Source organism: Gymnoscopelus microlampas, assembly GCF_963454915.1.
Source record: "Gymnoscopelus microlampas genome assembly, chromosome: 10".
NCBI classification, from domain to species: domain Eukaryota; kingdom Metazoa; phylum Chordata; class Actinopteri; order Myctophiformes; family Myctophidae; genus Gymnoscopelus; species Gymnoscopelus microlampas.
Window position 1 is genome coordinate 7,131,810 of NC_139947.1, and position 62,500 is coordinate 7,194,309.

The 62,500-nt window shown below is 41.0% G+C and overlaps 3 protein-coding genes across 5 annotated transcripts in view; 2 read left to right on the forward strand and 1 right to left on the reverse strand.

Annotated features, from left to right (window-relative positions):
* kcnd1 (potassium voltage-gated channel, Shal-related subfamily, member 1) overlaps positions 1 to 1,480 on the forward strand; it is a 67,870-nt gene extending 66,390 nt beyond the window's left edge. Inside the window, exon 8 of the mRNA XM_084070411.1 lies at positions 1,092 to 1,480. Coding sequence (XP_083926537.1) covers positions 1,092 to 1,287 — 196 coding nt within the window. The 3' untranslated portion in view covers positions 1,288 to 1,480. The remainder of the gene's footprint in view (positions 1 to 1,091) is intronic.
* Positions 1,481 to 12,041: 10,561 nt separating this feature from the next.
* On the reverse strand, positions 12,042 to 41,822 carry LOC311054338 (suppressor of tumorigenicity 14 protein homolog). 2 transcript variants are annotated; one of them, XR_014601712.1, is made up of 20 exons: positions 41,432 to 41,822; positions 35,619 to 35,757; positions 34,729 to 34,859; positions 33,030 to 33,100; positions 31,344 to 31,567; positions 30,480 to 30,515; positions 29,503 to 29,731; positions 28,545 to 28,681; positions 27,111 to 27,208; positions 25,243 to 25,352; positions 24,518 to 24,651; positions 23,054 to 23,158; positions 22,246 to 22,353; positions 21,670 to 21,786; positions 20,923 to 21,045; positions 19,731 to 19,914; positions 18,213 to 18,487; positions 16,130 to 16,266; positions 13,564 to 15,144; positions 12,042 to 13,533 (listed from the first exon to the last, which is right to left on the reverse strand). XR_014601712.1 is itself a non-coding variant. In XM_084070229.1 (19 exons), the coding sequence occupies exons 1-19, from the start codon at positions 41,468 to 41,470 to the stop codon at positions 14,980 to 14,982; spliced, it is 2,562 nt and encodes an 853-aa protein (XP_083926355.1). In that variant the 5' UTR covers positions 41,471 to 41,822; the 3' UTR covers positions 12,042 to 14,979. The 2 variants fall into 2 exon arrangements, 1 of the variants encoding a protein (XP_083926355.1); XM_084070229.1 differs by having other exon boundaries at positions 12,042 to 15,144.
* A 5,124-nt stretch (positions 41,823 to 46,946) lies between these two features.
* LOC311053529 (tyrosine-protein phosphatase non-receptor type 7-like) overlaps positions 46,947 to 62,500 on the forward strand; it is a 47,488-nt gene continuing 31,934 nt past the window's right edge. Inside the window, exon 1 of one of the 2 annotated variants that reach the window (XM_084069124.1) lies at positions 46,947 to 46,983. The gene's annotated coding sequence lies outside the window, so the exon portion shown is untranslated. The remainder of the gene's footprint in view (positions 46,984 to 62,500) is intronic. The other variant, XM_084069126.1, reaches the window with a different exon arrangement.

Genomic DNA, 62,500 nt, shown 5'->3' on the forward strand with positions numbered 1-62,500 from the left:
TATTTTGAGTTTCTACCTGGAGGCTGAAACCTTGAGGGTCAAACGTGCCAATAGAGAAACAGCCCTTTAGTGACATAGTAAAAACATACCCTCCCCCTCATTATAACAACCCAACAGGTGTGGGCATGAGGAGGAGGAGGGACTAGGACAGGTGGGTGGTGCTGAGGTGGTGGAGGAGGTGCTAAGGTGAGAACCAGGTATACTTAATGAACTGGAGGCGTGTCCACAGAAAAACATAATTTTAACAATTTCTGTACTCCAAGTATAACCATAATACCTGATGGTTATGTTTTGGGGGGGGGGGGGGGGGGGGGGGGAATCACTGAAAATAATAATTAATAATTAAAATAATTAATAATGTCTGGAGTCGGGTCGTGGTGGTACCGTAGCAGTTCCAGCAGAGAATCTCAGACTTCTCTTTTCTTGGCCACGTTTGCCAGCTCTTATCTGGAGGATCCTGAGGTGTTCCCAGTCCAGTGTGGAAATGTAATCCCCCCATCTGCCCCTTAGCTGGTATATTTCCAGCTTGGCATGTCTGGAAAGCCTCCCTTGGGAGATGCCCATGCAGGAGGCATCCATATTAGATGCCCAAGGCTCCTTTCCACGGAAAGAGCAGACTCAGAGCAGACTCTGACTGGACCTCTCACTCTATCCCCAAGGAGGGAGATGCCCTTTAACTTTAACACTTTGACTGCCAGAGTGATAGTGTAATATAGTGTGCCACTGCTGCCAGCGAATAAGAGCGATTTTTACTGTACCTTTGAAAAATCATGGCACATTCTCTGTGACCTCCGTCCTCACGGAGATCACCTCATTACACGCACAGGGTCGTCGTAGTATAGGCTATAGAGTTAATGTAAAGAAGTGCCAGAACTAGATCTAGTTCTTGCCCTGATGAAGACCTTTCTTAGAGTTTTTAGTTTTTAATTTCTTCTTCTTTTGAAGCCTTCCTTACTGTTGATCCTAGAAGCGCCTTCGGTATACTTTTTAGACTTTTTTAAATCTCCTTTGAGTGCCTGGTTAGCTTCTTTGTGCTTCTCAGTTCATAGGAGAAAAAAAAGTTTTACTATCCTCTGTGTGTCTCTTCTCAGCCGCTCCAGTCTGAACGCCAGGACGGAGGACCTGAAGCTGAACTGCGGCGAGCCCGACTTCACGGCGGCCATCATCAGCATCCCCACGCCCCCCGCCAACACCCCCGACGAGAGCCCCCCGCCCATCCCGGGCATCCTGCGCAACACCCGCGCCACCGCCTACACCCCGGACACCGTCAAAATATCCTCCTTATAGCCCTGATAGACCACTTGACCACCTGACTCCCGCAAGCCCCCCCGTCCTTCTCCCATGAACTCTGAACCCTGAACTTTGAACCTAGCCCAAACCTTGACCTCCATCCCTGACCCCCCAGGGCGATGCTAGTTACCTAAATAAAGTGTGTGTTTGATCACACACCAGTTTAGTAGGATGGGAGTACAGGACGCAAGTGAGGAAATCAACTGAAATGGAAAAGTTTGACGTTTTCCTAAAAAAAATAAACATGTTTATTTAGAGACCTTCGGGACCCCTATACAGACACACTTCCTGTAACCTTTGACCCCTGCCGTGACCCCCTGCACATTCCTTTTGAACCGTTGACTCTTATTGCACAAACAGGAAGGGGTCATGGGGGTCGGATGGACGACGTGTCTTCGGAACTCCTCCACCAATCACAATGCTTGGTGTCTTCCTCCTCATTGGTCATAGACGTTTCTTCCTGCAGGGACATAAAAATAGCCATATGTTATCATTATGTAAACGAGAGGAACGCGAAGTGAAGCTGTGACTGTGTATAGACCGTCAGTCTATGGATGGAAGTATGAGGACATGAAACGTGACGTTAGGATGGGACCACGTTGTATCTGCTCCAGGAAGGAGCTCTTCTATTGGGAGGACAGATCGGTGCTGCTGCTTGGTTGCTATGGGATGTTGGGTATAGTGATGGCATGGTTACACACAGGTTAACACAAAGCCATATTTACGATATATGCTCTCTTCATTAAAACCAGGGCGATGCGATTCAGGAACTCAGTGTGGACCTCTCTAGTCAGGTCTCTTGTGGATCTCTACGGCTGTTGATTCTTCTGCTGCTTGGATTTCCCATCAGGGTCCTTCTGTGGCTGCGTTTGATGACTCTTGCACACACCCGCAACTCCAAATGCAAAGGTTGATGATTTGATTCCCCGAAACGGGGGCCAACAAAATCTGTTCATGTAAAGGATGGATGGACACTGAGGTTTGGACGTTTTGGAACATCAGAGTTAAAATATCCAATCAGGAACCGAGACAGAAGCGCCAAATCTTCTTCAGAGACCTTGCTGAGACAGATGATGCCATTTCTTAGTCACTTTTTAGTGAATGAACCCTGAAAACCCTCGTGGTTCAGTTGTCATCACTGGAACATGTAAGGTTTGTTGTGAGTAGGTGTGTGGACGGACAGACAGACAGACAGACAGACAGACAGGAGGACGACCCAGAAAGACAGACAGACATTCCTGGATGGGAACGGGGGGACAACAGGATACACAGCCAACACAAACTGAACTGTACCATGCTATGCCATGCTAAGTATTCACACAGGGATTTCTCTACACCAAACTGAACTGATTTTAAAGTAAGCTTAGCTGCTCTGATCAGAACAATGTGGACTGGGATGAGTGGCGCAAAGCGCAACACATACTCCTTCTGACTTTGGGGTTTCGGACAGGCTTTCCGAACTATAGTTCAGAGAGTCAGGACATCCGGAGTAGGTGCACGGGTTACCGAGGGAAAGTTCTGAGACCGCCCGTCCGAAGTTCAGTTGGAAGGAGTATGGGTCGTGCTTAAACAGGATCCGGCCAGGCCATAAAACAGAGGACAGATATCTTACTAGTTTAGTCTGATATCTACTACAGCCGTCTGATCTGATATTATCTGCTAGTTTAGTCTGATATCTATTAGACTGGTCTGGCTGATATCTACTAGTTCAGTCTTAAACCCATTAGGTTATCTGATAAATATCAAACCAATATATTTTATTTTAATAGATTTCTGTGACATTTATATATCTGTTATCTGTTGCTCTGGCCTGGTAGAGTGATCTGTCATCTGTTGCTCTGGCCTGGTGGAGCTCAGTGAAGCGCTCTGAAAGTGTGTGTACATCTTCACCATGACGACCAGAGGAATCCAAAGCCTTCTACTCTTCCACATTATGCAACGTTAGAACAAGCAGGAAAAATTACACATCGACAAAAATGAACATTAACGATAATATGAATAATGTACTGACTGTGTCTAAAAACATTTACTATCACAGGGAATGAATATAAAGCTAACTTATCAAATTGAAATTGTTATGTGTACAAAGAGAGAGAATAGAAATGGTATTCTGCAATAGATTTTTAAAAGGGAATGGTTTCTTAACGTGTTAAAATGATCTTTGTCCCGACGATTCTGCTCTGAAAAAAAGTCATTTTAATACCATATTTATATAGACATACATACATACATACATACATACATACATACATACATACATACATACATACATACATACATACATACATACATACATACATACATACATACATACATACATACATACATACATACATACATACATACATACATACATACAGTCCAGGGACGCAGAGAGCATTGGGGAACCAAGGGGGACACGTGCAGGCGTTTTTTCCCCCCTTTTATTTTGGGTTTTTCTTACTTTAATTAGGTTAATTCGGTACAAAAAATGTACTCCATGAAGTGTAGATGTGTGGCAAAAAGGAAACGTCTCATCGCGCACCTCTCCATTCAGAAATGGATAACAAGAATCCTGCGGCCTAGGTCCGCGAAAAAAAATGTGGCAGTGTGTTTTAGGACGAGCTTTCCGTTTTCCACCCGTGAAAAAACCTCCGGCTCGTCGGAGGTTTTCTCTTTTTCTTCGTCCCAGATGTGGGGGTGATATCCCCCCCCCCCCACTGCGTCCCTGGTACAGTCGTACATAGGTAGTACATGCATATCTAGAGTAACATTTCAATCATTCATATGCTGGCCTCTTAGTTGAAGCGGTTTTCCAGTGCGATTTAGAACCAATCACAGCGCAACGAATATATCACATGATGTAGTATAGATAGAGAACTGCTCTGTAGTTTATTCATACACACAGGATGTGTGAAGTGAGTCATGTTTTTGTTCATATACTGTATATGTAAACTAGGGATGCACGATGTTGACATTTTGGCTGATATTAGAGAACCAATTAAGGGCATGGTGAAATCGATTGATACTGTTGTTACAATAATAAGTTACCAATAGGGATTACCTTATATGTTCCCTCCAGAATATGGATAATGGAGTGCACGGTTAACAAAAGTGGCATTTTGACAGATTTTAGCATATTTTGATTATCACGAGGATATCGTTGATCTCAATTGATTTTGGCCACAATAGTTGTGACATGAAATGTTCATATTGTCCCGTCCCTAGTTTCCATTCACCCATTTAGACCTGGAACGCATCTGTGTCACTTGAGATTTCTTTGGCTATTCAAAAATAGCAGATATACAAGCTCATAGCGCGGCACCGAGTGCCGCGCTATGAGCTTGTAGATCTGCTATTTTTGAAAAATCTTGGGAAAAAAAATCTGGATTTTTTTTCAAAAAACAAAACACAACCTTTTTACGAGCAGAGGGGAGCGACAAACATGACGTCAACACTGACAGACAGACAGACAGACAGCAAGACAGACAGACAGACATGCGTACATACTGTAACATAATGTTGTATCATAACTCCACCTGCATATTCAAATCAAGTCCTCAAAAAAGAAAAGAAAAGAAAAGAGAAGTTCATCTTCCTCCGTGCATGAGCCTAGACGTAGCGGAGCGGACCAACGCATCACGAGGAGATGAAGCCTCATCGTCCTTCCTTATTCGTCTCTGTCGGGGTGGAAACCTCGCATGTCCAAAACCGTTGCTTTTTTTTTTATTACAATTTTTTTTTAAATGACATAAAATAGTGTAAATAGCCAATCTACAAGCCCGGTCTGTGAGCTCGTAGATCTGCCATTTTCTCACTACTTTTGTGCAACAAGAAGGGCATTAATTTACGATAATACATAAAAAAATGAAATATGGAGATGCAAGGTTTCTGTTTCCGACAGCGGGCGCTTTCTTCTTTTGCATGACGGCCTCTTCGTCCCCTTACCAGTCCAGTTCCTTTGTTTCTGATGACCTCACTTCCTGCCCCCCACCACCCCCCACCCCCCTCATAACGAGATCAAGACACCATGTTGTATGTTAGGTTACAGTAACATTATTTAAAAAGAAAAAAGAAAAATACTTTTAAAAATATATCATGCAGGCATGTTCCTCGCCAGAATGCAATGTGTGTGTGTGTGTGTGTGTGTGTGTGTGTGTGTGTGTGTGTGTGTGTGTGTGCGTGTGCGTGTGCGCGCGTGCGCGTGCGCGTGTGCGTGTGTGTGTATACTTGTATTACTATACCAGTGCCAATTCAAAAGAATTTGAGAAATAGACGTTGTGAGGACACTCTTCATGGTCCTCAGAAGAGAAAGGGATGCTTTATGGTTAAACGGCAGGGTAAAAGTGAAAGAAAACTCTACTATTGTCGAAAGAGCGCCGAAGTATTGAAACAATATGGCTGCTGAAGAACCGGTAAAAACGCGTCGGCATCACTCGCCGGTGAAACGAAACTTTTCCCGCAGTCCGAAACGGGTCGTATACCACCGGGGCACCACGAAGGGTTAATAGGCTCTATTCACAGCAGCCATATTATCACTTCCTTCACAGGTGTTACCAATGATACTAATGAAGGCTCTGTTCCATTTAGTGTAGCACAGTGGTTTCCACGACCCCCATAACTCTGAGAGTGTACAAATGGAACCAAATGGACCCTTACGGGTCCATTTGGTTCCATTTGTACACTCTCAGAGTTACACACCTGTAAGGGGCCATTTGGAAGCCCATGAGGGTCCCTGGACCCCAACTGTAGACCCACTGGTGTAACAGAGTGTTTCCAGTGGGCCAACATGCACAATATCAGCACCCTGACTCTGTTTGACCAGAATGGAACAGAGCCTTCATTAGTATCATTGGTAACACCTGTGAATGTCTTCATAATATGGCTGCTGTGAATAGAGCCTATCCGGCCCTGACAATAGTGACACTAGTCATAAACATTATGGCCAGTGGACCCGGGTCCTTGTCATCATTCTGACAGGAAATCAAGGATGCAACTGCACAGGCTGGGCTTGAGCTCTATGGGTTCCTGAGCTTGGTGTCAAGTCTTAGCGGGATGATGATGTTGAACGCTGAGCTGTAGTCTACTCTATGACCAGCAGACCAGTGTTGATTTTGACAGCAAATTTTGATTTAGTTTTAGTCCTAGTCTTTTGAATAAAATCCCATTTAGTTTTAGTCATATTTTAGTCATCTGAAATGTTTTAGTTTTTGTCTAGCTTTAGTCGACTAAATAGCATAATATTATAGTCGACTAAATCTACAGTTGATTTAGTCGACTAAAATGTATTTTGGCAGTGCCTTGATGCCGTCGTAATGGCTGATTCTACACTTGGTTGCATGATGAAAATAGCCGATCTACAAGCTCACAATGCATTGGAGCGCAGCATGTTGTGAGCTTGTAGATCTACATGTATCTGCTATCTAAGATCTGCTGATTATTCAGTGCGTGACACTGGTACTCTATTAAGTGCAACTCAGGTTTTTCGGTTAGGGTTCAAAATTCAAAAAAAGTCTTCACAAGTTAGTAATACAATGCACACGTGTGTGTGCGTGCGTGTATGTGCGTGCGTGCGTGCATGCGTGCGTGCGTGTGTGTGTGTGTGTGTGTGTGTGTGTGTGTGCGTCCGTGCGTCCGTGTGTGTGTGTGTGCGTCCGTGTGTGTGTGTGGGTTGTGATTTGTTGGGCGGTCACAAATATGCATGGATACCGTTGTAGGTATTTTAACTGTTTTCTCGTGCGGGGAAGAGGAGGGGAGAGGAGAATAGATACCTCACATCACTGTGATGGGATTCATTCTATGATTTATTTGACATTTTTCTACCGATGTGTCTCCTACAAAAAGACGAAATTGCATGAGACCGTGGACAATGTCTCTAACTGTTCTAACTGGATGTCGCTCTGTTTTGATTTGAATTTCTATACCGGGCAGGCATATATCATTTCTACTGGAATAATGTGATTTCTACCGTATGAAATTATTCTATTTTATGTCTTTGAATTTTTTGTTCCACGATGCTTGTTGTGAGGTTCTTGATACACAGAGAATATCTGAAGCATTGTATTGTAAAAGCAGACATCAGCTATTTTGTGTACAGCCTTTATTTAGCACTTAGTAAATTAATAGAATGATAGCATTAACCTGTTAATGGTTCTTTGCAGCCATTTTAATGGTTGACACCAGTCAGAACTGGTGAAAACTATATATATATATATATATATATATATATATATATATATATATATATATATATATATATATATATATATATATTATATATATAAATATATATTTATTTTTATTCACTCCAGGTGTGTAATGACCTTTAAGCTGCTTGTACATAAACTGTCATCATTTATCAAACCATTCATTTCCCATGGAGGAAGTGTCACATGGCATTGTTCCAAATTTCAACAGTTGACAACACTGATTGTTAACTGTTATTTATTAACGTGAAAAGGCCTCTAATATTGCAACATTGCGTCCAGTTTTTGGATGCGTTTAGAAACACGCTCTGAGAAATGGCCTACTCTCTGAAATTTCGGAGCGCCTTCGTTTTTGACCTGAGCGGTCTGATAGCACTTTTGAACCGTCAGAGTTGGTAGGCCTATACTCATAAACTAACGATAACATTTTCATCTTTCAAAGTTCATTCAGTTCATCCCATGTAAAAATAGATGTTTTCTTACAGGTCTAGCTTGGCACCAAGCAAGCTGCAAACCAACCGCCACATTTTGCCAATGACTTCCTCCATGGCTCAGGGTTTTCACTCAGAGCGGTCACTGGTCAATGTGCGCCCAACATTCACTACAGCTGTTTTATCTCAAAACACACCTTAAAATACGGTGATAACTGATCCATTTGTAACTGTGAGAGTTCCATTAATACTTAGGATTATTGTATGTATAACCTGTGTGTATCAAGGCCTCAAAAAGACAATCTCATGTTTTATTTGAATGTGAACGTTTTTTAATGATAATTTAATGATAATTTAATGTTATTTTAATGTCGATGACTTGGTATTGATTGTCCCCCCAGACAGAAAGGTCACGGGTTCGAAGGCTCCACAAAGTGTCAATCCATACAATAAAGTGCCCTTGAGCCAAGCACTGAACCCCTCCCCCTCCCTGCTGCTCCAGGGGGTTCAATTCCTGGGTGTTCACTCTCCATTCCGACATCTCACCACTCCGACTAGTGGCTTCCGCGTGCGGTTAGGGTTAGGGTTAGGGTTAGGTATAGGGTTCGTCAACGTCGGAAAGGCGACATGTCGGAAAGGAGAAATGCACCCCAATTCCTGGCTTACCTGCTCGGACCAGCAATAAGGTAAAAAAAAAAAAACCTAAAAACAATCTATCATCACAGGCTGACCTAAACTCTCACCGGGTAGTGACCTCGTATGGGTCCTGGACAAACTATTGAACCCCCCCACCCTCCCCAGTGTAAAGTAAGAGGAACAATGAACACCACTTCAGATGCAAATAACCACTTAAACCCTATATACTAGCTAACTTAGATATACTTATAAATCCCCGACGACAACTGTTCTTTTTTTTCTCCAAAAATAGCTTTAGTAGATCTGCTATTTTGGGTGAATGTTCCCCCCAGAATATATAGATCCTATAGGGTTCAAGTGGTTAAAGTGCAGTTATGAGTTTTATGGTTATAATTATATTGTTGTGATGATCCTATTCTCAGTGTACTGATCGTGTTGAAGCTGTAGGGGGCAGTAGAGAGGAGAAAACAGTATTAAAGCACAGAGGTGTATATTCCATTCCACTAATAAAGTCAACAGAAACCAGAACAACATGGGGTGTATTTATTGTGCGTGCGTGTTTCCCCCTCTTCAGTGAGTGAGTGCTGATAGGCTCTATGCACAGCAGCCATATTATCACTTCCTTCACAGGTGTTACTAATGATACTAATGAAGGCTCTGTTCCATTATAGTGTAGCACAGTGGTTTCCACGACCCCCATAACTCTGAGAGTGAACAAATAAGGGTCCATTTGGTTCCATTTGTACACTCTCAGAGTTACACACCCGTAAGGGGCCATTTGGAAGCCTATGAGGGTCCCTGTAGACCCACTGGTGTAGCAGAGTGTTTCCAGTGAGCCAATATGCACAACATCAGCACCCTGACTCTGTTTGACCAGAATGGAACAGAGCCTTCATTAGTATCATTGGTAACACCTGTGCATTTCTTCATACTATGGCTGCTGTGAATAGAGCGTATTGAGTGACTGGTTACCTGCTGGTGTGAGTGGTGTGTGAATGTGATTGGCTAACTACTAGGTGGACCCTGCTGGTGATTGGCTCCCACATACGGGCTGTGGACTATAAACCTGTCTGCCACCGTTTCTACAGCTGTCTTCCTCCTGACCAGCCATCAGTGTTTGCTAGTATTAGTATATAATATAACACGAGTCCAACGATCCTCACCATCATTTTAAACCAGGTTAGAACTAACATTTTTGTTCAGTAGATTATAGCGTTATCATTAAGAATCCTCTTTACAGAATGACACCATAGAGATGAAACCATTATCTCACCCATACACAGCCAAATCCTTAACGTGTGTTTATCCATTTGTACCTCAGAGAGTGTACACATGGTCCATTTGGTTCAATTTGTACACCGAGTCAAATTAACTCTGTTAGCCTTTTTTTTTAATTTTTTTATTCAAGGTTCCCTGAGCTAATAGCAGCACCATCGATTGGAGTTTAAAAAAGAGATGTAAACTCTGATTTTAAATGGTTTAGTTTAGTAAGAGAGGTGATTTAACAGCTGGGCATCCTCTTGTCTGTGTCTATGGCAGCTGCAATCTGCAAGATTTATATGATTTGAACTATGTTCTACTGTTGTTGAGTTGTAATGGAAAGCCTGCCTGGGCAACCTGGCAAGCAAGATATTCCCTTTTGAGCTTCATGTAATACCTCTTGTCAACCAGTAGGTGTCCCACCTGACCAGGATATACATTTATTTCTCAGTGAAAGAGTAGGGAAACTACCTCCAATCACTGCAGATGTGTTGGTATTATTGCATTAACATACTCAGTATAGGCTTCACATGGGTCAAAATAGGGTTTTTAATAAAGTTTATTTTAGCTTTGACATAACATATCCATATCTGTCAACATTTATGACATTTGCTATCGTAGAGTTTGTGGTATCTGCCTTAAAGGGATAGTTCACCCCCAAAATTACTTTCTATCTATTAGTCTCCCCATGGAGACTTGAATTCATGGATATTTTTTTGTTTTTGTCACATTCCTAAGCCAATAATTTGATGACCGGCAGCGGTTCCAGTAGGAGACACAAAGCATTTTTTTGGGTTAACTATCCCTTTAAAATATGTTTGAATTCATGTCAGTAACCTTATGGTTGAGAACAAACCAGAAAAGACCGCAGGTCATAGTATTGTGTTTGAAATTGGATACTTTGTCCAGTGTTGGATAAAATTAATTTTCTTTATGATTAAAAATAATAAATAAACTACATCAGAACACAGAGGGATTATTTATGTTTTAAGACAATAAACTAATTGGAGTTTTGGGAAATCAGTTATTGCTTGTAAAGGGATGTACAAACCGCAGACCTAAAAGAATGTCACACTCACTGACAGAGTGACAGACAGTGTTGCCATGCCCGCTTATTATAAGCAACTTTGGGCTTGTTTTTCTGTGAAGTTGCTTGTAAATATTGGTAGTTGCGGGTTGCGTTTTTCTGGGCTTTTTTCCAAAGTGTAGTTGCTTATTTGGGCTTGCTTTCTAATGTTGTTTAAATCAGTGGTTATCAAACATTTTCATGTCAAGGACCCCCAAATCCATATGTGTTTTGTCTGTGGTCGGTCCATTACGGACCCCAATACCAGATTTGTGTTTTCCAACATTCCACATTTTTTCAAGATTTAAAAAAAATTGCAGATCTGCAAGGCCACAACACGCCACACTTGTTTTCGTAGACCTGATTGCTTGTTTCTCTCGCAAAATCTGGCAGCACTGGTGACAGAGGCTGTCATTCTGTCAGTGATGTGCCTCATTTAAGCTCCGCCGTACAACAGTGTCGTGGTGCAGAAAATAGCAGATCTACAAGCTCACAGTGTGTCGCAGATGCAACGCGTTGTGAGCTTGTAAATCAGTCTTTGCACTTCACATGGCATTTCAGCAGTGGTGGAAAAAGTAAAAAGTAAAAGTATCAATTCTGCAATGTAGAAAGTAGAAGGGAAAGTCTATTATTCAACAAGTACTTGAGTAAAAGTACAAAAGTATTGGCATCAAAATAATCAAAAGTAAAAGTACTCAATATGCAGAACAAGTTTTCAAATGTCTTCAAATCTTTTTGAAAATAGCAGATCTACAAGCTCGCAACGTGTCGCACCGCGACGCAGTGTGAGCTTGTAGATCGGCTATTTTTCAAATAGCCTAAGTATATATAGGGCTGAAGTGGTTAATGTATAATAAGCTATGTATAATAAAAATCAACAAAGTGGAGCAGAAGTACAAGTATTGAAAATTGGAAATCCTCCAGTAAAGCAAAAGCACCTCAAGATTGTACTTAAGTACCATACTTGAGTAAATGTACTTAGTCACTTTCCACCACTGCATTTCATGACACTCACTGACCACAGGATTCCATAAATGATTGAAGCCATTAGTCACTTCATCCTGCATAGTTCCCAGGCAGGGTTTGGCTCTTTGGTTGTTTTCATTTGTTCCATGTAAACCTGCTGAACCAGTCTGACCCGTTCCTAATGTTCCACCAAACAAACAACAGAGCATCAACACGACTTCACTTTATTGTCACCTGGTCACAAGTTTACAAAAGGGACGAAAAGAGTGGCTGAAATTATTCAGTGCAAGCTTTCTTCAAATTGCAGTTACATGTTATTTAAAGAAAAAGTACAGTATCAAATATATATAGCCTATAAACAAATTCTTCATTATGTCACCTACCATGGCCTGCATATAAAATGGTTACCAAAATGTTTACAAAATATGGCAACATGAACATTGTAGACAATTCCCAATTAATTGCTTTTAATAACAATTACATTACAAGAATAATTTCTACAAGGAAGTTGTCCCTGACTGGCCTGCATGAACAGTGCCATGCCATTAGTTTGCATGTTCTCCCTGTGTGTGTGTGTGTGTGTGTGTGTGTGTGTGTGTGTGTGTGTGTGTGTGTGTGTGTGTGTGTTAAGATATATGCATATACTGTATGTACATAGTACTGACATTTCCTTTGAGCAAGGTACTGGCATTTACAACTGGAGTTGGTCCCAGAGCCCTCTGCACTGTGGCTGCTCACTGCTAATAGGCTCTATGCACAGCAGCCATATTGTAAGACATTCACAGGTGTTACCAATGATACTAATGAAGGCTCTGTTCCATTCTGGTCAGACGGAGTCAGGGTGCTGATATTGTGCATGTTGGCTCACTGGAAACACTCCCAAATGGCCCTTTACGGGTGTGTAACTCTGAGAGTGTACAAATGGAACCAAATGGATGGGGGTCGTGGAAATCTGAAATAAAAAAACCTGAGAACTACTGTGCTACACTAAATGGAACAGAGCCTTCATTAGTATCACTGGTAACACCTGTGAAGGAAGCGATAATATGGCTGCTGTGCATAGAGCCTATAAGTAGTTAGGATGGGTCGAATGCAGAGGACAGCATTTCCCCAAGGGGATAAAAAAAAGTACATTTACATTAAAAAATAATAATGAATTAGTGCAACAGCCCATTGCCCAAGTGTCATTGGTCCGATGGCGCGCATCATAACTAACTAACTTGTCTAACTCTAACAAAAACATTTTTCAGACTTTTGGGCCGTCTGAATAATGGGCGGACGGACTGCTGGCCAGCCCCGGCATAAAAAAGTAACCTTTACTTTAAAGATAATAATAATAATAAATTGTTTTCCACATGCTCAAAACGATTTACAATGGTTCATTCATTCATACATTGGGAGGAGAAGCGGCTTGAAGGTTTTCTTCAAGTTGGTGGCTCTCATCTTTGTCCAGCTCGGTCTGTTGTCCTTTGATGTCACATTTCAATGACCGGCGCATCTAATCTCCTCCTTTTTTCCTCACATCAGGCAACAAACCATTTGATGTTCCATTTGTTTGCTTAACGCTGTTCACTTCATGTTGTATTATTTTCAAGTTCAACGGTCTGATCTTTCTACAGCGGAGTGTCAAGGACGCAGCCTTTCTACGGCAGAGTGTCAAGGACCCAGCCTTTCTAAAGCGGAGTGTCAAGGACGCAGCCTTTCTACGGCAGAGTGTCGAGGATGCAGCCTTTCTACAGCAGAGTGTGGAGGAAGCAGCCTTTCTACAGGAGCCCTCGTGAGTGTCTGTCGGTTAATATTGCAAAACACTGGATCGATCAGCACCAAAGTTCTGGGCCACATCATCAGGGTTATTATAGTTAACAGAAACTAATGGAACCAAAATGGACATGTTGGTTCCATTTGTACCCTCTCGAAGTTACAGACCCGTAAGGGTCCATTTGGGCTCATGGTGGTCCCCGGAACCAGTGATATAAAACTGTACAAAGACGTTATACTTCATAGTCATGTACCACACCTATCAACCAGCAGACGGTGCGGTTTGACCCGTTTTATAATCTGGAACATTTTCAGTTCTAGATTCACAACATTACATTCTCTGTAGTTTACGTACGAAATGAACAGAAAACTCCCTGTACATTATCTTATTTCAAATAACTAACTTTGTGAAAAAACCTATCAAAAAAACAACAACACAAGCAGTATGCCAACCAGTAAGAATACACCCACACCTATGAACATTAACCACGTGTCTTAATCTCCAATCTTGTCCAAATCTCTTCGCCAAAATGAGCAGATCTATGCGCTGTGAGCTTTCAGATCGGTGACCGTATACAAATGTAACAATTTACTTTTTCTAAAAGCATCAACTGTTGTAATAAGGAGTTTCTTCAACATTAAAACGTTGATATGGAAAAAAAGGGAGTGATTCAACGCTAAGGTTCAAGTAGTCTCGTTATTCCACAGTGTACAGTCTGGAACTACACCTCCTGAAAGCCGAGAAAGGAAGCTGTCATCTGTTTGTCATTTCCGTTGACGAAAATGTTTAAAAGAATATCTCAAATATATAATTAGATTTACAGTGAGTAGGACACGTTTACAAAACGGAAGCGGGGGGGAGGTGGGACATCGGCTTTACTCCTAGATCGTTCTCAGCGCTTCCTTTGCGCAGACTGTATGACAGAAGTATTTGGAAAATTGTGCGAGTCAACCAGGCCTGGAATTTCGTAATTTTAGGGGCAAGGCCACTTGGCCTTTGACGTTGTACATTTTTTAAGGACACAAAGGCCAAATTCCAGGACAGGAATGCCATCAAATAAAACAAAAGTTGACAAGAAAGAGACACTGGTGTCTACATATTGACAAGAAAGAGACAGAGGTGAAAGTGGTACAGTCAGCTGGGTGCCATTTTTTTGAGGGGCACAAGGCCAAGCTGAGGGGCAACGACGGCAATGGCCTTCGTGGCCTCCCTGAAATCCCTGCCCTGGAGTCAACGGTCTCAACAGTTTTGAGAGACTATAGGGTTCAAGTGGTTAAAGAGACGTGCCAAAGACACACCCAAACTTGTTCACGAGAACCAGAAGTCCATGAAGTTCTCAGCCCTGAGTTTTGCCAGTCTGTTTCAATAAGCTGCAGGTATCGGATCCTATAGGTCAGTGTGAGTCTTGATCCAGCTGAGGTACTTGGTGACCCGGGTGTAGACGCCAGGCTTGTTCCTGCGGCCGCAGCCGTCGCCCCAGCTGACAACACCCGCCAGGAAGTGCCTCCTACTGGCCTTCGACTGGACGGACAGCGGACCTCCAGAGTCCCCCTGAGAGATAGGACAGAGAGGTGTGTCACTGTACAGGAAGCTATATCACATTATAGCTGCTGATCACATGTTCTATGTAGTTGCTGTAGGGTGGAAACCCTTTTTTTTGTCGAAAATCATTACTTTTCAGGAAATGGAAAAAAAAGAACCTGTGTTGCAATGTAGATGAACTTGTTTTGCTAATTTTGCGCAAGAATATTTCACTTTCAAAACAAATGTGGGTCATTGTATCGTCTACTCAGGCTTTTGGGAACACCCCGGACAGTTTTTATGTTGCTTGATTCAGTATTACATATTTGATATTCATTTTATCAGACACGCCCCCTTCCTATACAAACCCATTGTAACTTCAAACTCCATTTTAACCATGTTATATTCATCAGAAACACCCGTCCTTGGTTCTGGTGACTGATATTGTCCTTCTAATAGGCTCTATTCACAGCAGCCATATTACGAAGACATTCACAGGTGTTACCAATGATACTAATGAAGGCTCTGTTCCATTCTGGTCAAACAGAGTCGGGGTGCTGATATTGTTGCATGTTGGCTCACTGGAAACACTCTGTTACACCAGTGGGTCTACAGTTGGGGTCCAGGGACCCTCATGGGCTTCCAAATGGCCCCCTACGGGTGTGTAACTCTGAGAGTGTACAAATGGAACCAAATGGACCCATTTGTACACTCTCAGAGTTATGGGGGTCGTGGAAACCACTGTGCTACACTAAATGGAGCAGAGCCTTCATTAGTATCATAGGAAGTGATAATATGGCTGCTGTGCATAGAGCCTATACGCAAGGACACCGTGTTTTTTCAATTACTTTTTTCATTTATATTACATGTTTTGGGGGAAAATAAAAATATGGAGATACAAGGTTTCTGCCCGACAGTGACGATATGTTGTAACTCATGTTGTTTAGAGTTACATCTTCAATGTGTAATGTAAAGTATACCAGAGAATGATGGAAATGATAGTAGTATGGTTTACCTGGCAGGCGTCCACGCCTCCCTTCAACACTCCTGCACACATCATGTGTTCAGTGACCTGGTTCTCCAGCAGCTTGTTGCACACGGTGCTGTTGATGAGACGGACCTCTGCCTTCTGCAGCACGGTTTCTGGAGAACCTGTACCCAACAACAAACGCCTTGTGAGCTGGTAGATCTGATATTTTCAAACATTAGTACTTTTACTTTTTTTGGTACTTTAAATATATTTTGATGCCACTACTTTTGTACTTTTACTCAAGTAACATTTTGAACACAGGCCTTTTACTTGTAAAAGAGTATTTTTATAATGTGGTATTGCTACTTTTACTTAACTAAACACTTTGAGTGCTTTTTCCACCACTGCTAATAACGTACAATCAGTGGGGTGGCACACATACCAAGTTTAAAGTCAACCGGTTGTACAGTGCCCGAGTTATGCCTGGGACAGAGCCAAACAGACCAACACAGGTTTCTGCAATTTATACAGTAGATATAGATATATCCAGTGGTGTAAAGTACATGTACTCAAGTACTGTACTTAAGTACACATTTTAGGTATTTACACTTTTCAGTACTTCTACTTCTACTCCACTACATCTCAGAGGCAAATATTGTACTTTTACTCCACTACAATTATTTGAAAACTTTAGTTAGGGTACGCTCTCACCAAAAGTTGGTTGGCCGCTGTTAAACGCAGGTTGTGCGTGGCCACAGTTTTTTGCAGCCAGCGGATTCTAAAAAAACGCTGTGACGCACCTGTCACTCACATTCAAGACCGTCCCCGTAGCCCACACCGCCACTAGACACTAGCCAGTAGACAAAAAAAATGTCTTTGCACTTTCACACTTGGGTTTCGTACATCTACATACTCATACACATTCAGATAAAATATAAAGTAGCCTACTTACCCCATGGCCACGGATGTTACAATCATGTACGGGCCCTCATAAGTATCCGTATCTTCCGTATTGTTCAATAAAAAGCATTTTAATCCAATCAGTGGTCATTTTCTCCATATGCTTTCAACTGCGCGACCCTAGCGGTTGAGAGGTGTATTGCACTGTTGGTACATTATAACTCTATGGGAAAATGGCCACCAATTGGATTAAAATGCTTTTTATTGAACAATACGGAAGATACGGGTACTTCTTAGGGCCCGTACATGATTGTAAAATCCGTGGCCATGGGGTAAGCACTTTATATTTTAAATCTGAATGTGTATGTAGATGTACAAACCCCAAGTGCAAAAGTGAAGACTATTTTTAACTGACAAGGCTATTAAATATTTAGAGTAATATTATTACACTAAATATATTATTACACTAACCTGAAGCCTTTGCGACCGCACTGACTTGTAACCAGGCCAGTTCTTTAATGTCAGTCATATGGAACTCTTTCATGGTCAAATCATAAAGTAGCCTACTAGGTGAGATGCAACAGCTACAACCAGTTGGTCCACTGAGAGCACCATGTTGCTTCTGAGTCTTGGGACGGTCCGCCTTCGACTCACCCGATTGGACAGAGGGGAAAATCAGCTCCTGCCTCCAGCAGTTTTATGCTTCTTCGTGTAGAGCGGATAAACGCAAGGTCTGCGCGACAAGCGGAAAAATCTGCTCTTGCGTGAATCCACGCATTTGCATTGACAAAGCATTGGCAGATTCTGCCCCAGAGGTAAAATAAAAGTGCGGTGGGAGCGCACCCTTAGAAGTTATTTTGTAGATTTGGATTATACAAAACAAAACATCAACAACAGCTCAAAATGTGTTGCAATGCGAATGCGATGCATTGTGAGCTTGTAGATCTATTTTCAAAAGATTGTTATACATTTGAAAACTTGACATTCTGCATAATGAGGATACTTTCTACTTTTGGTACTTTAAGCACATTTGGATACAAATACTTTTGTACTTCTACTCGAGTACATTTTTGAATTTCAGACTTTTACTTGTAACAGAGTGTTTCTACAAGGCAGTATTGATACTTTTACTTAAGTAAAACTTTTGAATACATTTTCCACCACTGTCCAAAACTGTCTGCTTCACGATTATTGAATAATAGCAATATATCAATAGACGATCATTCACCTTCCTCCCTGGACGCCCCCCAGCCACTGATCCATGCCGCTGTGCCCACAGCGAAGTGATGGGTGGGGCTGGGCAGACAGATGGGGAAGACGTTCTGGTTAAGGACCAGCTCCGTCCCGTTCAGCTCCATCAGCGCTATGTCGTTGTCGTAGGTCACAGGGTCGTATCCAGGGTGAGGGATGATGTTTTTGATGTTTTTCTTCACCGTCCACTGATTGGTCTGGCCCTGGGCGTGGAGACCCAGGAAGGCCTCCCATATTTCTTTTTTGGAATACCTGGTGTTGCATCACAATACAAACTGTCTGTCTGTCCATCTTTCATGGTTTACTTTATTCGATGATATTTAAAGGAGAATTCCGGTCATTTTAAGTGTTATGTTTGATGTGTGTCAAATCACTTACCAACGTAGAAATGAAAATCGCGTTACTCGACAGATCCCCCTGTCAACCCCCACCGTTGCCATGATACTCCTATCGTGGATAGCCCAAATTCGCCTATTTTAACAAATGTAAAGTCTGTTTTTTTCTCCTAGTACTCATTGTGGAGTCCCATGATAACGTAACAGGCGCTAAAACTCCCGACAAGCTAACGGCTAATAACAGAACGAGCTAACGCTGGGGCTGCTTATCTCTCTGCATGGCAGCCCCAGGTTGCCAGGTCGGGAGAGAAACCAGCAACCAGCATTAGCTCGTTCTGTTATTAGCCGTTAGCTTGTCGGGAGTTTTAGCGCCTGTTACATTATCATGGGACTCAACAATGAGTACGAGAAGCAAAAAAACAGACTTTGCATTTGTTAAAATAGGCGAATTTGGGCTATCCACGATAGGAGTATCATGCCAACGGTGGGGGTTGACAGGGGGATCTGTCGAGTAACGCGATTTTCATTTCTACGTTGGTAAGTGATTTGACACACATCAAACATAACACTTAAAATGACCGGAATTCTCCTTTAACCCATTAAAACCGTTCATTTATTCTTATACGTGGGCTATTCAAAAATAGCAGAACTACAAGCTCATAGTTTGTAGATCTGCAATTTTTTGGGGGAAAATCGTGAACATTTTTGCAAATCTCTGAATGCATATGTTTTTTAAAGCGAACATTTTTAACTCAAATCTTTGCTAAAAATGTCTTCTAAAATGTTTTGGGAAAAAAAACACTTTGCTTTGTTGCTATAATATCAGGTTCTCAAACTTTTTCGTGTCAAGGACATCAAAATGATATGTATTTGTCCACGGAGCCCCCCATCTCAAAATATTTTGTTCCAGGGACCCCCAGAATCAAAGATTTTAGTTAAGAATGTATATTATATTCAAAGATGTGCACACATTTAAAAAACAAAGAATAGAAGATCTACACAGAGTGCCACACCACAAGCTTGTATTTTTGACACAGACGCGTTCCCGGTCTTAATGGGTTAAATGATTAATTTGCTGTATGTACATGATGACTTGTACATGTTGTTTACATACAGACATGGTGTTTAGGAAGCTCCATTGTAAGTCAAAACAAACATACTGTATTTTGGCGTTGTCTTGGAAACAGTGGGCGGCGCTCAGCAGCCAGCGGTTGTTGAGCACCGAGGCTCCACAGGTGTGACCACTCCCCTTGACGTGAAGACTGACCTGCCATGGCACCTCCCCCTCCCTGGACACCTGACCACCCACGATGCGAGAACTCCTGAAAGGCGGGCTACCACACTCTGACACACACACACACACACACACACACACACACACACACACACACACACACACACACACACACACACACACACACACACACACACACACACACACACACACACACACACACACACACACACACACATTTTAACCATTTATTTATGTCCACACAAAGGAGAGCATACAAGGACACAAATATTATAGGTGCAGTAATGTTATATTCACAAAATCATGGCATATGTCTTCATGCAATAAGCATGTCACTCAGTACTCTATGGGTATAAGTAACGGCGTCTCCGCCATATGTGGCGGCTGCCAATTATGGCACAGACAACAATACTTTGCCAGCCTTTTTGCCTCCTTTTTGGGCATCCCAAGTTGTTGAAACCCTCTAACAACCAGTCTGGGTATGTCCTATAAGCTCCCAAATATAAAAGCAAATAGTCTGCACCTGTAGCCCAGCTCTAAGATGGTATGTACAAGTGGTTGGTATTTATTGATAAAGGCTAGGGTCAAAGGGGGAGGCTATCTCTAATACAGACACTTCATCAGGCGCTCGCCTGAAAATTGAAAAACTGAAGGAATATCCTACTGTAAACATTCACTTTACACAACGCTTGTACGTCCAAGAAGGAGCTATTTTTTGCACGACACTTGTATGACAATGTAGTGCATTTTTACCAAAAAAGCAAAACCAAATAAAACACTGAAAGATGGACATACAGGATTTCTGCCCCAAAACAACGATATCCAACTGCTAGCATAAAACTTCAATGTTCGTTTCTTCCATATAGTAGTTTGTTTCTGTCCATCTCAAGTGGTCTTTATTGAAATGTTTTAGCTCTGCCTTCTGCCACAGCGGTGAAAACGTCGGTCATCCCTCTTCATAGACGCAGAAAAGATCAAGTTTTTGTTGCGCAAGACCATATATATTACTATGAAGTATAAACAAGGATTTATATATTTATATGTAAGTGCAGTGTAAAGGAATACATGAATGCAGCTGTTGTATAAATGAAACTTACGACAGCCTTCCTCGTCAGAGCCGTCGTCACAGTCTTGCTCATCGTCACACTCCGGGTTGAGTTTAGAGACACACCGGCTGTTTGCACAGCGGTACGCCGTTGCAGAACACTGGACCACCCCCGCTACACACACACACACACACACACACACACACACACACACACACACACACACACACACACACACACACACACACACACACACCAAGTCAGTTAATAACACACACACCAAGTCAGTTAAGATCTACATTTGTGTAGATTTGTTCACTAGTTTTATGCAACACCATTGTACGACAAAGTATAAAATAGTGGTTAATCAGACTAATCGGTTTAGTCAATTATTTAAAAAAAAATGATTTGATTATTTTTCATGTCAATATTTTTCATGTCAATATAAGTCAAGTCAAGTTAATTAAGAACTTAACTTAACAGCTACCATCAGCTCCCTGTACTTACTGCACATCTTAGTTAGTTACTCAAGCCATGCAACTCATATGCTGAGTTGGCTGTGCCCGGCATCGAACCCAGGACCTTCTTTATTTTAGACATTTCTGTTAGACGATAAGCCCCTTGAGATGCATCATCTCCTTTTCGAGGGGGTCCTCAAGTTTTTTAGTTTAGTTTTTTTCCCAAAACTATTTAAAAAGTTTACAAAAAAGCCTCAGATTTAATCTCTATAGTTGCAACTTGCAACTCTACAGTATAAGAGTGTCTGCTAAATACAAATTGTAATAGTGATGTACTTACATTTCTTGCAGCCTGCCTCATCAGAACCGTCAGAGCACTGCTGTCGTCCATCACACTTCTGTGTGTCTGGCACACAGCCTCCACTACGACAGGAAAACTCTCCTGGTCGACACGTAACTACAACACAACAACACAGCCTCCATTACCACAGGAACATTCTCCTCTCCTTCATAATGGCAACTAAACAACACATTCACCTAGAGAAAAAGACAATATTTTACATACAACAAAACATATCTTTTTGGCATTTTCTCTTAGTTACAAGCACAACATGGCATGACTACCATGCCAAACTGCAATTTGTTTATTTTCAATTATACATTCGAAGATTTACATTTAAACTTGTAATATCCCCATGAGGAAATTCTGAAATACCTTTTATTTGGCAGAGAAGTATGAACATAAAAGGTATATTACTTTGTTAATGAATGTAACAGTGGTCACAGCTGGCTACTGTGAAAACAGCCCATAATTTAGGACAAAACTGGTGTGTCAACAGCTAAAAAACTGAATCTTCTCTGATTTAAATCCTGCAGAAAATGAAACGAAATGTAAAACGTGATGTTCAGTACGTACGACAGTTCAGTTCGTCTGTGTTGTCTTCACAGTCGTCCACTCCGTCACACTGCAGGAAGAGAGCCTTACAGCGGCCGTTCCCACAGCGCAGCTGAGACGAATCACACTCTGTACAAAACACAAGCAAAGTTCCAAACACTTATTGTATACTGTAGCTCCAAGAGTGAGATCAAAGACTGTCATCATAACTGTCTCTTTCATTGGGTCCAGTGTTGATTTCGTCGACTAAAACTGAGACGAAAAATTTTCATCGGCTACCTTTTTTCACTGACAAACTAAATAAAAACGAAATAAAAAACTAAGCTACGATGACTAAGACTAAATATAAAATATAAAACGAAATATATTGACGATATATTGAATTCTGTCAACAAATACAAACTAGACTGAAATGTCAGGGAGGTACTAGTGGAGAAGAGATCCAGTAGAACTAAGACGAGTCATTTTATGTTCGTTTGCACTCGGGTGTTGCGCTCTGAAAATAGCAGATCTACAAGCTCACAACGCGCCGTGCTGCAACGCATCGTGGGTTTGTAGATCGGCTATTTTCAGCATGCAACCAAGTGTAAAATCAGCCATTACGACACCATCAAGGCACCACCAAAATACATTTTAGTCGAATAAATCAACAGTAGATTTAGTCGACTATACTCTTATGATATTTAGTCGACTAAAACTAGCGAAAAACTAAAACATTTCAGATGACTAAAATATGACTTTTATTCAAAAGACTATGACTAAAACTAAATCAAAATCTGCTGTCAAAATCAACACTGATTGTGTCTGGTAACAAACATGAGTGACGTACTGCAGTTGTCTTCATCACTGTTGTCATGGCAGTCGTTCCAGCCGTCACATGTCAGAGTGGAGTTGATGCACAGGTTGTTGGCACAATGGAACCTCCCTGGACAGGCTGGAGCACACCATAACATACTCAGGGTTAATCTACCCATTTGAAAACTCTGAGAGTGTACAAATGTAAGAAATGAACCCCTAAGGGTCCATTTGGTTACATTTGTATACTCACGCTTTAGAAATCAAACCCAAAGCAATTTAAGTGCAATTTATACTCCATCACATGATGGCGTTGCTTGCCGACAAGAACGCGTTGTTAGCTTGTAAATCAGTTTGTGTTAGTAACAACAACGGAGCATAAATTAGGCATTACTTCTCTGCCATTTTGTTAAGTAAAACAAAAAAATGAGGTGCTCCATAACGATCCAGTGATTTAGATCTTAAAGAGATGCCTTCACAGTTCTAAATTATATTACACATAATGATCATTGGGTTTCATTATATTAATAATAATAATAATCTATTATTATTAGATCATGTTTGTTTTCTAACAAAAAAAACATATTGGTGTTAAGAATCTGCATATACTGTATGTGGACACACCCAACAGCCCATTAACCACATATAAATTATGTTGACTGGAGTACCCAAGGGGTCCATACTAGTAGGCCCCCTATTTTTTTCCCCTCTACACCACATATCTTCACCCCAGAATATTATAAGTATATAATAAAAACCTGCTTCACAACAACAATGCCTTTGTAACTAACTAAGACAGTAGCCATGATGGTGTTTTTTCATGCATGGATTGCACAGACTATCAAGATGTTCCACATTCTTTAAATTTCCTGGCTGTTGAGGTGCATTCACATCAGATGAGACACACAGACAGGTATGTCTGTGTGTATATCTAGAGCAACGAGATTCGATATGAACATGAATGTCATGGGAGGTAAATCAGGATCATAAGAAGTCCAATCTGTTTCTATTCACTATTCCGTTTTAACAGAGAAGCTTGCAGCTTACAAAAAGAAACTAAGAACATACACAGGGAAGACAATCCGAGTGCCGCGCTATGAGCTTGTAGATCTGCTATTTTTGGAAAATGTGTGCAAATGTTAATATTTATTTTATATAAAAAAAAAATCTAAATATTTTGTGGAATTGGAACCTCAGGTCTTAATCAGTATCATTGGTAACACCTGTGAAGGAAGTAAGAAAGAGGCCCAATTTCTCTTCAATATGGCGGCTGTGCATAGAGCCAATTGTGACAGTGCCTGTTTAAAAATTCAGAAACTTGAAGCATGCAGTCGCTTGTCGTCTTGCAAAGAATAAGACATAAAACAGTCAAACAGTCATACTGTACAGTATGTACAGTTACACACACTGACTACATCTGAATAACATGAAGTTGTGTGATGATGTAGAAACAACGGCTCTCACGTGAAAAGTGACTGAAAACAGATTGAAGGCTTACGGTTGTTTGGGGCAAAAGCTTCAAACTGTGCGGAGAAACCGTGGTCTACGTAGGACTTGTCAGAGATGAACTTGACCTGCATCGTGTGTCCCCGGCTGGTGACCACAGTGCTGTCCGGTCTGTCCCCACAGAGCCTGTACAGGACAACAGAGACACAGTGAGGGACAAGGACACGATGGTCCAACCTTACACTCATTCTCGCGCACTCCACAGTGGTGGAAAAAGTACTCACATTTTTTACTTTAATAAAATTATCGATACTGCATCGTAGAAATACTCTGTCCGGTAATCAAAATTTACTCGAGTAAAAGTATAAAAGTATTGGCATCAAAATATACGTACTAAAAGTAAAAGTACTAATTATGTCTTCAAATGTGTAAAAAATCTTTTGAAAATAGCCGATCTACAAGCTCAAACAAGCGGTTAATGTGTGCATTGTAATAATAATCAAAATCTACAAAGTAACTAGTAACTAAAGTTTTCAAATAATTGTAGTGGAGTAAAAGTATAATATGTACCTCTGAGATGTAGTGGAGTAGAAGTAAAAGTATTGGAAATTGGAAGTACTCAAATTAAGTACAAATACCTCAACATTGTACACCACTGCACACAAGCAATCACACAAGCACGATTCTGTAATCATTGTGACAGGCCAAACAGAGACATGTAGGGGACAGTTATAAACGGCATTATTTAAAACAAAATGACTAAACTAGATGTCTGACCTTTGGCCGTTGACCTGGATGTAATCTTTATGACACTCGGTGGTGTTCTGCCCCGGTTCAGACAAAGAAAACGTGGTGAACTGAACCTTTACAAACCTTCCTTCAGGGACCTGAGAGAAACGGAGTGAAACATACATTTTTATATCACCATTATGTCAGAATATATATAATAAATCCAAACTCTGTTCCTGTTTCCCCGTAATATTGAATGTTTGTTTGAGGACTCCTTTCTGTGCAATATTTCCCTCATTATGAACTGACTGTGATTTTATGTGCTTTTAGTATTTTAGTATTCTTCTTTTTTTTAAACTCATTCAGTGCCCAGCTTATTTATGGAATTTTGGCTCTGAGTGCCACAGCCAAAATTCATTGTAAAAAAAAAAGTGCTTAGGAGCCGAGATACAGCCTTTTTAAGTAAGAAGTTAAACAAAGAGTGAATGGAGCAGCAAATCTTCAAATCATCATATCTTGGGTTCTGAACATTTTTTTCCAAAAAAAGAAATGAATAAAAAATAGACGTCTTAGACGTCCAGTGGCACTCAGGGCTTATATCAACCAAGGGGCAAGGCTGAGATATTTACGATGAGGCCGACAAAATGGCCAGAGTGGCGCTGTTTTACCCTGCGCCGACCTGTGAGTTCAGAAAGAATTTATTTTAGCGCAAGTGAATGGGTTTTTTGACAAACTTTAGACTAGATTTTCTTACTGTAATAAAAATTGTCATAAATTCTATATGCTTCCAGTCGCTAGTTTAAAGTCTCCTTTCAATCATCAGGATATGCGTTTTGCTAAATTATGGTTCTATTTATTATAAAATTGACGATAAAGTAGGCTATTCTCTAGGAGGGGCGGGATGATTTGATTGACACGCTACACAACCAATAGCATTCATTCCCCGCCCCCCGCTCTTGATTGACAAGTTACCCAACCAATAATGGTCTGAACTCATTCTGACGCGTATTGAAAGATGGCGGACCTACAGTCTTGCAGCAAAGGCGTCATTTTCGGTCTGTAGAAAGCAGCGGAGGGGGTTTGTCCATCTCATTTATACAGTCTATGATATCAACGGACGTCTTAGACGTCCAGTGGCACTGAATGAGTTAACTAGGAGTAGTTTTAGATTATAGTAAACCAGTGGAACGGAATTTCTTTTAATTATTAATTTCATGTATTGTTGAATGACAATAAAAGCTATCTAATAGATAGTATCTATCTATGTAAACATACAGGTATTTGTTTTTGTCAATGGAAATGTTTTCACAATATAAAATAAAGTGTCCAGAACATTAGCTATGTCATAACAAGGCTTTACAAAAACAGAACTGACTTCAACTGCATTGCTGCGTTTATAAAACTATGAAACGATATCTCATAATTTATTTACTCCCTAATATCGGTTATCGGACCCAGAAATCGGGCTCTACTGAAAACTATGAATGGACCCTAAAAATGACAAAGCGAATGTACCCATGTAGGGTGTATAGGCTCTATGCACAGCCATAGTATCACTTCCTTCACAGGTGTTACCAATGATACTAATGAAGGCTCTGTTCCATTTAGTGTAGCACAGTGGTTTCCAGACCCCCATAACTCTGAGAGTGTACAAATGGAACCAAATGGACCCGAGTTACACACCCGTAAGGGGCCATTTGGAAGCCCATGAGGGTCCCTGGACACCAACTTTAGACCCACTGGTGTAGCAGAGTGTTTCCAGTGGGCCAACATGCACAACATCAGCACCCTGACTCTGTTTGACCAGAATGGAACAGAGCCTTCATTAGTATCATTGGCAACACCTGCGAAGGTCTTCACAATATGGCTGCTGTGCATAGGGTGCATTGGGGTCCTAATAAGAATCTTTAGCTTACCTGGATGTCCCACACACAGGTGATTCGTGGAGGGTAGTTAGATGGAAAATATGGAGATGTGAAGGAACCTTTGAGTCCTGACAGAGTACCACCACACTCTACAAAACCACAGTACAAATAAAAACAAGGTTGTTTCAGGAAACAATGTCAACAAATCTTTTTTTTCTTCTTTTTTCTTTTTTACCAGATATCTGTAATCTAATAACCACTTTTAAACCTTATATATTCTTTATTGACTGGAGTCTCCCAGGGGTCTTTTTATTATTTTTTTTAACCTTCTACTCAGGCTTTTGGGAGCATCCCGGACCGTTTTTAAGTTGCTTGATTCAGTATTTAGATATTTGATATTCATTTTATCAGACACGCCCCCTTCCCATACAAACCCATCATAACTTCAAACTCCATTTTAACCATGTTAGATTCATCAAAAACACCCGTCCTTGGTTCTGGTGACTTTAAATTACTTTTTTCATTTTTTTTGGGGGGGGGGGATAATAAAATACAATAAAAAGATTAAATTAAATAAATGAAAAAAGTAATAAAAAAAACACGCCCCCTCACGTATTAGGGGGCAGTATGGTCACCAGAACCAAGGACGGGTGTTTCTGGTTAAAATGGAGTTTGAAGTTACAATGGATTTGTATAGGAAGGGGCGTGTCTGATAAAATGAATATTAAATATCTAAATACTGATTCAAGCAACTTAAAAACTGTCTGGGGGCTCACACAAGCCTGAGTAGACGATAAAATTACCAAAAATGTATTTTTGAAAGTGAAATATCCCTTTAAGTTGGCCACCTACTTTTTTTTCCCTCTATACCAAATCTCTTCGCCCCCAAAATAGCTGATTGACAAGCTCACAACGCAACGTCTGCCTACTGTAACAGCCGCTGAATGTTTTCCCCAAAATAGAGATGCTAAGGTTTCTGTGGTTAGTAATTAGATTACTGTAATCTGATTATTGTCTTGCATCTGTGAGATTAATAATAGGCTCTATGCACAGCAGCCATATTGGGAATGAATTGGGCCCCTTCCTTACTTCCTTCACAGGTGTTACCAATAATACTAATTAAGGCTCAGTTCCATTCAGTGTGGCATAGTGGGTGTCTTATTTTCAAGGACCCCCATAACTCCGAGAGTGTACACTCTCAGAGTTAATGAGTGTACACTCATTTGTACACTCTCAGAGTTACACCCCCACCATAAGGGGCCATTTGGGAACCAAAATGGAGTGTTTCTAGTGAGCCAACATGCACGTTATCAGCACCCTGACCAGAATGGAACAGAGCCTTCATTAGTATCATTGGTAACACCTGTGAAGGAAGTATGAAGAGGCCCAATTTCTTTCCAATATGGCTGCTGTGCATAGAGCCTATTACATCTTTTTGTAAAGAAGTGAGCGTAATCTCTAAAAAATATATTGATATGTTCATACTTTGGCTGTTGACAGGGACCTGGGAGTACACGGCTCTGAACCCAGGGAAGTTCCTCTCCTCGCTGGTGACCAGGACCAACAGCATGACGTTCCCCGATGACAGGAAGGACAAGGGAGCCTGGGAATACCCACACTTCCTGTGGAAAGATAAGCCATTTTACAATTTAGACATTTTTAGTGACCAAGATACAGTATATCTGTATGGTCAACTAACATCAAGACTGTTGTAACTGAGATGTGCTTTTCAAGATGCCATTTTCATTATGTTTCATGATGTTGATGTGTATCATATGGTCTGTCTGTCTGTCAAAAAAAGAGTGCCTGGTTGAAAGTGCTTACAGTAAGTCAAAGATGGGAGCAGTGGTTTAAAGTAACTAAATACATAATACTCAAGTACTGTACTTAAGTGCAATTTTGAAGATTTTTTTTTACTTTACTGGAGTATTTCCCATTTGCAGCACTTTTACTTCTACTCCACTACATCTCAGAGGCAAATATTGTACTTTTACTCCACTCAGGGACGTGCTGGCCACTGGGAAATTTGGGACAATTCCAGAACGGCCGCGCCATTCCAGGCCGCCAAAACAGGGACAAACGGCCGGTGGGCCACCCAAAAAAAAAAATATATATATATTTTTTTTCTCCCGTTTTAGGATTATTACGGTCATTTCCGGGTCGCGCGGCCCAATTATTAGTTACGTTACTGTTTGGGCTGGGATGCTTTTCAGCAATGGCGTAATTTACATAGGGTTGCTGGGTTAAAACAGTGATGATACCAATACTTTTGTACTTTTACTCAAGTTACATTTTGAATTCCGGACTTTTGCTTGTAACAGAGTATTTCTACATTGCAGTATTGATACTTTTACTTAAGTCAAAAATGTGAGTACTTTTTCCACCACTGATGCTTAGGCTCTTTTAACTGTCCGGACACACAGTGCTCTATAGATCTACTCACTCTGTTAACACACGGTTCTCCATAGGAGCCAGGGAGTCATAGATCTTGATGAAGTCCTGCGTGCAGTCGTCCTCCAGGCTGAAGGTGTCAAAGTCCAGCTTGACGCGGTGACCCGGCTCTGCTCTGAGCTTCCACTCTAGGTAGGTGTTGGCTGTGTACGGGGAGTCCGGAAAACCAGGAGACCGGAGCGTTCCGTTCTTACGGGTGTGGATTGGAAACGACTTCCGGGCTGAAAAACAAACAAAGTGTTAAATATATTACACACTATTACACAAGTACTAGTCCATTTTTTATATGAGAAATAGCTTAAAGGGATAGTTCACCCCCAAAATGACTTTATTTCTATCGATTAGTCACCCCCACGGTAAGCTGCGGTTCCGGTAGGAGACACGAAGGAGACTCTTTGTGTCTCCTACCGGTCCGCTGGTCATCAAATTATTGGCTTAGGAATGCGACAAAAAAACAAAAAAATATCCATGAATTCAAGTCTCCATGGGGTGACTAATCGATAGAAATAATGTCATTTTGGGGGTGAACTATCCCTTTAAAACATATTATTTTCCAAAACATACAAAGAAATATATAGTTTCATATTGTTTCGTTCTTCTTGGACTTTTATGAAACTGAAAGCACCAACCAAAGGAAAAAGCCACTTGACTGGATATTTAAATCCTTAATTGACTAAAATACCTCATATCAGACAATAGCGTCTATATTGAGTATATGTATACAGTTTGTAGATCATTGAATGATAATGATGAATATGATATTTCTTCTTTTCTTCTTTTTCTTTTTTACCACAAATGTTTTTTTTTGTTTAGAACCATGTAGAATTATGGATAAACTTGCATGTGTGCAACAAATAGAGTATACAGTACACTAACCAAACATTGGTAACAGTACAGTAATTTGATGAGGGAACCTACAGTTTACTCAAGAAATTAAAAACAAATGTTATGTTTAGAAATACATCTTACCGGTAAATGTTTTCTTGGTCATACGTGGGTCCAAAGCTGAGAAAAGGAAATAATGAGCTTGTGAGCTTATAGATCTGCTGTTTTTGCTATAAAAAATATATTATAATAATAATGATAATAATAAAATGTATGAACATTTTTCAACATTTTGTTTTCTTTATGTTGAAAGTGATTGGACAATATGGAAATGGAAATAACATTTCTGTTCATTTTATCCAGCTGTTTTTATACAGATGAATGGAAAACATTCTAACTATTATGCAAAAATAATAGCGACGAGCTCAAATGGATGATGAATGGAGGATTGAGTGCCAGCGATTCTCAAACTTTTTCACATCAAGGACCCCCAAACACACCAAGCTCACAACGCGTCGCAGTGTGACGCGTTGTGTGCTTGTAGATCGGCTATTTTCAAATAGCTGAATTATAAATGAGGGTTAACCCTTTAAGGCCGGGAAGGAAACGCATGCGTGTCATTTTAAGGTTTCTTTGGCTATTAAAAAATAGCAGATATACAAGCTCATAGCGCGGCACCGAGTGCCGCGCTATGAGCTTGTAGATCTGCTATTTTTTAGAAAAATCGTGTCCCTGGAACAAAATATTTTTAGATGGGAGGGGGTCCGCGGACAAATACATATTATTTTGGGGGTCCTTGACACAAAACGTTTGAAAACCATTGATAATAATAATGAGCAACATAAGTCAAATAATTATGAAAAAAACTTTAGGAAAAAAAACCTGTTAAGATTTACAAGACATTTGTAAAATTTTTAGTGAATTTGTAAAAAGATTTGAGTTAAAAACTTTCGCTTTAAAAAAGTATATATATATATTTAACCTAAAGATGGAATGCAGTGAACCTACCTCCGGCCACGACGTTTTTGTAGGTCAGCGGGTTTTTGACGATGTTAGGCTTGGTTACTGGTCTGATCAGTACGCGTCCCTGCCTGCCCTGCTGTCCTTCTGTCTCCTCGTCCTCCAGAGCCTCGATGGCCTCGTCCAGAGACCGCACCCTGAACTCTGGGACGTCAAACTGGGACTCGTAGTAGGCCACCATCACGTCACTGGCTCCCGAACCGTCTCCTTCACTGTACGACACAACGGCAAGTGAGTTAGTCTCGTGTAGCCAGACGACTTATTTCACAATCTCTGAATGCTATATAGATATGCTTTGACTAATTTGATTTACAGTAGGACACATTTACGTGACTGCAAAGAGGAAATGGAGGCGGGACATCCGAATCATGACTGTGTGACGGAAGCATTTCAAAATTGAGTGAGTCGACAATCTGTCCCGAAGTGATTATTCTATCAATGATTAATTCGATTAATTGAATAAGTGAGCACATTTCTTTTACATGATGTAGAATATCCTTTCTGAAAGTCGTCATTAACCACTTAAACCCTCTAGTCTTAGTGAAACGGACCTGAGTTGCAAATGTACTTGGTCTGCTCTTGTTTCCTTCTACGCCAAATCTCTTCGTCAAACAATAGCCGATTTGCTATTTTTGGCAAATGTTGGATGCTGGGGTTCAAGTGGTTAAGGCAGGGGTTCTCAAACTTTTTCGTGCCAAGGACCCCCAAATTGATATGTACTGTATGTGGCCGGTATGTGAACCCCCACCTGAAAATATGTTGTGCCAGTGCCCCCAGAAGCAAAGATTTGTGTTAAAAAAATTGCCTTTAAAACAGAAAGATTGAAAGATTTTCACACAGTTTCAAGATTTAAAAAAAATAGCAGATCTACAGTAGATCTGCTATTTTTGAATAGCCAAAGTATAAAATATGGATAAAGAGTTTAAAATGAGTGAGGCTTTATTAACTCATTTGGGGGTCTTTGAGAACCAATGGGTTAAGGCACAGTATTCAAGTATTCTACATGAAGAACATTTGTTATCGGATGACGTCATATCCTTGTTTGAATTAGCATTATTTTACTCATTTATTTCATTTGCCGTTTTAACCCACTCCTGGAACCTGGACCTGGAACGCATCTGTGTCAAAAATAGCAGATATACAGTACAAGCTCATAAGTGCCGCGCTATGAGCTTGTAGATCTGCTATTTTTGAAAAATCTTTTTTTTTTTTAGGATTTTTTATTTATTTATTTTTTTAAGAATCGCCTCAGGTCTTAATGGGGTAATGTTTGGAGTGGGTGAGTCTGGTGCAACGCTCAGGTCCTGGACCTGGTGAGACGAAGGAGGGGCCCGGCCAGGAGGCCATCCACAGAGCCTAGTCCCTCCACGTGCCAGAGCCTCCCCCAGTCCCAGCAGAGTAGTTCCGGAGAAGCGGACTGAGGGGCCCTGTCTTTCCCTATGAGGACTGACCGTGGGTAGTTACGAGGACGCAAGACCTGGGCGAGGGTGTATGTTATATGTTGCGAGACCCGAAACACCCGATGACCCCAGGCTACAACGCTGATGTGTCCCAGGTGCATCCATGTGATGTTTTTTTCGTTATGGTAATCAGCTTGTCCAAGGTTACAGTTCTGTAACCTTGTTTGGAAAAGCGCTATGCAAATACAATCACTATCATTAACATGAATCTCACCTGAAGGCTTGAACTGTTGATCCTGTGAAATATCTGCTCAGCTCTGTGTTCTTATCATAAATCATTTTCAGCTGAAAGGAACGAGGTGACATGTACAGTATATTATTCACACTGTACTGTATGGAAATGGTATACATTTATATAGCGTTTTTATCCAAAGCACTTAACAATGCATTTCACATTCACCCACACACACACACACACACTGACGGCAGAGGAAACCATGCAAGACACCAACCTGCTCGTCAGGAGCAGTTAAAGGGATAGTTCACCCTCAAAATGACCTTTTTTCTATTGATTACACACCCCATGGAGACTTGAATTCATGGAGCTTTTTTTTTTTTTGTCGCATTCCTAAGCCAATAATTTGATGACCGGCAGTGGTAGGAGACACAAAGTGTCAACTTTGAGTCTCCTACCGGAGACGTTAGCATGTTTCCATGCTAATCAAATTATTGGCTTAGGAATGCGACAAAAACAAAGGTGAATTTATCCATTTTGGCGCTTGTAATGGTTACTGTGTACTTTTAACTGATGCCAATGCAAATATTCCATTCAATTGGTAACCATCCGCGGGCCACAACAAATGTATTTATCACATACGTACACACATATGCTTATTTAGTCACAAAGACAACAAGGGAAGAATATTTGATCAGAGCAAAACAAACACAAAGCACATCATAGCCTGGATACTGTGAATTGTGTCAGTGTAACTTCATGTAGGTTCAATAATAAATATGGACAACAACCCACCAAAAGATAAGAGATAAGAGAAGTCCAAAGTCAACTTGGGAATCATGTATCTGCATTGTTTGATTGCATTCAAATAATGTTAAGATTATTCAAAATGTGTATTAGAACTACTAATACTGTTATACATGTTGAAATAAAAACATCATCTGGCTTTCGTTCTCCCTGGCAGTATTGCAAGACAGATAAGACTTCTGCTAGGCAGCCTTATAGAAGAGTTATGATAGCTTATCAGATTATAAGCCTATGCATACAATATCTTAAGAATTACAACTCAGGTAACACCTTGAAATGTTGACTTGGTTGTGCTCTCTGAAGCGGAGGCTTTCTATGTTCATTCGATTATGGAAATCCCCAAAATGTGTGCTGCCCTTTTAAATATTTTTTGAGCACGGATGTTTTAACGATTTAAGCAAGGTAATCACACACACAGCATGCAGAGAGACAGTGTAGTGGCTCAGTAAACTAGGATCACAGGTAACACAATAAACTACAGTAGCATCAATCTAAACCAGTGGTTCTCAAACTTCTTTTGGGGGTCAAGGACCCCCAAAATGATTTGTGTAAATAATTTGAAATTATTAAACATTTTCCAAACATTGTTGAATTTTTCAAATAATTTCAAAAATAGCAGATCTACAAGCTCATAGCGCGGCACTCGGTGCTGCACTATGAGCTTGTATATCTGCCATTTTTGAATAGCCAAAGTATGAAATATGGTTGATGGTTGAAATGATTGTGATGCTATATTAACTAATTTTGCCGGTACACCCTCAAGGACCCCACTTTGATAACAATGGTCTAAACAATATACAATCAAAATAATAATCTGTACATTGAAACTAAAGGATACCAGGTAAACAATGAACCTACTGTAGAATCTGTCTAAAATAACATGCTATCTAAATTATATTTTAACCTTGACCTGAGCTGTGATAAAACTGACCTGTGTGTTGACGAGTGAGGCCAGACCTTTAAACTCCTGGCTGTCTGGGTCTTCATAAGCATCTGTAAACCTCCTGTTAGATATCGCCATGGAGCCGATGTAAACCTTCCTCACGCTCACATCTCTGCGCACTGAAACACACACACACACACACACACACACACACACACACACACACACACACACACACACACACACACACACACACACACCTGCATGTTGACATGTTCTGCTTAAGCTCACACACTTTACCCGTGAATAAGATGTGCTATGAAAATATTAACATGACAGAGTGACTCACCACGTATAACTAGTGAAAACAATACATTATAATGCTATTACAATGTAACAATTACAGGAATATTATTACAGGTCATGGAATATATGCACATATATGTGCATGTGTGTTTTTCCTTTTTTTAACTATACTGTATATATGAGTATACAGTATATTTGTATCTTCATTTTGTACATATGGCTTGCTTGGCTGATTGAACGAGTGAGTGATTTTGCAGGTTGTTGGAGGGTGCTGATTGGTTCCAGGCAGCCTTCTGAAGGGAAGTTTAAAAGGCCAGGTTTTCCCCATGCTTCAGTGGGGCTTCCTTCTTTCTACTGTAGCCAGAGTGCCAGCCCAACCTGACACTCTGTGTAGAACTCTGTTTTAACAGCCTAGGTTTTCATAGGGGTGGGTAGCCTTTATTTTGTTTGTTTGTTTGATTGTTTGTTTGTTTCTTACAGTGGAAGTGCCAGAACAGTAGTCCAGACAGACAGACAGGTACATATACTTACAGTGGAAGTGCCAGACCAGTAGTCCAGACAGACAGGTACATATACTTACAGTGGAAGTGACAGACAGACAGACAGACAGACAGACAGACAGATATACTTACAGTGGAAGTGCCAGACCAGTAGTCCGGTCAACAGAGCCAGAGCTGCGGCTGCAGCCACCAGGCCAACACCCAGCCACAACTTCCTCTTCTTCTTCTCCACATCTTTGGGGTCAGAAGTTGGCAGCACAGCAGCGTCAAACTACATCCAGTAGATAGGCAAATGTTAAATGCAGATGTTTAACAATAATTCATTTGGTTTCATTTTACGCTCTCAAGAGTTAGAGATCTATAAGGGTTCATCCTAGTTATTTTGAAGCTCTTATCATTGGTTTTCTTCTAACTCTATTTAAACGACCATTTGCCCTGTCATTTGGTGACTATAAAGTCATTAACTCCTAAATTGTAAATCAACAGATGTATGTATTCTACAATTGGTTCATGTTTATTACATCGGTTTATAAACATTATTATACATTATTTTGTGTGTGTGTGTGTGTGTGTGTGTGTGTGTGTGTGTGTGTGTGTGTGTGTGTGTGTGTGTGTGTGTGTGTGTGTGTGTGTGTGTGTGTGTGTGTGTGTGTGTGTGTGTGTGTGTGTGTGTGTGTGTGTGTGTGTGTGTGTACTGTGCAGTGTTCCATGTGTGTGTGGAATGTGACAGCGCTGCTACATATGTCTGTGGTGAACTTGTCGACTCCTGTCCCACAACCTCCCCACAACCTCCTGGCTTTAACCGTGTATGTTTTTATGTACATACAGTACATATCATCTCTCTAGTATATCTATACAGTAATAATAATAATAATAATAATAATAATAATAATACTAAACTGTATTTGTATAGCACCTTTCATGACATGAAATGCAGCTCAAAGTGCTTTACAGAGCAAGAATACAATTACAGTTACAACGAGTACATAGTTATTATTACAACTAGTACACAGTTATTATACTAACATCTCAATAACATTTAACCCTAGCGTCCATATATTGGGGTGATCATTCCGCGCAAATATCTACACCCTCATTCATTATTCTATTAAACTATCGAGTATCGGCGCTCGTCGGTTATTTTATAAAATGATAGGCGCTCGGGCACCTGTCACCGGGGAGTGTTGGGCGGGAGGAGTATAAGATGGACGATAAACCAATTATCTGTTGCATCCCCTAAAATATGTTCACACTCCTCCCGGTAACACTTGCTCATATAGGGTACCCGTAATCAACGCTTAATGTATGATTACTTAATACATTATTTAAGTGTTAATTAAGCGTTCATTAAGCATTCAGTCATCATGAATTCATCATGAATTCCTTGTAATTCATCATTAATTCATGTACTAATTAACTTTGCTTAACTAATGATTAACTAATGATGTTAATGATGAATTACAAGGAATTCATGATGAAGTGATGCTTAATTAAAGCTTAATTAAAGCTTAAATAACGCTTAAATAATGTATTAATTCATCATAAATAGGCTCTATGCACAGCAGCCATATTGGAAAGAAATGAGGCCTCTTCTTACTTCCTTCACAGGTGTTGCCAATGATACTAATTAAGGCTCTGTTCCATTCTGGTCAAACAGAGTCTGTGCTGACATTGTGCATGTTGGCTCACTGGAAACACTTGAGGGGGTTCCAAATGGCCCCTTGCGGGTGTGGAACTGCCAGTGTACAAATGGAACCAAATGGACCCTTAAGGGTCCATTTGGTTCCATTTGTATAACTCTAACTCTCAGAGCTATGGGGTCCTAGAAATTAAAAGGTTTGAGAACCACTGTGCTACACAGAATGGAACAGAGCCTTCATTAGTATCATTGGTAACACCTGTGAAGGAAGTGAGGAAGAGGCAGTGATGTTGCTAGGTTTTCAATGCAATGGGTCCTGGGATGCAAGGGTGGTCTTTTAGATGGGTCCCAGGGACATTTTATGGGTCCCACAAAAATGCACAGCGTTTAACTCGTGTTTCATCTTATATGGTTATATTCATGTAGAACATGTATCTGAAAGAAAAGTACACAATTCCAAATCCGACAACTAGTACTTGTAGTACTTGTAGTACTTGATTTTTTTTTTTACATTAACCACTTGAATCCTAGCATCCCTTTTCTGAGGAGAACTTTAGCCAAAAATAGCAGATCTACAAGCTCACACTTGTGAGCTTGTAGATCGGCTATTTTTGGAGTTATAGGTGTGTAAAGGGAAAAAAGAGCAGCAAAAGTTTATCTGAAACACAATTTTATACAATATAGAGGGGGTCCCTGCTTCATCTCTCTCTCAACTAGGGGGTCCTTGGCCTGAAAACACTGAAGACCCCTGCTCTACAGGGAATTATTTGATATCTGGCTGCACGGAAAGACACAAGAATCACAGCTGCCATTAATTAGTGCTGTTCAGTGTTGATTGCCTAGTGGTCAAATTGGGGTCAACAAGCCATCGTTAACTTGCTTTGAAGTTGGGCTGTAAGTTGCGCAGCACTTTCACTCTCTCCCTCTAGCAGCAGCTCGCAATGCCCTGAGACAGAGAGAGAATACTTCTCCATACGGCGGTGTTTTACCGAGATTTTTCTTGTTTTCTGCACTATGCCTTGTAATCCGCGGACGGCTTTGAAATCCACGGATGGCCTTCAAATCCGCGGTAATTTCCGCTAAATTGTAGTGCGTCCCATGGACGCAACGAGGGTGCCGTGAATGCGTCCTTTTTCAATATGGTGCGTCAGAGACGCAGGACGCAGGCCTATGAGCATCTCTGAAGAGGCCCAATTTCCGTCCAATATGGTTGCTGTGCATAGAGCCTATTAATTATATAGGTACCTTATGAGCAAGTGTTACCCTCCTCCCCCCTCCTGCGCTCCTTTCACTGAGTTTCGAGTTCTGACCTCCAAGGGTATCAAGGGTATGACACGCCCTCACTTTCAGGACATGGTCTACCCTTCAACCCTTCCCTTAGATCAGCGATACTACAGGACGTCTGTCCCTCCCCTCCCTACCACACCCTATAGCCCAGTGGTTCTCAACCTGTGGGTCGGGACCCCCGGGGGGGTCCCCACATGATTTTGGGAAGGTCCCCAGATGACAGTGAAGTGACAATCTAAGGACTTTTAAGACCATTCTAATACCTAAAAGAATTCTAATACCTAAAAGAAGAAAATAAAAAGACCCAAAAGCATACACTATAATAAAATAAAATAAAAACTGGTCAAACATTGGACAAATTGTCAAATAATGTAAGAAGGAGGAAGAAATTGTGAAAATAGCCCCACAAGCGCCTCGCAAAGCGAGACTAAGTGAGCTTGTAGATCTGCTATTTTCACAATATTTATCTGTGGAACCAAGTCAAACAAAATTGAATGCCTCAACTTCTACATCACAAGTGCTTGTCAGGGTGTGGGGGGTCCCCAGCTCAAATATGATTATTTTGGGGGTCACGGTCTGAAAAGGTTGCACTCTCAAGTCCATTTGGTTACCAACTCTCCATCATTTAGCTGGGGACCACCTGGAACCACCTCAAGGACCACTGGTGGTCCCCGGACCACTGTTGAGAACCACTGGTTTGGACAGATGCTAGGTGTTTATTTGGTATCCTAGTTATTTTGAAGCACTTATAATAGGCTCTATGCACAGCAGCCATATTATAACTTCCTTCACAGATGTTGATACTAATGAAGGCTCTGTTCCATTTAGTGTAGCACAGTGGTTTCCACGACCCCCATAAGTCTGAGAGTGTACAAATGGAAGGGTCCATTTGGTTCCATTTGTACACTATCAGACTTATGCTTTTCAAAATGTATAAAAATCTTTTGAAAAATACCAGATCTACAAGCTCCCTGACTCTGTTTGACCAGAATGGAACAGAGCCTTCATTAGTATCATTGGCAACACCTGTGAATGTCTTCACATTATGGCTGCTGTGCATAGAGCCTATCGGTAGGCAGCTGTTAACGCCTAAATTGTAAATCAACAGATGTATCAACCATTGGATCATGTTTATTACATTAGTTTATAAACATTATTATACATTATGAATGTTATACGTTATACATTATGAATACCTCCAGGTGTTTTGTAAGGGCATGGTTCAAATGTTCAAGAAAACTATTGCCTGCTCATATTGGCTTATTACATGTGTAATATTGTGTGTGTGTGTGTGTGTGTGTGTGTGTGTGTGTGTGTGTGTGTGTGTGTGTGTGTGTGTGTGTGTGTGTGTGTGTGTGTGTGTGTGTGTGTGTGTGTGTGTGTGTGTGTGTGTGTGTGTGTGTGTGTGTGCGTGTGGGTGTTTGTGTGTTTGAACTGAGTGCCATGTGTGTTGTGAGACATACAGAATTATTTTAATATCCATAATAAAGTACATTTGATTTAAGTAGCTACAGTAGCCCACTCAATAGGCTAAATATACTTCATTACTGTCCACCACTTGACGGACAAAATGACGGAATGAATAACAATTAGCCTAGATGCAAGTTTGATCCATGAACCAGCAGTGGTGTAAAGTAACTAAGTACATTTACTCAAGTACTGTACTTAAAGGACGACTTCACCCATTTTCAACCTATCTTCATATAATTGGTCCTCACTAATGCTAATGATAAAATGGTACAATTTTTGTCTATTCACTCTGTGTCTCAGAGGAGGGCTGTGGACAGTTCAGAAACCTGTCTACCAGTGACATCATTGATGGGGAATCCAAGCTAATAGAGACTGCAGGCTTTGTATTCATGGCAAGTTGCAATGCAATAATAGAAGCCATTGTTCACGTTTCGTTAATAAAAATCTAAATTAAAATTTTGAAATCTTGTTGGAAAAAAAATCCTGCCTAACGATGATGTCACTGGTAGACGGGTTTCTGGACTGTCCACAGCCCTCCTCTGAGACACAGACTGAGTAGAAAAAAATGGTACCATTTTATCATGAGCATTAGTCAGGACATACATGAAGATAGGTTGAAAATGGGTGAAGTCGTCCTTTAAGTACAATTTTGAGGTATTTTTGACCAATTATAGTATTTCCAATTTCAGTACTTTTACTTCTACTCCACTACATCTCAGAGGCAAACATTATACTTGTACTACACTACTAGTTACTTTTGAGATTTTGATTATAATTACAAAACATGCATTAACTACTCCAGCCCTATATACATTTTCACCCACTAGCTCACAATGAGTCGCGACTTGAATGCATTGTGAGCTTGTAGATCAAAAGATGTGAAATGGTACATTCTGCATAATGAGTACTTTTACTTTTGGTAAATTAAGTAAAATTTGATGCCAATACTTTTGTACTTTCACTCAAGCAGATTTGGAATTCCAGGCTTTTACTTGTAACAGAGTATTTCGACTACATTGCAGTAGTATTGATACTTTTACTCCAATTGTCTACTTTTACTTTCTACTCCAGAGGCAAATATTGTACTTTTACTCCACAACAATTATTTGAAGACTTTAGTTACTTTGCAGATATACATTATAAAACATACATGAACCACTTTAGCCCTATTTTATAACTTTTATACCTTTTATGCCATTTGAAAATAGCAGATCTAGAAGCTCACAACGCACGTTGTGATCTTCTAGATCTGCTATTTTCAAACATTTTAGTAGTTTTACTTTTGGTACTTTGAGTAGCCTACATTTTGATACCAATACTTTTGTACTTTCACTCAAGTAGGCCTACATTTTTAATTCCAGACGTTTTACTTGTAACAGAGTATTTCTACATTGCAGAAGTAGGCCCATTGACACTTTTACTTAAGTAAAACATTTGAGTACTTTTTCCACCAGAGTGCTGTAATAGTGTACTATTGTAATGGTTTCTTTTCTTCTTTTATCTTGCAGGACAGGTGCTGCGCCCTGTGGGGCTGATGACGTCACAGTACCTGTGGTATCGGTCCCTGGTATTCTGTTCCAGAAGCCATGGTGATCTGATGGATCCACTTTTACAACTCCTCCAAGATAGATCTATATGTTCTCCCGACGATCCTTTAGGTATTCCTCTGTACCACAACGACCCAAGGTTCTACCGATCATACACCCCGGTCATTGTTGTTCCTCTGTGAGGTGACAACATGTATCCACATAGATCGTCCAAAAAGCAACAATGCCGCGAGTTTAATGCTAGAAACGAATAGACTATAGTTATGCTAATCTGTATGGATGAACATATCTCTGAGTAAAAAGTGATCGTTAATATAGCTAAGCGTAAAAGTGCACGAATAAGGCGACAGAACGGAGCAGAAGGCAGAGAGTGTGTGACACCCACCACTGACACCTGAGACACACTGGAACCAAGGTATATCAAAAGAAGGTTCGGCCAACTACGTCATCATTACCTTTACCGGAACGAGGAAACAAACCTGTCCTACGGACGCAGGTGTTTCACTTACACTTGATCACCACCAGGGGTCGCCTCTTGCGTTTCTTATTGAATCCTTTTTTTTTTTGTTGCCTGAGCTTAATAGGCTCTATTCACAGCAGCCATATTATGAAGACATTCACAGGTGTTACCAATGATACTAATTAAGGCTCTGTTCCATTCTTGTCAAACAGAGTCAGGGTGCTGATATTGTGCATGTTGGCTCACTGGAAACACTCTGTTACACCAGTGGGTCTACAGTTGGGGTCCAGGGACCCTCATGGGCTTCCAAATGGCCCCTTACAGGTGTTGTAACTCTGAGAGTGTACAAATGGAACCAAATGGACTCTTACGGGTCCATTAGCACAGTGGTTTCCACGACCCCCATAACTCTGAGTGTACAAATGGAACCAAATAACTCTGAGTGTACAAATGGAACCAAATGGACGGTCCATTTGGTTCCATTTGTACACTCAGAGTTATGGGGGTCGTGGAAACCACTGTGCTACACTAAATGGAACAGAGCCTTCATTATTATTAGTAATTAGTAATTATCATTGGTAACACCTGGGAAGGAAGTGATAATAGGGCTACTGTGCATAGAGCCTCTTGTGAGCTAAGAGTTATTTCCTAGTTGTTCGTATTCTCTCTGTTGTGCTATTTTACTTTACTTCTTTTTCCCTTTATTTAGTCCTTGTCATAGCTGAATGTTTGTCATGTTGACAGTATGGACATAGTCCTCGTTGTGTGGGGGGATATGGGGAGGAAAAGAGAAAAGGGGGGGGGGGGGGATATTTAAGTTTGTCTTTCTCTCTTGACACTGTAAAACCAGGGGTCTTCAACGTTTTCAGGCCAAGGACCCCTTGGCTGAGAGAGAGAGAGATGAAGCAAAAAAATAGCAGATCTACAAGCGGGGTGTGCGCTTGTAGATCTGCTATTTTTGGCTAATGTTCCACTCAGAATAGGGATGCTGGGGGTTCATGTAAAAAACATGATCCTATCATACAAATATTTGGCAGCCCCCCCTGTAGTAACTCTGAGGACCCCCTAGGGGTCCCGGATCCCCTGTTGAAGACCCCTGCTGTAGACAAACCCTTTTCTGAAATAAAAAATATTTTATTTAAAAAAGAAAAAAATAGTTATTTCTTATAAAGCCATTTATTAAAGCTCGTGGTTGATTATTTTCCTGATTATTGTCATGAGTTTTACACTAGAGGGCACAGTTGGCCTAGAAATACAGTATATGAGGGGACTACCACTTTTGTACCGGATTAAAGGGTCATAAAAGGGAAAAAAAGGTGTTTTCACCTTCATTTCCACCTGTTGGCATGTTCCCATATACACAGGTAGTTTCAGAATGCAGGGCAGGTTGTAGTAAAGTGGGTTTGGTGAATATTATGTTTCCCACTCCTGTTATGCAGCACAGATACTCCCTCAGGCTGAGAGCGAGGCTATCACTATGATGTATCTGTTTTCTTTATCTTTTTTATCATTCAAGTTTTTTGCAGTGGTGGAAGAAGTACTCAAATATTTTACTTAAAGGGTAAGACCACTTTGGTAGAGGTTTGGGTTGTGTAGTTACCCTGCCATGATGTAACTCCAAAGGTGGGCAAGAAATTAAAAAAAATTGCTCCATTGATTAGAAATTGATAATTCAAAATATGCTCCTCATTGACTTACATTGTACGGTAAAACAGCTCTCAAAGTCACTCTTTTAGCCCGCAAACCAACACAAACATAGCTGATTCAGACAATATGGAGCATCACCAAACCCAGTACTGTTTGTTTTTTTAATAAAAATCACACCCTGTGTGAAGGAAGCGGTGCCTTTGGGGCGGGGCTTAACTCATTTCAGTTCGTCCCTATTGGTGGTCTGAGTCCACTTACCAAATTTGTACTTGGTAGCATGCTGCAAACTGGAATGATGGCTGTTTAAAGCCCAGCCAATGGGCAGACAGAGGGGGCGGGGCTTAGGTAATTACAGTTCGTCCCTATAGGTGGTTTTAGTGCATGTACAAAATTTGTACTCCGTAGCATGCTGCGAACTTGAGTTATGGCTGTTTAAAGGCCAGCCAATGGGAAGACAGAGGGGGCGGGGCTGCAGCAATTCATGCCCGTCCCTATTGATGGTCTAAGTCCACATACCAAATTTGGACTTGGTGGCATGCTGCAAACTGGAGTTATAGCTGTTTAAAATCCCGTGCCCTAAACGGGCGGACGGACATAACAGACGCTGGGGGTCCCTGGACCCCGCTTTGATAACTTCAGCAATTCATGCTCGTCCCTATTGGTGGTCTAACTGCACATACCAAATTTGGACTTGGTGGCATGCTGCAAACTGGAGTTATAGCTGTTTCAAATCCCGTGCCCTAAACGGGTGGACGGACATAACAGACGCTGGGGGTCCCTGGACCCCGCTTTGATAACTTCAGCAATTCATGCTCGTCCCTATTGGTGGTCTAAGTGCACATACCAAATGTGGACTTGGTGGCATGCTGCAAACTGGAGTTATAGCTGTTTCAAATCCCGTGCCCTAAACGGGTGGACGGACATAACAGACGCTGGGGGTCCCTGGACCCCGCTTTGATAACTTCAGCAATTCATGCTCGTCCCTATTGGTGGTCTAAGTGCACATACCAAATTTGGACTTGGTGGCATGCTGCAAACTGGAGTTATAGCTGTTTCAAATCCCGTGCCCTAAACGGGTGGACGGACATAACAGACGCTGGGGGTCCCTGGACCCCGCTTTGATAACTTCAGCAATTCATGCTCGTCCCTATTGGTGGTCTAAGTGCACATACCAAATGTGGACTTGGTGGCATGCTGCAAACTGGAGTTATAGCTGTTTCAAATCCCGTGCCCTAAACGGGTGGACGGACATAACAGACGCTGGGGGTCCCTGGACCCCGCTTTGCTAACTTCAACAATTCAAGCTCGTCCCTATTGGTGGTCTAAGTGCACATACCAAATGTGAACTTGGTGGCATGCTGCAAACTGGAGTTATAGCTGTTTCAAATCCCGTGCTCATCATCCCGTGCTGATACGGACGGACGGACATACGGACAAAGTCAAGCTTAGAGCGGTTGGCACCGCTAAAAATGTCAACTTCCTGTTGATTTTACTATTTGAAGATCTGGATCCGGATCCGCCGATCCAGTCCGGGTTTTCTACTTATTAAAAATGGCAAAATCAACAGGGAGTTGACATTTTTATTTAAATAAAAAACAGTACTGGGTTTGGTGATGTTCTGTATTGTCTGAATCAACTTTGTTTGCGTTCGTTTTTGTGCTAAAAGAGTGACTTTGAGAGCAGTTTTACCATACAATGTAAGTCAATGAGGAGCATATTTTGAATTATCAATTTCTAATCAATGGAGCAATTATTTTTTATTTCTTGCCCACCTTTGGAGTTACATCATGGCAAGGTAACTACACAACCCAAACCTCTACCAAAGTGGTCTTGCCCTTTAAGTCAAAGTAGCAATACCACAATATAAAACGACTCTGTAGTAAAAGGCCTGTGTTCAAAATGTTACTTGAGTAAAAAGTAGAAAAGTGTTGTCATGTCTCACATCGACACAGGATCTGACACGAAATTTGACCTGAAGGTCAAGATTCAATTTATCCCCTAAGCAAGCGGGCAGACTCTATTAGCTCAATGGTAGAAATGTCAGCACTTGTGCAGGAAACCAGGTTCAAATCCGGCTTAATATTAATATCTCAAATTTATAAGGCTCTTTTCTTTGTATTTCCTTCTTTTTAAGACAATTTTTTTACCCCTTTTTTCTCCCCAATTTAGTAGTCCCACCAGGAGGACGTAGAGCCTTCATCCTACTCCTCCCGCCCAACACTCCCCGCTGACAGGTGCCGCCCCAGCCCGTAGGAGTACGTGCAATGACCGATATCATCCTCCCCGCCCGGCTTCCCTCCTCCTGAACACGGGCCAATTGTGTTTGTGTAGACGCTCGACAAAGCCGGATGCACAACGGTGGATTCAAACCCACAACCTCCGTGGTGGTGGGCAGGGACTTTACCACTGCGCCACCCAAGCCCACCCATGGCGCTTTTCTAAGTACCCAAAGACGCTTAAAGGGGAATTTTGGGGTAACATCATAGAAAAGGTAAGAAAACCGTGGTCCAAAATTCCCCTTTAACATGGGGGGCATGAGAAAACAACAAGGAAAAACAACTTTATTAGGGGGGGGGGGCACTAAGAAAAGGCTAAGACTAAGGAATAAAAGCAATAAAAACAGTGGAATGGTGAGAAGGGGGGGGGGGGGTTTGGAGTTAGTAGGAAAGCCATGTTGAAGAGGTGGGTTTTGAGGGTGGCGGGTAGAAGGGGAAAGTTACATAGTGCAGCTTTAAAGAAGGATGTTTATAGTAGAAACATTACAGCTGACAGACTATGTATTATAAAACATTACAGTTAAACTGTACAGTTAAAAGGCAGCTGCAGAAATCATGTTGAATTCTCCTGTGATGGAAGCCTGCAGCAAAAACACCAACACCAACACATGTACACACGTGCACTTATGCACACATGTGCTGTACACACACACACACACACACACACACACACATACTGTACGCGCGCGCGCTCATATGCACAACGCGTGCACATACATTTTTTATCATCTTACTGTACTCTTTCATATTTTTCTGTCCTCCTAAGTCTCTTTCTTGACACTTTTGATTGTATGAATATAAAGTCAATAGAATATAAAAACAAAAACGTGACACACACACAGACACTTACTCATGCATGTTTCTGTGTATATACTAGCCTACTGTGTGTGTGTGTGTGTGTGTGTGTGTGTGTGTGTGTGTGTGTGTGTGTGTGTGTGTGTGTGTGTGTGTGTGTGTGTGTGTGTGTGTGTGTGTGTGTGTGTGTGTGTGTGTGTGTGTGTGTGTGTGTGTGTGTGTGTGTGTGTCTGTGCGTGTGTGTGTGTGTGTGTGTGTGTGTGTGTGTGTGTGTGTGTGTGGGTGGGTGGGTGCAAAGAGGAAGTGTTGGTTAAAGTAAAGTGTCAAACTGAAGACAGAAAGTGCAGACGTGAACCAACGACAGCAGAAACAGAAGGTAACACAGGGTTATTTATTTGTACTTTTATTAATACTACAGTTAGGCCTACTACTATTAGAAGTTGTCACAGTGTCTCGGTACAAGTATCTAGGCATTTGAAAGTTGCAAACTTGACAATTGTTTAGTATAAGACTTCTAGGAAAAAAACGTTGTTTTATACCATGTATTTTAGAGCATTGGTTGTAAAAGTTGGGTCCGGGGACCCCCAGGGGTCCTTGAGGGAGTTCCAGGGGGTCCCCAGCTAAATGTTGGATAGTTAGGAACCAAATGGACCCTTATGGGTCTGTAACTCAGAGAGTGTACAAATGGAACCAAATGGACCCTAACGGGTCCATTTGGTTCCATTTGTACACTCTCAGAGTTAAGTTAACATTGATTTTACGATATAAGGTGGGGTCCCAGAGATAGAAATGCCATTAAATGGTGGTCCTTAGCCTAATGTCAACCTGGGGGGTCCTTGAAATTAAAATGGTTGAGAATCACTGCCAGAGCCGTAAAATGTCTCTGAAGAGGGTCCCTGCAGGCACAGCTTTTCAATTTGGGGGTCCTTGACATGAAAAAGTTTGAGAACCGGGTAGAGTATATAACAGTATGAAGCCTAGTGTCCCTATTGTTTTTGGGTGAATTATTATAGTAGCCTATAGATGGAAAACAGGAGGGGGCTTAGTAGACCCCTGTGGGACTCCAGTCAACTAAGTGTATATAGGGTGTTAATACAACAAAACCGGTACATCTGCAGTGGTTGGAGGTGGTCTCCCTTCTCTTCCATTAAGACGTTTAGATGGTCGAAAAAGTACTCAAATCTTTGACTTATTAAAAGTATCGATGCTGCAATTTAGAAATACTCCGTTATAAGTACAAGTTTGGTGTTCAAAATATACTTGAGTAAAAGTACTAAAAGTATTGACATCAAAATATATTTAAGTACTCATTATGTAATGTCCCATTTCAAAAGTTTTCAAGTGTATAAAATGTATACAAATCCTTTGAAAATAGCAGATCTACAAGCTCACAACGTGTCGCATTGCGACGCGCTGTGAGCTTGTAGATCGGCTATTTTCAAATAGCCAAAGTTTGAATAGGGCTGAAGTGGTTAATGTATGTTTTGTAATAATAATCAAAATCTACAAAGTAACTAGAAGTAACTAAAGTTGTCAAATAATTGTAATGGAGTAATGGTACAATATCTTCCTCTGAGATGTAGTGGAGTAGAAGTAAAGTATTGAAAATTGGAAATACTCCAGTCAAGTAAAAGTACCTCAAAATTGTACTTAATGTAATGAACATTTGTGTATCTCTTTGAATATATGTATTTTTTTTCAAGTGAACATTTTTAACTTAAAGGACAACTTTGTTTTTTTACAACCAATGTTTATGTTTTAGATTGTAATTAAAGTAAATAAAAGATGAGTGTTAAAACATTTAAATTTACTGCTTTCTATAGTTTTAGCAATTTTCACAATCTTTTTTACAGTGTTTTCACAGTGGGCGGGGGCATTCTGTCCGGTGGCTAAATATGTATTTTTTTTAACACATTAACCCGGCGTTTTCTTTATTATTATTTACAGTAGCTCTTCTAGCCCCCAATAACTCACATCTGGCCATCTCAGACAGCCGGACCTTTTTTATTGTTTAAAAACGGCATATTTAGCCACCGGACAGAATGCCCCCGCCCACTGTAAAAAATATCGCAAAAAATGCTAAAACTATAGAAAGCATTAAATGAAAAAAAAAATACACTCATCATTTATTTACTTTAATTACAAGCTAAAATATAAACCTTGGTTGTAAAAAACCAAAGTTGTCCTTTAAATCTTTGCTTCTGGGGGATTCTATATGTCTTCTGAATCCTAACAGTTTTTTGAAAAAAAACGTATGTTGCTAATCAGTGGTTCTCAAACTTTTTCATGTCAAGGACCACCCACAATTATATGTATTTGGCCGCGGACCCCCATCTCGAAATATGTTGTTCCATGGACCCCCAGAAGCAAAGATTTGAGTTAAAAAAAAAAATGTTAAAGAAAATTACATATATTCAAAGATTTGCACACATTTTCAAGATTTTTCAGATCGGAAATCTCAAAACGACACAGATGCGTTCCCGGATTGAATGGGTTTACTTTTGAATCTTGCACGAGAAGGGTTTTTGTTTTAGAAACAAATCATGTTTTTTTCCTCTGTTGTCCAGAAAAGTCAGCTCCTCATGACACTGGCCACCTCTGGTAAAATCGCCCATCTCCCAATTGAAAAGGATCATGCTGTTCACTCCCCTTTTACTATAATGGCCTAACTCCCTAATGTGACTTAGGCCAAAATAGGCCTTTTTTTTGGCCTAAGTCACATGGTCTTGTGACTTAAGCCAAATGATTTACTGATTTAGGCCATTTTGTATTTTTTTTTTTTTTTTTGGGGGCCTAAGTCAGAATTAATCCTATTTAAACCTATTTAAATCTCTTATGTTACATAACTGACAGACAGTGGTACTTCTATTTAAATCTTGCTACCATAATTGACGGCCACAGTCATGGAGTGTACACGAGTGTATGTGCTCAATTGCCAAGCAGACACATGGCCCCACTAACTCCACATTTTCCCCCAAAATTCCTCAATATTCTGCCTGTGACACCAGCTGCTTCGCATCCCATCACTGTACTTGCAGGATGTACAATTAATATCAAACGCATTATGCTCCAATACTTATGCAAATCACTTCGCCAACACAAAATTCACGTCCGGGTGTTTCTTTTCACCAGCCAATCACCTTTCACGTTGCCACGTCCGTTGCCACGTCGCGCTGACGTACGCTAAACAAGCGCTGCCGTGCGCACAATGCAAACGAGCCCAAAGGCGCGCAAAAATAAGCCGACCATTGCTTAGACACAAAGTCAGACCTGGCAACGCAGCCTACGCCAATCATGTGTGAGAGATCTACAAGCTATGGGGCAGAGACGCCACCGTATCTTAGCAACAACTACAGCGCTCACCAGGGTTGAGCTGTAGGGGGTACGGGGGGGTACGGCGTACCCTTAGTTCTGAGACTGTGGGGGCTGGACTCGCGAGCACACACGTCAGCCGCCCGCGAGAAGTCAATCATTAACACAACAACGCACCTTCAGGGGCGAGCCGTTTTTAACACCTTAAACAATGGCCTCAACCTGGCTGCTTTGCATAACAAGAGCTGGGAGCCTACCATACACTCACAAATGTATCCTTATCTAGCTCTGGTCCATAGCGTTAGAAGGAGTTCTCCTTAACGCTATGGTACTTTAGATTCTTTCCCCTCGTACCGCGGTGCAGTGCCCATCGCTCCAATTGTTGTGACGTCAGGGCTCTCAATACTGCACATTGGTGGAGGAGGAGGGGCCGCAGGGCGACCGCACACATCGCTGAACCAATGGTAGCCCACGGATGTTTCCTCTGGGGATTTACAATCTGCCCCTCTATGCCACATATCATCCGCACTACAGGGTCTTCACTGACCGAGCCATGGCCCCACTGACCCTCCCCAGATAGCAAAATATGGGTGAATCAACGTTGAAAAATAGGCGGCCATAACGGTTGAATCAACATTCGATCTCAACGTTGAAACTGTACTGAAATCGCAACCCTAATCTTTGTTGATTCAACGTTTGTGTTTCAACCACTAACTAACACTATATCAACGTTGATTCAACCATCATCCAAATGGTATTCTGCACGCTGATTTTATGTTGAATCAACGTTATGAATCAATATTGATTCAACCATCATCTAAATGGTATTCTGCATGCTGATTTTAGTTGATTTTATGTTGAATCAACGTTATGAATCAATATTGATTCAACCATCATCTAAATGGTAATCTGCATGCACATTTTAGTTGATTTAATGTTGAATCAACATTAGGAATCAACATTGATTCAACCATCATCTAAATGGTAATCTGCATGCACATTTTAGTTGATTTTATGTTGAATCAACATCAGGAATCGAACACTGATTTAATTTATAAATTGATTATACTGAATCATGTCCTGATCATCCAACAACCTAATGGTAATCTGCATGTACATTTTAAATTATGTGTATGCTGATATACTGTAAGGCTACATCTTGTTCAAAATTACCTTACATTTCCCAAAATGTGAAAATATAAAAATAAAGACAGACAATATGATTTGAATCTTCACATTTATTGAACCAAGGCATTTAGACCTGCTTTGAACTGCTTTAAGCATTGTTTTTATGATTTAACAGATGAAATATATAACATATAGAAGATTGTAGATCTGCTATTTATGAAAGAAATCGTGAAAATGTCTGCAAGCATTTGGATATTTTGTAAGTGAATATATGCCACATGAGCACTTTACACCTATATAAAAATGCTATTTGAAAATAATTGATCTGCAAATTTAAATTACAAACCAAACCACCATTATTTACAAGCGATTCCACAAAAACAATACCCAACATGGCTTATAATGACCAAACGTGTACTAACTTTGCAGACTAAACCAACGGTCTGACAAAACACACTGACAAGTGCTCTAGTAATACAAATGGCGTAATTAATAAAGCCTAACGGGCCATCCACACCAAGCACTATATGTACACATTTTTAATTTATTTTATAGAATTTAGAGTAGCCAATGATTGTGAACCTCTTTTCGTCCACAAAGTCATTATGCTAATTAATTCCTCACACATTTCTGTGTTGCTACTGCAATTGTAGCCTAGTAGCCCCTCCATCCTTCTCCTCCTGTTCAACACAACTAAAGACGAACAGTATCTGTGTTGATGATGACAATATGAGTGATTTGCTGGAACTCTGGAAGACATGAGCAACTGCCCACTGAAATGATCATGTCTGCACTGTATTTAAACTAAATAATTCTACAACGATAGGATTGACAAAAGTGATATGCTTAGTGTGGACAGCCCCATTACAGTTTGAAAGAGTACATTATTTCACACATGAACAAGTGAACACTTGTCAATTTCAAAAAAGTGCCTTACTTTTACTTAATGGTATTACATTCAAAGTCTTAATAATTTGCAGCTCTAAAGTACTTAAAATGAATAAAAGTGGCTTCATTTAGAACTCCTATCACTTTACAACATTTTCTCATGCATGAGAAAAATAAAATGCATGCATTTTAGTCTACTGTCACAAAGGAGGGCTGAGGACAACCTGCCTACCAGTTATCCACTATACAATCTTTCTAAAATGACAGGAGGTTTTTAAGACTTTGCAGTTTGGGGGGTAGTTTTTTCCTTTCCCAAGCCAAGCATCACTCTTTGAATAAAGTTCAATATGTTCTTCATATCATTAGGGTACTTCAAATTGAGTGCATACGTCAGGCTAGACAGCAGGCACGGTGCTTGAGGGAGGTTATGGAAATTATCCATCACAATACCTCCTTCAAGGATGATGGCTGTTGACACTGGCTGAAGGTCGACACCATCTGAGGGAGGTGAATCTTCACTGCTCACAGTCAGCAATCCGACCGATACCTCTGACCAGGCGTCTTCACTTTCGCTGTCACAATCCTGTACAGAACCAAACAAAAACAACATTACAACAGGGAAATGTAGACACTTCACACACATCTGCATTGAGAAGTTTTATCAACATTGGTTGGCCTACTGTTTTTGACAGTATATTACTCATGGTAAACAGCACAGTAAAATATGTATCTGAAAACATTTTAGGCTAGAAATAAGCAACTTGGTAACAAACATTCTGCATAGTGGCCATCTCTCTCTCCCTTGAGCAACGTGTGAGTGCAGGCTACAAACACTTACACTGCACACCATGTGAGTGAGATTCCACCGTGCTATAACCTGAAGGGATTGAACCTTCTGATTGGTTTGCAAGGCCGTTTCAGACTGAAACTTCAAAATAAAATTAACGAAAATGTAATTTCACTGGACCTTTAAGGTGTAACTATGAGAACTTACCAAGACAGTGGTGTAGAAACTGCTGTGGTCATCTCCAAGCAGAAGAAGGAGGCCTCGGAGAACAAGCCTACCCAGCGCGGTCACGTCGGGTTTCTACAAGTGGATAATGAACAAATAAAGTTCAAGATCTGACCATCACAAGTTACAGTACAGTTACAGCATGAAACACCACAATATATGTTTGATGAACAGTTGCAGAGAACAGTTGCTGATTGGAGATGTGATTTAAAAATAGTACAATCCACAGCATTTAGTTATCAACAACGATCAATAGTTAGCAATACTTTAACACTCTGTAATACAGCCGGGAAGCATAAGTACTATTTGGGGTAATAGGTTGTACATAAACTTAGTCATGATAATTACAAATATAAGAAGCATGTTGTAGACTTACCCATCAATTTGCTGCACAATTCCGGATAATTTATCTCTAATGGCACCTTTCTTGGACTTTAAGATAGTGACCAATTGTGGTGTATAGCGATCCAGAGCATCAAAGAAGTCTGTCTCTAGGTGTGTGGTGGCGATCCTGTTAAACTCAGCATAAGCCTACAACACAGCAAACCACAGAACAAAATACAGTGACTAAATACATTTGAAAAAGTGTGTAAATTAGGAAAACATTTGGTTAATTGTCATACAAATAATTATGATCAACAATGTAACCGTTTTGGCATTAAACATTGGACGAATTACATTTCGGTTCCGACTTTTAGGCTTTGTAAACAAAAAAGAAATGACTGACAATGACCGGGGCCAATAATACCATTATGTACTATGGCCAGAACAGGCCAGGCATTTAAAAATGTTGAAAAATAGTGAGAGTAGCCGACCTACATGTTCACAACACATCACTTTGCGAGATGTTGCGAGCTTGTAGATCTGCTATTTTCACTATTCTTCAATAGATAAATGTATACAGATGAACGCTTTTTCTCATAACTGTGATCAGACAATCTAACTATATAAATGGCGACCAACTTCCGCACCCTCCGTGTCCACACCCCACAGCTCTGTTATCGACTAAACAACGCACCGCCAGACCACATGTGGCCAACTCACTCGCCACGGCGGCCGCGCTGAATTTACGCCTCGCGTAGGGGACATCTCACTGCTCACTACAGCTTTTCCACCGCGCAACATAATTAATTCTACTCACCAAATGTCGGACAAAACGGAAGGGGAGCCAGCTTCGTACCGTTTACCGTGCGCACGACCTCATCACCACAACAGCACGCAGCCGCTGAGGGTTTTTTTTCCTTTTTTTCCAAACTTTTTTTTTGGTCACCATTTTCTCCAGGCACCATTTCTGGTGTAACGTCGGGTGTTTCTTTTCACCAGCCAATCACCTTTCACGTTGCCACGTCCGTTGCCACGTCGCGCTGACGTACGCTAAACAAGCGCTGCCGTGCGCACAATGCAAACGAGCCCAAAGGCGCGCAAAAATAAGCCGACCATTGCTTAGACACAAAGTCAGACCTGGCAACGCAGCCTACGCCAATCATGTGTGAGAGATCTACAAGCTATGGGGCAGAGACGCCACCGTATCTTAGCAACAACTACAGCGCTCACTCTCATTGGTCGTGTCACGCTAAGAGCAGTCTCCAGACAATGGCATCGCAGACAGCTTGCTGTTACTGCTGTAGCCATCACAGGCAGTTGCAGCACGACGGACAGGGCGCTGTGATAGCTGCCATGTCGCTAACGCTAACCTGGTTGTCATGCCTGCAGCGGCTGTGCAATCACTTTGTCAACAATGCACGTTCGTGTGGTGAATGTCTATATTGCTGCTCAGTTCGTCCATTGTACATGGTGTATGTTTGTGTGTGTCTTCTGGAGAACTATGTAGCTCCACAGCAACTACAGTAACTAACGTAATGGCAGGACCGCCCCGTGCAACGCATGTTAGCCTGCATTATGGTCATGTAGTAATTTCAGATAATTTCGCTCCGATTACAGCAGTGTTTATCAACCCTTTCACGCCGCCCCCCCCCCCAAATACACGTACTTGATCTGGGACCCCCCCATTCTGTTTGACTCCGTTCCACAAGTAAATATTGTGAAAATAGCCGATCTACAAGCTCCAAACGCCTCACGTTGAGAGGCTTTGTAAGCTTGCAGATCGGCTATTTTCTACATCATTGCCTCTTTCTTACATTCTTTGCCAATGTGGCCCATGTTTTCATAGCATAGTTTATTGACTACTTCTGTTGCAGAAATGGCCATTTCCTTTACTTTCGGTTTTTTATTGTCTCCGCCAGGCCGAAAGGCATGCCGCAAGACTATGTTTCACCCCCTGTCCGTCCGTCTGTGATAGCTAATCTCTCACATCGTTGACTTGATCGCAGCAAAATAACAGCCCGATGTGGAGAGTCAGTGAGAGCTGGATAAACGACGTAAAATGTGTCAAAAGGAGTCTGTACGGCTGTCGATAAATGAACACATGACGTCGGTGGGAGAGGAGATATTGTGTCTTTTGGACAAACAGCAGCGTGGTGCTGATGTTTGTTGTGTGAAGCAGCTTAATGTCAGAGTGTTTGTGTTGGAGCGCCTCAGTGCGGCTGCAGAGTTCATGTGCAACCTCTTCTAGAGAGACACAGAGACACTAGAAACTCTGCTGGGGAAAAAAAACACTGCTGGGCATTGACTTTCCTATGGACATTGATCTACACACTGCAGGTATATCTGCTACACACACAACATCAAACTACACACTGCAGGTATGATGCAGCGTTTGCATTACAGCCAGCATGCCAGCGTAGTTCCCATATGCTTTCAAGGTGGGCTAAACCATATGGACCCCATGTCAGCAATGTCAGCGGCATCCACTTCAGTCCCAACTGCGATGCCCATGCAGGCTATAAGTAGCTTCTACCTGGCCCTTAGGTGGGCCCCAACTAGCCATGTTTATGTGGGACCAAGGCGGGTCCTAACTGGGTTTGCCCATGCAGGCTTTAACTGGGTTCTACCTGGGCCCTAGGTGTACCCTAACCAACCACAGTGCAGTGCCCATCGCTCCAATTGTTGTCACGTCAGGGCTCTCAATACTGCACATTGGTGGAGGAGGAGGGGCCGCAGGGCGACCGCACACATCGCTGAACCAATGGTAGCCCACGGATGTTTCCTCTGTGGATTTACAATCTGCCCCTCTATGCCACATATCATCCGCACTACAGGGTCTTCACTGACCGAGCCACGGCCCCACTGACCCTCATGACGCTACGCCACTTAAACGTGCGGCAGCATGCGCTGGGTTGCCAGGTTTGCACAGCCTGCGCCAGAAACAAGCAACCACCTTCATGAAAAAAATAAAAACACCGAAATGGTCCGCAATGTTCCAGGGGTGTCCCCGCGCGTCCCAACACTCCACAGGGGGTCAGTGGACCATCAGGGGGTCCGCGGACCCCCTGTGGACCCCCTGAAACATAACAAATATTATTTCTTCAAATTTTTTCCTTTTTCAAAAAAACTTTTCCACAGTTTCACTCCGGCGATTTGGGTCCCCCAATATACACACGGCCACGCTGGGCCCCGTGCGCGGCTGGGGTTGAGGGGGGCGTAGCCCCCCGAAACTCTAGTTACCTATATTAAAATTGGCTTACAGGAGATCCCCCATGCCACGCTCATGTCACCATGAGTCAGCCATAACAGGGCAGGGGTCTTCAACAGGGGGTCTGGGACTCCTAGGGGGTCTTCAGAGTTGCTACAGGGGGTCGGCCAAATCTCTGTGATAAGATCATTGTTTCTTTATACAAACCACTCGAACAATAGCATCCCTATTCTACGGACAACTTTAGCCGAAAATGGCCGATCTACAAGCTCACAACGCCTCGCAGCGCGAGGCGTTGCGAGCTTGTAGATCGGCTATTTTCGGCAAAGAGGGGAAAAAGAGCAGACCAAGTACAGAGTGAAAGTTTACTAAGTATTGACGGTTTAAGTCGTTAAATGTCTGACAACACACATTAACATGAATCCAACATCTATGAAAAGCTTTAATCTGCAACACAATTTTATGTAATATATAGTGGGGGTCCCTTCTTCATCTCTTTCTCAGTTAGGGGGTCCTTGGCCTGAAAAGGTTGAAGACCCCTGATATAAGGAGTTCCAAATGCAGCTACGCCCAATTATGGAGTGTCTAACCTCAATGTGTCATCATGGAATCAGCAAACAAATTAGTCAGCTCCATATATACACCTCTTGTGTAATGGTCTCCATCACCTTACATCCTGGGTTCCAAACTGCATACAGCACCAGACATTCCTCTAAAGCATATTTTCATATGTCGCCCTGATAGTTCAATTGGACAGTTAATTCCCAACTAAACTTATGTTGCTCTGTTATTCGTGGGTAAAAAGGTGCTAACCTGTTCCCGGATGTCCTTGTAGACAGATGAAGATGGGCACAGTGCGTGTTGGCAGGAAGGTAGCTGAGGGGATTCTGGTCAGGGCCCAGGCTGACTCAAACTGCATGTGTTGTGCACCTATACAAACACAGAGGAGTGATTTTACACCAATGTCACATGGTCAGAATACAAGTTTTATCTGAACACCAAGTGCTCAGTCACAGGCTGACCCGGTCAGAGAATGCTTTTCATGTCAGCTGATAGAAAACCACCCAGATATCATTATGTGAAACCCCAAAGTTGTGCCGAGGGTAACCGCCTTGGGGTCTAAGCGCTCTGCCCTTCAGAATCTCTATGACCAGAGGACAGTGAAGAAAGCAGGAAAGAATCCAAGAGACCCAACTCATAACCTCAGCACCTGCTAAGAAACATAGTTACAGTTCATTATTGTTTATTTAACCATTATGTTAAATGAAACCCCCACCTGAAGTGTGCAGTTCTTCCTCTTGAGGAATCCCACAAATCAAATTCTCCACACCAGGTGGAGAGATTAGGAGATCGAAGAATTGGGTCTACACAGAAGAGAACATAACATTATATAAACTGTTGTAACAATTGTAAAATGAGAAAATTAAAATAAAATCACTTATGAGTCTACTTATAAGAGTGTATGCAAGCAGTAGGGTATTGTAGATAAGCTCTTTGATAAACACACCATTGTGTGACAACAGTTTGAGAAAAAAGGAGTGGACCAAGTAGAACCCTGTGGACTCCTGTCTACAAAGTATATATTGTAGGGTCTAGGTGGTTAAACATAAACTTGTAGTGCATTGCAGAGTATCAGTCAAATAGAGTATCATTCAAATAGGCAAAACTGCAATAGCAAAATAATGTATTACCATGCCAGGATTGTCTACAAGCCTAGGGAACTATACGCCAATATTTCCGGTAGGCCTTTAGTTCCATTGCTGCGAATCCACTTGCCTCCATGTAGAGATGTTTTATTCATGTAGTCCTCAACCTGGGACACTGGACACCTACTGACCTTCATCCATTCAACCATTTCAATAAGTTTTTCAGGAGGCACATCAGATTCTGTTGAATGATAAGTACAGATTCATTATAGCTGATTTCAAGTATTTGAGGTTCTGGCCTACTTGGAGTGTGTGAAAAGTCGCCAATCGGTCCAGCGGTGCCTGAGACTAGTTTTTAGAAGATGATGGACAGAAGAGTCATGGGACCGCAAATATAATCCCTTGCATCTGTCCAATCTAGCCTGGTGGGGATAATTAACATTGGTTATTAGTATTACCTGGTGTACTAGGGACGGTCTGTTCCTCTGGTTCTTGGTGGTGTGGTCGTTTCAGCCTTCTCATGCGCTTCCTGGTGTTCCTCAATCGCTCCTCCAGGAAGTCTGTAGCAGGTTTTTTTCCCCGGCCAGGTGTGTACCAAGCTGCCTGTAAAAGAGACAATTAGGTTCAGCTTAAATTTGCCTGGCGTAAACCATGAAGATGGTTACATGGGATTTTAAGGAGCAATCCAAAAATGTGCGTGTGACTGTGCACTAGGAAAAACTTTGAGCACATTTCTTTTAGGTGTGTGTGTGTGTATGGAGTGTTCTCCTTTTTGTGTTGATTGATTGATGACTTACATAGCCACTGCCAACTGTAGTACCATCCAAATTAAGGCAAGGGCTTTCTTGGTGACGGCCTGTTAAATAGATGGTAGAAGTTTGTCAAAGAACGATGAAATGAGACAGTAATCATTGTTACAAATATATGACGATTCAAATCCCTGAATTGAACACTGAATGGTTATGCGCTTTTTAAGTGCATTCGATTCTGTGTCATTTTTAGATTTGACCTAAAAAGCATTATTTTACACTTTGGCTACTCAAAAACAGCAGATATACAAGCTCATAGCGTGGCACCGAGTGCTGCGCTACGAGCTTGTAGATCTGTTATTTTAGAAAAATCTTGAAAATGTGTGCAAATCTTTGAATTTTTAACGAACATTTGTAACTCAAATCTTTGTTTCTGGGGGTCCCTAGAACAAAATATTTTGAGATGAGGGTCTGTGGCCAAATACATATACATTTTGGGGTCCTTGACATGAAAAAGTTTGAGAACCACTGACATAATAACACAAGTTAAAAACAAATACATTTAGAAGACATTTTGTAGAATCGGCCTCAGGTCTTAATGGGTTAATTGAAGGTGTGTGATAACCAGTTCTTCTGATGAACTTGGCAAAGTGTTTCACAATGCATACTGATTAATGAACTCATGTTATACAAATGAAATCAGTGGTTCTCAAACATGTTCATGTCAAGGACCCCCTAATTAGTATGTACTTGGCTAAGGACTCAAGATTTACAAAAGTGTTTCAAAAATATTCCACAAATGTTGTTTATACTGTTTTTTAATAGCTGATCTACACCCTCACAACGCATCACCATGCACTGTGAGCTTGTGGATCTGCCATTTTCAAATAGGCAATTTATAGGGTTTAAGTGGTTAAACTGAGTTTCATGCTATATAATCTCATTTAGCTGGGAACCACATGGAAACCCCCCAATGACCCCTGAGGGTCCCTGGAGCCCACTTTGATGATAAACATTACCTGCTTTTGTTAGCTACTGTCTGCAAAACAAAACTTAAGTTAAAAAACGGATTACCAAATTTGTCTGCACACTAAAATCCTCAATGTTAATTTATTCTCCTTAAGGATACATTGGTACCATTTGTACTCTCTGTCTCTTAATTAAATTATTTTACTTTTTACTGTAGGTTAAAAACAAGATTCATATATAAAATAATAATTACAGTCAAAACAAATGTGGCCTCACCAAAGGGATATGTGGCCAACAGCTCTCTTTTAAGAGCTAATGTTATAACAAGTTGAATCATATTTTAACGTTTTAGGATGCCTGGTCGCATTGTAACATCATACATTTATATTAAATGGTGTAAACACATTGCTTTCTATGTAAACGCGGTTGATAAACCGTTAGTCCTGAAACATGATCATATCATGACGTTTTCTACATTTACAACCCATACATAAACGTTCAGATTTCAAATATAAAGCACTTAGCCCAGGGCCAAGGATGTTACAATTTGAATCGGGAGGGTCTAAGTATCCGTACCTCCTGTATTGTTCAATAAAAGTAATTTTAATCCGATCGGTGGCCATTTTCTCCGAGTTTTCTGTATGCTTTAAACTACGCGACCGTCGGTTGGGAGGTGTATTACATTATACACATGCATTACAACTATGAGAAAATGGCCACCGATCGGATTAAAATATCTTTTATTCAACAATACGGAAGATGCGGGTACTTAGACACACCCGATTAAAATTGTAACATTCGTGGCCGTGGGGTAAGCACTTTATAGTTGAAGTATGAATATTTATGTTGATGTACGGGTTGAAAGTGCAAAAAACAGGTTGAAATTCCGGCTATGAGGCTCGTGAAAGGACGAGCGTCGTGTGAACCATGGCTACAACTCGGTCGTGCACGGTTACATGAACGTGTTAGTTCATGTAATGTAACCGTGTACGACCGTGTTTGGATAACATTTTAATTCCATAAACTAATTAAACTTACCTGTTATCTAGTACAGTAAACACGAAAGCACCCCGGTTTGAAAAAGAAATCTCTCAGCCAACAGCCGTTTCCTCTGCCTTCCGGTGTGATTTCAAAACTAACAAGCTCCGCCTTCAGTGTTGCCATATCCGCTTATTATAAGCGACTTTGGGCTTCTTTTTCTGTGAAGTTTTTTGGGCTTGCTTCCTTACTGTCGTTTAAACCAGTGGTGGTTCTCAAACATTTTCATGTCAAGGACCCCCAGATTAATATGTAGGCTATTATCCAATCAACGGACCCCCATCTGAACACATGTTATGCCAGGGGGGACCCCCAATACAAGATTCGTATTAAAATGTTTCAAAAATATTCCTAATTTTTCACATTTTCTTCCAGATAAGAGTTTTGTTTTAAAATAGCAGATCTACAAGCTCACAGCGCGTCGCATCGCAACCCGTTGTGAGCTTGTAGATTGGCTATTTTCAATTAGTCATAGTTGCTTCTTTTGGGCTAATTTCCATAGACCTGGTTGCTTATTTCTATCGCAAAATCTGGCAACACTGTCCGCCTTGTGCATGAAGGATGTCTGCGGTTCTCAACCTGTGGGTCAAGACCCTGACAATTTAAGTAATAATTTTAATACCTTAGAAAATAAATGAAAACAAATCAAAGAAAAAGACTGTACTACAAGTAATCAACAAACTATACTATAAACTGGTCAAACATTGGCCAAATTGTCAAATAATATAAGAAAGAGAGAAAAAAAGAAAATAGCCGATCTGCAATAAGAAGTTATAGATTTTTGAAATAGTTCAAAGTTTAGCTTTTCTCACATTTTTCTAAAATATTTTGTTTTAATTAAAAAACATGTTTTCAGACTCAGAAGAGGACGCTGAATTGAATGGGCTAGGTTTTGATTTTGTATGACCCTTAAAAAGTGGCTTAAACAAGCGTTAAAGTTTCATAAACTTGAAGCTTTTTTCACAAACATATTATTATTATCATTATTTTATTTTGACCCTTCAACCCTCTTATTTAGATGATTTAGAGTTGAATGGTAGGTTAAACAATAGTCTAGAATTGTTTAATAAGAAGTTAAAGATTTTTGAAATAGTTCAAAGTCTAGCTTTTCTCACATTTTTTTAAAATATTTTATTTTTAAATTAAAAAAAACTTTTTCAGACTTAGAAAAGGACGCTGAATCGAATGGGATAGGTCTCGATTTTCTATGACCTTGGGAAATACAAAAGCTCACCAAAAAGATTGGACGTTGACTTTTGAATAAAAAACAGATTTTGTTGAGCACAAAATCTGGAACTAATCGCTCCAGATATTTTTTAAAAATCTAAAACTTCTCTCCATCCATATTGAGAGTAAGCCAGATTTTTTGGCACCAGCCTTGATTTTTTTAGACACTGATAAAGCTCAAAGTTCAGCGAAAAGACTGCAAAGGTCAACCCTCGTTACATTTTTAGAAATTGTATTTTTCTTCGATACTCTGGCTTTAGACTAATGTGATGACGCTGATTCCAAATATGTAAGTTATATTTTTCTCGGAAAACAGGAAGTGCCTCAAAAGGCCACTTTCTGGTTGGTTTTAGGGTGTTCCAGGCCCGTGATAACCCCGATATATTTTTTTT

What these genes read in the sequence shown, in the direction of transcription:
- LOC311054338 (XM_084070229.1), bottom strand. Translation starts at nt 41,470, where the DNA reads ATGGCTTCTGGAACAGAATACCAGGGACCGATACCACAG. An exon ending in CCTCACTCGTCAACACACAG is followed by an intron (nt 33,101 to 34,728) that starts GTCAGTTTTATC and finishes CGTTCCTTTCAG; the next exon opens with CTGAAAATGATTTATGATAA. An exon ending in TCAACAGTTCAAGCCTTCAG is followed by an intron (nt 31,568 to 33,029) that starts GTGAGATTCATG and finishes TGTGTCGTACAG; the next exon opens with TGAAGGAGACGGTTCGGGAG.